Source organism: Arachis hypogaea, chromosome 19 (genome assembly GCF_003086295.3).
Source record: "Arachis hypogaea cultivar Tifrunner chromosome 19, arahy.Tifrunner.gnm2.J5K5, whole genome shotgun sequence".
NCBI classification, from domain to species: Eukaryota; Viridiplantae; Streptophyta; class Magnoliopsida; order Fabales; family Fabaceae; genus Arachis; species Arachis hypogaea.
The window spans coordinates 147,303,680-147,375,367 of record NC_092054.1 but is presented as its reverse complement, the minus strand read 5'-3'; the positions used below and the strand labels follow the sequence as shown (position 1 = coordinate 147,375,367).

The following is a 71,688-nucleotide window of genomic DNA, read 5'->3' as shown; positions in this document are numbered from 1 at the left end:
AATTTTTTCTTCACGAGTAAGACATTTGAAGCCTTTGGATTGAGGAGCATAGCCAAAGAAATATACTGTTGAGATCTAAAATCTAGTTTATGATGATTAAAAGGTCTGGTGTTGGGGTAGCATGCACAACCAAAAACCTTGAGCATGGCATAGTTGGGTTTAATGTTATGAAGCTTCTCAAAAGGTGATTTAAAATCTAAGACTTTAGTTAGTAGCCGATTTATGAGGAAAGCAGCTGTAAGAAAAGCATCTTTCCAATAGAGAAGAGGCAATTGAGCAGTAGCTAAGAGAGTTAAACCCATCTCGGTCACATGTCTGTGTTTGCGTTCAACAATTCCTTGTTGTTGATGCGTGTAAGGACAAGAGAGGCGATGAACAATACCCTGAGTTTGTAAGAATGTCCTAAATGTGCTAGAAATTAAAGGAATTCTTTGCCATTATCAGTTTGAATGGCTTTGAGAGAATGGCCAGTTTGCCTTTCTATCAATACTTTATACTGCTGAAAAATAGAGAAAACTTGAGACTTGGACTGCATCAAATATAAACAAGTATAACATGTAAAAGCATCAACAAAGCTCACATAATAACGAAACCCGGACCTAGAAACTGATGGAGCAGGACCCCAAATGTCAATAAACACAAGTTGTAAAGGAGAAGTGTATTCAGTTTGAGAAAGGAGAAAGGAGAGAGCATGCATTTTTGCCATACAATAATGATCACAAACAAAGGAATCTGAATCAGTAGCTGAATTTTGATTAATAGAAATATTACATTGTTTAAGGACACTTTTTACAATAGAGTTAGAAGGATGTCTTAGCCTTCTATGCCACAAAGCAAGATTGAGATTATAAGAAGCTAACAAAATATGAATAGAATTAATATCATATAATGGTGTTGGCACACACAAATTATCAAAGGAATATAGTCCATGTCTAATAATTCCTTGAAGAAGTGTTTGCTTGTGGACCTGAGATTTAACAAAATAATGAAAAGGGTGAAATTAAAAAAAAACATTGTTATCTAAACAAAATTTTGATATACTGATATGATTCTTTACAATTTTAGGAATGTGTAAAACATTTTTAAGAGCAAAAAGATGATTATTATGAGGGTTAAGCAAAGAAGAAGAACCAGTGTGTTTGATAGAGATACCAGATCCATTGGCTATATATAGTTGATCAGGCCCAGTATATTCAGCTGAAGATATAAGGTTGGCAGAATCATGTGTGAGGTGATGGCTTGCACCGATGTCAGGGTACCATGCAGTGTCAGCAGCAGAAGAGGTGGAAGTGAGGTAAGACTGTGGCTGGTAAAAGGAGGAGGAAGGAGGAGGTGGTGGATTGGATGAACCAGCATTGGCTGAATTTGAAGAGTATCCATTATATACTTGATCAAATCGATAGAAGCAGTGTAAAGCGGAATGGCCTGGACGATTACACACTTGATAATAAAGACGATTTGTTGATTGCCATGAATTTCTTCCACCGCGTGCAAATCTTCCACCACGAGCACCTCTTCGTCCTCCAGAGGTTCTTCCAGCAAATTTTGGATTGGAAAAATTTGATTGAGATAACTGAGCTTGTGCTAATTCAATGGAAAGTTGTTTGAACTTTTCAAGCGTTTCTTCGTGAGAAATAAGAAGAGTTTCAACCTCTCCAATGGTAAAGAGTTCAGGTTTGGTTTGAACTCTTCAGGAAGGCCATCACATATGGCTTATATATGTGTTTCATTCATAACATCATACCCAAGGACAGTGAAAGAGTCAACAAGTTTCTTGATGGTAGCAAGATACTGGTTGATGGTGAGAGAGCTCTTCTTGACATTCTTGAGCTGAGTTCTTAATTGCTTGATTTTTGATTTGGTGGTTTTAGCAAATGTTTGATGGAGTTTGTCCCAAATTTGAATAGCATATTTGCAATGTACAATTTGGTTCTTGAACGAGCCATCAACAGATGCAAAAAACCAAGAACAAAGATTAGAATCATGTTGCATTCATTCAGTGTACGTACTTGAGATGGTACTGGCAGCTTTTTCAGCATCAGAGGCATGCTTTGGAGGTTCTTTCCCTTCAATAATGTGATCTTCCAAATTCTGGCCCTTAAGTGTGAAGAGAGCTTATTGTTTCCATGTCACAAAATTGGTGTCATCCAATTTATCTATAATGGGATTGAGTGTATATTTGTTATTGTTGGTTATAGAAGCAGGAACCATGAGCGTCATGAATCCAAGATTCAAGCTCTTGATACCATGTGCAAAGTTGGTTCTTCAATGAAAATGAATTATGTAGAGGAAATAGAGGACGATTATTTTGTGCAACAAGAAATGCTTTAAAACTTAGTGTACCAGTAATATTTCTTTTCTAGTATATCCTTCTACTAAAGGTGTACTATATATATATATATATATATATATATATATATATATATATATATATATATATATATATAGACTAACTATAACAGACCCAAGTAAGAGTGAAAATAGTTAATTTACACTCTAATAATACATTAAAAATCATCACAAAAATTAAAAATTAATTATTTCAATTACTGATGCAGGATGGTCTTTTACAAATATGAATATATAAAAAATTTATGATAAATATGAGCTATAATAAAAATAATAAGTTAGTCTTTTAAAGATTAAGATGACAAAGCAAAATATATATATATATATATATATATATATATATATATATATATAATTTCTTTTTAATAAAATTTCATTCTTTCATATTTTCTTATGCATTTTTCGTAAATAAATATTTAAATTTTCTAACTTATTTGTATAACCACATACAACAATAGTTGAATGATTTTTTCAGCTATAAAAATTATTAAAATAAAATTTTAAAATAAAAAAATAAATTTTTAACAAATTATATAATTATATATATTAAAAAAATTATTTTAAAATTTACTTCAAATATAATATCAGGTGATTTTATTTTTACGAAGAGTAATGCTAAGTAATAATTTTTTTTTCAATTAACATTAACTAATTTTTTTAAAATTAATTTTTTTATTTTAAATATAGACCCTAAATTATAAATTATTAATTCTAAATTATAAACCTAAACTTTAAAATTGATTAATATTGACTAACTAACCATTAATTCTTTATACTTTTTTCTTCTATAAAACATGGTCTAGTAATTCCAAAAACACTAAAATTTATGTCGTTGAATAGCTTTTAAATAATGTAATTATTAACTTGACATGCATATTAAAAATTATATTTTATTAATTTTGTTATATTATATTATATTTTTTTTGTGTTTAATTTAATTTTATCTTATAAAATTTCTAACTTTGCCACTACTTAATGCAGTCGTGCAGGACACAAATTTTTTGTTTCAAGAGATGGGGTTACATCCCAAAAAAAAAAAAAAATTAAAGAATAAATAGTTATTTTAGTAATTAAAAACTTCAATTTTGATAAAACAGATTTTAACCTTTATTTCAATTTTCAGTTTTGATAAAATATTCTAAACATCTAAATGTGAATAAAGCATCTCCAGAGGATTTGCGGTGCAGGAAATCCCAGGATCCTGATGATGGCCATTTTTGGCAAGCATATTAGCATATATAGAAATTAGCCTGTGCTTGGTCATGAGAGTAACATAAGTCATCAGAGAACAAAACATGAAAAACAAAAATACAACATTAATATTATTGTATTTTATTTAATAATAAATTATTAAATTAGGTTTAAAAAAGAACAAATTATAAAACTCTAAATCATAATTGTTAAGACCGAATCCACAATCAAATTATGTTATTGTATTTTATTCAATAATTCATTAATTCAACCGATAGTAATTCAACCGATTAATCCGGTTATTATTATTAAATAATTATATAAAATTTTAATATTTTTGTCTTTTCAATAAATATTTTTTAATTTTATTTTTATACCAAACTACTATTTTTTAAAATTTTAATAATTAATTAATTATTATATACATATTATATTGTTATATATTATGTGCAATTATTGAAAAAATAACATTAATAAATATTATATAATCATAAAAAATTTGTGTTATAATTAATAAAAATATTTTTTATTTTTTGGTAGGTGTTTAACAAAATTTATATTTATAATCATAATTATTTACAATTAAAAAATATAATTAATTTAAAAATAAGTGTGTATAAAATTAAAATAATATAAAGCAATTTAATTGTATTTTTTTGAGTTAAACCTCAAAGTGGTCTTTGAAATTCGTAAAATGCATCAATTTCGTCCCTAACTTCTTAATTCACTATTTATGTCTCCGAGATTGTAAAAATTGTACTTAATTAGTTGATTCCTTGTCTAATTTCTGGCCAATTGACTTGCTGTCGGTACTACCATGACACTGACCTGGCAAATGATTGCCACGATGGACAACATGAAACGTTGTCGTGTTGATTTTGGCACTAAAGCCCCAATAGAATGACGCCATTTCAATATTAAGAGAGTTAACTCGTTCAAACCCTCTCCCAAAGCAAAGTGATCACTTCGTCTTCTTTATCTTCTTCGAATGTAAAATACTCTGTGCTCAAAATCCCAATGTCTTTGAGTGTTCATTATAGTTATTGTGGTGAAATAATTTAGAATTTGTTGAAACCCTACTCATTGTTGGCGACCGAAATCGTTGAGGAAAGGAGGAAGGCTTCTTCGCAAGATCCAATACAACTTGCAAATCAATTCCCATAGAATCAAATCCTAGCTGTTCCTCAGAGAGACTCACACTTTGCTCCACCACCACCTGTTCAACCTCAGGAGGCTCCAAATTAGCAGTACCAAGTACCTCCAACGCTTCCTCAATCGGAGGCACCCCACATCAATAGTATCAGCATAGTCTTCATTCCTAGTTCTCTCAACCAGCACCTGATCTACCTCAATAGCAGCTAGAACCTCATTTATACTTTAACAGGCGCCATCAATTTTGCCTGTAAATCTACTATAAGTTCAATTTTCACTTGAATATCATATTGAGGAAACACCTTCTGTTCTTTCTCAAAATTATCCATCTAGTCTCCACCAGCTATTGTCTCAGCTATCTAATGGGCCTCCGTCTACACAACAGTACTATAGCGCACCAATCGATGCGTATGAACTATCATCAAGTAGGCCTATCCAAATTATTTTTCTAAATATGGTATATTATCGGCTCCTACTGAATCGTATCACTATGGTGGATCATCACAATATGACGACACTTATGCACTTAAGCTACAACAAATGGAGATGATGAACAAATAGAGGTGATAAAGAAGAAGTAGAACATGGTGAATAGCTATTTCAATTAAGGTTAAAAAGGGGATAAGTGACCAAACTGAGTCAAATAGTTTCAATTGTTATCTCGTGTAACTGTTAGATACTCCAGTATGGCACGTTAGTGCCATGTCACTGTCGGTAGCAAGTCAATTGGCCAGAAATTAGACAAAGAATCAATTAAGTGCATTTTTTCAATTTTGGAGACATAAATAATGCAATTGAAAAGTCCGGTACAAAATCGATGCATTTCGCGAATCTCAAAGACGATTTTGGAGTTTAACTCACATTTTTGTTATATATCAATTGAATAGTATATTTATTACTAAAAAGTATCATAGCTTGATGGCAAGCTAAACACTTTGCAATTTGGAGACCATGAGTTTAAACCATATTTTTTAAAATTTTAGAAATTTTCTTATTGGCCGGTTTAGACTGGTTTTCGTTGGATTTTTACCGGTTTACACTGGTTTCTCATTGATTTTGACTGGTCATGACAATTTTCAATCTTAAATAGTTTGGCGATTTTTCGGTTGAACCGGTCAATTTGGTTCGATTTTTATAATTATAATATAATTTATTCTAATTTTTTTCATATAAAAAATTTAGAAAAAATATAATGATAAAATATAAGTATAAAAATTAATGAAAATAATAAAAAAATAAAAAAATTGTATCGTTCATTAATATTTTTGTATAAAAAAGATATAAAATATATTAATTTAATATCTCTGAATATAATATCTATACTCATATTTCACCTGCTAAATATAATTTTATTTTTGTCTATATCAATATCCCATATTTATAAACAAACACAATGGTACCTCATCATATCTTTGATTGCCGATTTAAAGAGGCGTCTCTATATAGTGTTTCACCAAACAATAAATTTTGTATAAATACTTAAAGGAGAATTATAGTGTACAGATTTTAGTTTACAGATATTCCCATCACATAACTCTTTTTGCAACACGTGTACTATTTTATCTTTATGTTAGGGAAGCAATTTGGCTAGCTTCAGTGACCTAGAAAGTTGGTGACTTGGCTTGCTTAGACACAATAAAGAAGAAGCCATTTATGTTGCATTGGACCTCTTTTTATATATAAGGTGGTCTTTGACTCTCTTAATTTTTTTTTAATCCTTAATGAGTCCTGCAAGAAAAATAAAAAAAGAATTTTAAACTTTTAATACCAATAATAAAATTAATTTGCTAAGACAAAAAAATATTAATTAGCTAAAATATGAATTTAATTTTAATTGATATAATTATTTTTTATAAAAATTATGGCATATGTACTTTTTAATTGATGGAAAAATTGATAATTAATTCTATATAATATATATATTAAAGAGGACTTTTTTCTTGTATAATTCAAAAATGAAAAAAGAGTTACATAACTTTCTTTAATTCATTTATAAACTAATATTTTATGAGAAATTTTTGGGAACTAGCAACTTTTAATAATTTTGGTCATTATTTAGTCAGCATAAATATTAAATTATTTTAACAAATAAATTTTATTAATTTATGTATGCAAATTCTAAAAAATATAGGTACAAACTGTATTGATTTATGTATGTAAAATTCTAGTAAATATAAATATAAATTATATGCTTTTATGTGTAAAACGTCTGTAAATATAGATATAAATTTTTGTTATAAAAAAATAATCATATTTGTTAGAGGCTATGTAGTATTGCTCATATTCTAATTCAACTTACAATTTCTCTATCCATAATTCAGTATCCCTTTTAATTACTTGCAAATTTATTCATTCATTTATTTATAATATGCCATATATATATATATATATATATATATATATATATATATATATATATATATATATATATATATATATATATATATGCTTAAAATTGTTAATAATAATAATAATATTTTATTTAGTCAATTATGAAGTATATTTAAAAATTGGCATTATGTTTTTAATTATTTACATATTTACTTAACTATTTTTTCTATTAATCTGTTAAATACTTTTAAATTCTAATAGTATCTAATTTATATACTTAATACATGTATTAAAATGACTAAAAAATAAAAAAAATTTATAAGAAGAGTCTAATTATGCAATGTTTATATATAAATGGTCTTTGAGTTTGATTGTAGTGAAATTGACTTAATTTTTCTTTTTATTTATAATTAAATGAAATAATTACATGAGTGAAAAAATTTGGAATAAAAAATTGGAGAGTTATGTATTTATAATGTACATCATCTTTGATTCTTAGACTAAAAAATACAATTTAACTCTCTTATAATATTTTTTTAATTGTATGTAAATTAATTAATGGTGGAAGATTGTTTCTAACTAAAAATTAAAGACTCGTTTTTAACAAAAACACTATATATTCATTGGCAAGTTGATATAAAATTAGATTTTTTTTAAGTTAAAATATTTAATGCTAATTGAATGTGTAAAAGTATTAGAACCTCACTTAATTAAATACTAATCAAATTAACTTATAGATAATGTAAAAATAACCCCACATTTTAAAAAGAATCTTTTTTTCTTGTATTCGAATATTGATGTTGTTATTATTGTTATTGTTGTTGTTGAAAGATTAAGTTGTAATAGATAATGTTGTTATTATTTTTAATGACCCAATAAAGATTGATGACCGAATTTTCAATTCAATCAACTAAAGAGTGTGTTTGGTAAACACGTTTGAAGGAAAAAAACATGTTAGAATTTCTTAAAAGCTTCAATTTTTTGTTTGGCTAGTTTTCTTCTCTACAAATTCAGAAGTGATTTTGTTCATAAAACCAAACATAAATCAAATTTGGTATAGAGTTGCCAAACATAAATCATATTAACACAAACTTACTTCTACCCAAAATTAATTCTATAAAATCACTTTTATTCAAACTCTAATTTGACAAATTACAATCCAAACACACGCTAAGTCAAACTGGATTTACCAATTCAACTAACAAGATTATGACCGAATTTTCAATTCAATCAACTAAGCTAAACTGGATTTACCAATTCGACTAACAAAATTAAACTGAGTTTAATAACTATGCTAAAAATAACTTTTACTAATTTTTAGTTTGTTTTAAAACCTTCATTCGGACCAAAATGCCCCTTTTCCTTCTTTCCCAAAATCATGCAGAAGCACCAGCAGAAGCACAAGCAGAAACAGAACCAGAAGTAACAACAACAATTAATCAAACAGAAGCAGAAGCAGCAGCAGGACGACAACAACAACAACAATGAATCATCGATGAATCAACAATGGAATCAAGTAGAAACAGAAGAAGCAGGAGCAGAAACAGAAACAGAACAACAACAACAACAACAATAACAATAAAATAATATAATCAATCAGAAGCAGAAGTAATCAGAAACAACAATAATAAAGGCAGAAGAAGAAGAAGAAGAAGAAGAAGAAGAAGAAGAAGAAGAAGAAGAAGAAGAAGAAGAAGAAGAAGAAGAAGAAGAAGAAGAAGAAGAAGAAGAATCCGGCGAGCCACCCAAAACTGCCAATAAAGCGCCGATCCGCCATCAAAGCGCCGCAACCCTTTTCTTCTTCTCTCTTTGCGCTACCCTAGCGCCACCATCACAGCGCGACCTCTTCTCCTCCCTCATCTCACCACCGAAGCCTTCCCCTGTTCTTGCCTCAAACTAGAATCCACCGCCATCGAGCACCTCCGCCAAGCCCAGAGGAGCAGCAGCGAGATCCAACCACCGAACGACGACAAGCAATGGCGGCCCTGACATTTGAAAGCGAAATTGCGACTGATTATGGTGCTGTTGAACGGCGGCGGCGGCAAAGAGCAGTGGCAGCGATGGAGACAGCGAGGACCTTTCCCCCTCTTCTTCCTGAACCCTCTCCCCCCCACCCTTCTCCCCCTTCGCGTAACCCCTTCCCCCTTTCCCCTTTACTTTACGCGTTTTCTTTTTTTATTTTTTATTAAGGGTAATTTGGTAATAAAAATAAAAAATTAAAAAAAAAAGGACATTTTAAAACAAACTGAAACCTTGGAGACCATTTTGTGGTGAAAAAAAGGTCGGAGACGAAATAAATTTTTGGCCTCTACGTTAGGAACCGAAATCGTACTTAACCCTTAACCCTTTAAAACAAACTTTCAATCTGAAACTGTTTGAATTCAGCAGTGGAAAATTTATGAGACAATTTCATTTTGTCTCATGAATATCAGAAAATATAACAGAGCAGGGAAGAAAGAAGCTGACACCATCATGTATCCTGGTTCAGTTGCTTTGTGCTATGCAACCTACATCCAGTCTCCACCACAACAGTGGTGGAATTTTCACTATAGTTAAAGAATTACATACACAAATTCCACAGGATTGACACAATCCTTTCACACTCAAGTTCTAACCTAACTTGACTTAGTTATGCTAATACCTAACTCTTCACTCTTAGTGCTCACCCAACTAAGGAAGGGGTACCTCACATGTATAAGATACAAGACATTGGACCAACCTAAAGAAATCTGAAATCACTCTAGGCTTTTCACTCAAGTGTTTCTCTCTGCCTTTTTCCACTCTTAGGCTCTTTCAATGAACTATCTCATTAACCCTTTTACCTTAAGAAATTACAAAAAAGATAAACATTGAAAAAAAATACAATATGTAAAACATGAAGGAGATTAATGCTTCAACAACCTCTTTGCTATGTGATTAACCAGATTTGCTTGCCTCTGATTTAGTTCCTCATTCTGGCGGAATGCTCCTTTGACTAGGAAGCACTGTCCAAGTTGATGAACTTCTTTAGAGAACTCTTCTCAGAACATAAACTTCAAAACACTGGTTATCTCTCCTTACTTTCTGAAGAATGAAAAATCTTCTTTTGTATCTCCTTGCATGTTACTGAGTTGCTTTCTCCTAGGTCAACCCTCGAGCTGTGTGCTTCACCAACTCAACCGTTCACTTTCTTCCATTAATCCTCAATTTAGGAACTTTGGTTCTGACCTTCTTTGTTGACCGAAAGTCACATGATAACAAAAACAAATATTTTCAATGGTAAACTCAGATCTTAGCCATTGACACACTACTTGGTCACCAAGACACAAATTTGACCGTAGATATGCAGCAGTGTTGATCAGAGTCCATCTTTCCCATGTATCCCAATTTGGACTGGCAGAGAGTTGGGGAAGAGTATAGGAAAGCACGATGCATGCAAGAGGAAATAAATTACCTTTAACTTCTGCCTTAGCTTGATTTGGTTTGATTTGGGTGATTAGACCTCTGCCTTTCTTACTTAATCCTTCTCTTTCTTTTTTCTTTGGTGAACAGTTTAAAGGCTAAGCTTTTTCTCTCTTTCTCTGTGTTCTTTCCGAAGTGACACAAGGTGAACGTTGCTTTTGGTGAAAGCAAATTGGAGGGATTTGCTTGAGAGAAGCCAAATCGGGCTTGGATCAGTTCTATTCAAGTTCAGCCCGTTTGATTTCTTTGCCTTGTTTCCTTTTTGGGCTTCCTTTAGATTGTTAGCCCACCAACAGATTTAGTTTGTTCCTTAATGGGCTGCAGCTTTGTATATTTATTTTGGCCTGCATCACTCAACCAAAATAATCAAAACTAATTAGGTAATTAGTCCAATAATCTATTGTTTGTCATCATCATTTATGTTAGTTAAATTTTTAACTCAACAATTTTATTTAAATTGTAAGAAGAATGATAAATAAATGTATTGATGCATTTACGGTTGATTTTGTGACTCTGGAGCTTGTACTTGTTCTCCATGTTATCAATCTTATTCTTATACTGCTGTTATGTAGTACATTTCGTTTATTATTTAACTTTGACCTCACAATAGGATTATATTGAAGCTAAATGAAATTTTTTTGAATTCAAGTAAGACACTTTAAACCTTAAAGACCCAAACAGAATTACACCCAAATATAGAAAACCAATTTAATACTTTAATCTTTTTGAATTATATAAGAAAAAGCTCTCTTTGATTATAATATATGAAATTAGTTACTAATTTTTTCCATCAATTAAAAAGCATATATGTCATAATTTTTTAAAAAATAATTATATCAATTAAAATTTAATCCATATTTTAGCTAATTAATATTTTGTTTTGTCTTAGCTAATTAATATTGTTATTGGTATTAAAACTCTTTCTCTATTTTTGTTGTAGGACTCGTTAAGAAAAAAAAAAGTTTCAAGGAGTCAAGAACCAATCCATATACAAAGATGGGTCCAACATGAATAATTTCTCTTTCCTTATATCTAACAAGCCGCCAACTTTCTAAACTACTAAAGTTTGCCAAGCTGCTTTCCCAACATAAAAATAAAATACACGTGTTGAAAGGAAAGCAAATATCTGTAAATTTAAATCTGTACCGTAGCGTGACCTATACTTAAATAGTTTGTCTTATCTATGTCTAAAATGAATATAATAACTTTGTGTATATTAGATATATCACATTTATATAAATTATTAGATTTTATTAAATAAAAATTAAAAAGTAATATAAAAAAAAATTGATGAACTCTAATAAATATATAATATCCTAGTATATAAATAAATATCTTTTAATATATAATACTTTAAATGATAAGATAATCTTTTGTTTTTAAATAAATAAATATAAAACACACAAATACAAAAAATATGAATATTTTTTATTCATTAAGATTAATTATTATGTAATAAAATTTTATAATATTAAAAAATTATATTAAAATAATATTTTAAATGGTAACATAAAAATATAAACTAATTAAATTTTATTTTATATTACTTAATAAATACTTAGATTATTATATTCAAAAAAAAAGATTTTTTTTAAGTTATATTTTTTTAAAAATCTTTTCTTAGACGCATCATAACGTCGTTCCTCCTAATGCCGCTGACCGTGCACGCCGCCGTAGTCTCACCCTGTGCCGCTGTCTCCTTGCTGCTCGTGTCGGCGCTGCCGCACCCTGCCACAGCCTAACCATGTGCCGCTGCCCTTCGTAGCTCGTGTAGACGCATCCGTGAATAGAATCAATCCCGTCCAATTGACTTAGCGTAATTATAAGTTATCACATCTTTTCTTTCCGCACTTCTTCCTACAACAACTAGACAATGGAATTAGAGAAAAAATATATATTTTTTATCAAACTCATACAACATATTCTTACTACTCATAACCAATTTAAAAGAAGTAATATTTTATGAAGTTGATTTAATTCATCTCTATATAACTCTCTTTTTTCATGAAAAAATTCACATTTATTACCGTTCAAATCATTTTAAAAATCATTATACTTTACAAATCTATCTCTATAAGTCCCTAATTCTTCAATGGGTACTACAGCCTCATCTTCCTATATCAGTGATCATTATACTCACTCAGATGGCAATATTGTGGAAGCGTAAATTTCTGACAAGATATTTATTAGAGGTTTTATTTGCATGTAAATGTTCATTTTACATACAAAAAGAATGATTGTTCTTGTTGCAAATTCATTATTATATTTTATTTTACATACAAAAAGGATAGATGTTTATTTTACATATAAAAGGGATAATTATTCTTGTTGCAAATTTAGTGAGAGATTGCTGGGGCAACAATGGTGCTGATAGAATTTTCAAGAAAGGCAGCAGCAGCGGATGGTTAAAAATTTGACAAGTGGTGTGGAAGTTTGATAAGGAAGGCGTTTATACTACTAACTCATTTGTGTAAGTTTTGCAGGAATAGACTGTGATGGATGACATCCTTAGCTACAAGTTCACAAATGGTATTTGGAAAAGATTAGTACTCCCTAGAGTTGAGTTGTTTAATTGGTTTGTGCTAGTAGGTCGAGTTAATAAAAAGGATCGTTTGAGTAGATTCGACATCATTGCTCAGAATGATAATGTTTGTGTGATGTGCAACAAGGAAGTTGAATCTGTCCAACACTTGTTTGTTACGTCTGAGTTTGCTTGACAGGTATGGTGCGTATGGATCGCTCATGTGGGTCGAACCTGGTACATCCCGGGATCCATAAGAAAACATTTTGAGAACTGAAGGACGATGTCTATGAGAAAAGATGAGCGTAAAACATGGTTAGTGGGGTTCTTTTCAGTTATATGAAATATCTGGCTATGTGGAAATGAATTCATTTTCCAGAATAAGACAACGATCGTGGTGGAATGCATTGCTAGATCATTTTGTAGCTCTAATAAATGGTGTGAAACTAACTTATGTTGTTGATGACTATGTCGGAGATAACACAGGAGTTGCTTGGTATCTATTATTTGTTTTGTATGCTCCACCGAATATGTTGAGCTTATTTTGACTTTCAAAAAAAAATTGTCAATTAAAAAGAAAAAAATATAAGAATTTAATTAAAAATTTGATAAAATTATATATAGTGACGGAATAATTAAATTTTAAAAAAATTACTTCAAATATAATAACGAGTTATTTTATTTTTATGTGAAACGTAATGCTAAGTGATGAAATTTTTTCTAGCTTACATTGGTCAATTATTTTAAAATTATATTTTTTTTCTTAAATATAAACCCTAAATCATAAATTATTAACTCTGAATCTTAAATTATAAATTTAAATTGATTAATGTTGATTAACTAATAATTAATTCTTTATACTTTTTCTTTTATCAAATATGGTCGAATAATTCTAAAATACTAAAATTTATGTCATTCAATATTGACTTTTACTTAATAATATAATTATTGACTTGATGTACGTGCTAAAAATTATATTTTATTAATCTTTGTTATATTATATTTTAATTTATTTTGTATTTAATTTAATTTTATCTTATAAAATTTTTAATTCCACCACTATTTAGTGCAGTAGTGCAGGACAAAAATTTTGTTTACTTATAACTTATAAGAGATGGGGATAGTGGGTTACATCCCAAAAACAACAAAAATTAAAGAATAAATAATTATTTTAGCACCTAAAAAATTTTAAATTTTGACTACAAATTTTAACCTTTATTTCGATTTTTCTGTTTGACAAAGCATATCAGCACCTAATGATGGGTATTATTGGCAAGCATATCAGCACAGAAATGGTTGATCTTCACCGCCGATTCTGCTCATCATATCTTTGATTGAGCAAATTAAAGAGGCGCCTCCATAGTAGTTCACCAAACATTAAATTTATTTGTATTTTTGTATAAATAGTTTGGGTCTAATCTTACCAAACAAAAAATCTATACTCACTGTGTTTGCATCTTTGATAGAGACACCTACTAACCAAATTTTTTATGGTGGCGGTATGCCTCCTAATAAAAGCACTAGCTCGATCACAAAAGCTGGAACGCTACTAAGTTTGGGCATTAAATAATCCCCCTTTTATTGAAAAAACAATATATATACATACATACATATATATATATAAGAAAATAACTCCGCCTACATTACACTTGTGATATATAGCCAGTCCCAAACCCGGATAAAGGAGGAGGGTTGTGTTAAGTCTTCGACAACCAGCATAAAAATATAGTCGAATCCCCATGACATGAATAAAAAATATTATTGCGCTAAAACTAGGTCGTTGTCCAGAAGTAACGCGTTGTATGGCTCGAGTACGATGTCAAATGAGTAAGAGCTACTGCATCGGTACCCGGATGTAGTGTTAAATGAGTAAGAGTTCCCGTATTTTTGTGAACGGACGAGAATAAGTAAACTAGTTCACAAAGTAAAAGGTAAAGGTTGGAGCGACAGAATGTTGAGATTTGTGACATGGAACATCGGTACTCTAACAAGAAAATTCATAGAGGTGGTGGACACCATGACAAGGAAGAAGATTAACATTAAGTGCCTACAAGAAACAAAACGGGTTGGTGCGAAGGGTAGAGAGTTGGATACTTCCGGTTTCAAACTTTGGTATACATAAAATGTGAAGAATAAGAATGGGGTTGGTATTATTGTGGATAAGCAGTTGAAGAAGAACGTAGTGAATGTCAAGAGGGTGGGAGATCGGATCATCTCTATCAAACTTATAGTGGAGGGAGGTGCTTTGCATGTGATTAGCGCCTATGCACCGCAAGTGGGTTCGGACAAACAGTACAAGATAAGGTTTTGGGAAGATTTAGAGAGTTTGGTCCAAAACATACCTTCGGGAGATAAGATTTTCTTAAGAGAAGATTTAAATGGCCATGTTGGAAGAGAAGTAACTGGATATGGAAGTATTCACGGAAGTCATGGTTTTTGGGGTGATCAATACCGAGGGTAAAACTATTTTGGACTTTTTCTCAACCTTTGACCTTCTCATCGCAAATACATGTTTTAAAAAGGGAGATGAACATCTTATAACCTATAAGAGTGGCATGACAAGCTCTCAAATTGACTTCTTCTTGTTGAGAAGAGTCAATAAAAATTTTTGCATTAATTGTAAAATTATCCCGGGAGAGAGTTTGACAATACAACGTAGGATGCTCGCCATGGATTTTTGCGTTGAGGAAAAGTTGAGGAAAAGACATCATACGAAGAATCCAAGGGCGAGGTGGTGGAGGATGAAAAGTGAGGAACAAAGAAGCTTCCTAAGACGGGTAGGAGAAGAGGAAAAATGGCCGGGATGGGAATGGAAGCGCGAAAGAGATGTGGAGGGGGATAGCAGAAGTTATTAAAAGAATAGCAAAAGAAAGTTTTGGTGAATCTAAAGGAATAGGACGAAGAGACAAGGAGTCATGGTGGTGGAATGCGAGTGTACAAGAAAATATAAAGATAAAAAGGGAGTGCTTTAAAGAGTGGTCTTTATGCCGCAATGCAGATAATTGGAAAAAATATAAGACGGCTAAGAAAGAGACAAAAATGGCTATAAGTGAAGCAAGAACAAGAGCATATGAAGGTCTCTACCAGTCTTTGGGTACGAAAGAAGAAGAAAAAGGTATATATAGAATCGCAAAAAGTCATGAAAGAAGAACGAGAGATTTGGATCAAGTTAAGTGTATAAATGATAAGAGTGGAGAGGTGCTGGCTCAAGAGGAGAAAATTAATGAAAGGTGGAAGAGCTACTTCTACGAGTTATTTAATAAAGGATATAAGACTCTTCCGAGTCTTGGTCGGTTATGCACAAGGGAAGAAGATAAAAACTTTGACTACTAGTCTACTATCGAATGATTCGAGACTTCGAGGTAAAAAAGGCTCTAAAGCAGATGAAAAATGACAGGGGCAGTAGGACCTGATAATGTCCCGATTGAGATTTGGAAGGGTCTTGGAGGAAAAGGCATCAACTGGTTAACCAAACTTTTTAATGAGATTTTAAGGTTAAAGAAGATGCTTGATGAGTGGAGAAAGAGCACTTTGGTACCTATCTACAAGAATAAGGGGGACATATAAAGTTGCGAAAACTATAGAGGGATCAATCTCATGAGCCATACCATGAAGTTATGGGAAATGGTGATAGAACTGAGGTTGAGAAAAGAGACACAAGTAACAGAGAACCAATTTGGATTTATGTCAGGCAAATCCACTACCGAAGCTATATACCTGCTAAGAAGGATGATAGAGAGGTATCGTAGTAATAAAAGTGATCTACATATGGTGTTTATTGATTTGGAAAAAGCGTACGATAGGGTGACAAGGGAGGTCTTATGGAAGGTTTTAGAAAAGAAGAGAGTAAGGATCGTATATATTCGTGCAATTAAAGACATATATGATGGGGTCACAACTAGTGTGAAGACTCAAGGTGGTGTGAAGAGGAATTTCCTATTAGTATAGGATTACACCAAGAATCATCCTTAAGTCCATACCTTTGCACATTAGTATTGGAAGTACTCCCAGAGCACATCCAATAGCCTGTGCCATGGTGCATGTTTTTTGCCGATGATATCGTCCTTATGAAAGAGTCAAGGGAAGACCAAAATAAGAAGCTCGACTTATGGAGAGAAGCTTTAGAAGTATATAGTCTGTGCATAAACCGTAGCAAGACGGAATATATGGAATGTAAGTTCGATTTAAAAAGGAAAAATCCTAATATAGAGGTGAAGATTGGAGAAAACATCATATGAAAAGTTAAAAGTTTTAAGTATCTTAGGTGCATTATACAGGATAATGGAGAGATTGAACATGATGTAAATCATAGGATCCAAGCAGGTTGGTCAAAATGGCGGAGTGCTTCTGGTTTTATATGTGACAAAAAAATGCTTTTAAAACTTAAAGGTAAATTCTATCGCACTACTATAAGACTGGCTATGCTTTATGGTACAGAGTGTTGGGCGGTCAAAGGGGAGCACGAACATAAGTTGAATGTGGCAGAGATGAAGATGTTGAGATGGATGAGTGGTCATACGCGATGGGATAAAATAAGGAACGAAGATATAAGGAAGAGAGTTGGAGTAGCACCCATTGTGGAAAAGATGGTAGAATTGCGTCTCAAGTGGTTTGAACATGTGAGAAGAAAACCGACAGAACACCCAGTTAGGAGGGTAAATGAGATGGAAGATGGACAAGGAGTGAAAGGCAGAAGAAGACTTAAGAAGACCATCCATGAGGTAGTCAAACGAGATCTACATGTAAACGGTCTCTGTAGATATGATACATGACAAAACTCAATGACATTATTTGATTCATGTAGCCGACCCCACCTAATGAGACAAGACTTTGTTGTTGTTGTTGTTTATATATATATGAAAATTTTCGCATATAAGTTTTTGGGTTTTTATTAAGTTTATATTAATTTTCAATTTCATGAATAACTTTGTCGAGATTATTACCAAAAAAGAAAAATTGTAAATTATCAGTTGATAGGGATATATAAAAAAATTAATGCAAATATTATTTATGTAATTATGGTTTAAATCTAATTTTTTTAATAACAACATAACAAGACACTCGAGAAATGTACTTTGCATTGTTTGTAAAATTTAATTAATATTAATATTATTTTATAAAAATAATAAAAATAATTCTACTTCTGTATAAAAAATTACGACTAATTTTTTTTAGAAGTGAGATGAGTAATATCCTCTTAATATTATAATTTTTCATGTTTTTTAAAATTATGAGAGGAATCAAAATTAAAAAATATGATTTTTGTATTTTAAGCTTTTTAATCTTTTTGAAATAGAAATTAAAATATTCAATTTTTATCCCTTAGAAATTAGAAAATTTAATTTTTGTACCATAAATAATACCACATTTAAAATTAACACTTCACTAGTCAGTAATCTTAAAAAAATTATTGTCAACTCAATATAAAAAATAAAAAAAAAATTACTTATATATTTGTCAAGTCTATTTTTTCTAATTCTAATAAAAAACATTCTATAAATATATTCAAATATTTTATATTATTTTATTTTATTTAAAAAAAATTATCTTTTTAACCTAAAAAATAAACGATTTTGATAAACTTTTAAAAGATAGTTACTTTCGTTTAAGTGATAATATATAATAATTAGATATACATATATAATATTTTAACAGAAATATTAAAAGATCGGTAGAATTTATTATTTTTAACTAACAGCTAATTTATAATATTTAAAAATTTAAAGTCAAAATATATTATTAAATTATTAAATTAAAAAATTAAATTAATAACTAAAAATACCAGCTAAAAACAATAATCTTACATGTCCTCCCGTTTTTCTCTATTTTTAAATTGATAATACGTAAAAGCACAAATTAATGCCAAAACAAAGAATAGATAGATAAATCTTTCTCAAAGATAAAAAGAAAAAAGATAAGAGGAATATCTTTGAGTTAAATATATAGAACCCAAAAACACGAAGTAGCTGAGTACTGAGTGAATGAGTGATGAGCTGTGTGTTTGGGTCAAACCACCATCTCCAATTCATCGCAACATAACTCACTCTCAAGTCTCAATCCCACTCTGTTCTTCTTTCTCTTAACCATATCATCATTCAACTTTCTTCCCTTCAATTCAATTCTCACACAGGTTCTCTTCTCATCTTCTTCACTTTCGTTGTTTCATTCATTTTGGATTGCACTTCCATAACGATATCAATCATGTTTATTCCGTTGACTTTAATTGCCTAATTCGCTCTCTAATAATCGGTCTGATTTGGATTTGGAGATAAATATATGAATGGGATCAAGTTAGTAGTTTTTTCCCTTCTATTTATCAGTTTATGTTATCCGGGGTTCAGAATTATTCACTTGTTTTTAGTTTGTTCAATTTTATAGTCCTATTCCTATAGAATGATGTTACATTATCGGTTGTTTAAAAGACTTGTTTTTTCTTGTGGTTTTACTTAATTTGTGAACCCCAATTGAGAACTATTAATTGATCAATGAATTGGTGGTATTGGTTATATGCCATTATAGTTTTCTTTGTTGGTAGATTTTATATTGTAGCATTGCACTGATAATTTTTGTACATGTCTTGCACGAACTTGAGCAGCTAATTGTCACCAGATTCGCTCGAAATGCGGCAGAGGCGCGAAACAGCTTCGGCTGCATCTAAAGGGTCAAGCAGTGGTGAAGCAAGTGAAAAGCCTAGTGATGGTGTTGAAATCCGCGCAAATGTTCGGCTCGGGAATCCAAGGAGGTCTTCATATGTGTGGCTGGCTTTGTTATTGATAATCACTTATAGCTGTTCATCCATTTATAATTACCAGTTTCAGAACATGCCTATGCCTCTTACCTCAGAACAGGCTGGCAAAAGAGGTTTCTCAGAGATTGAGGCATTCAAGCATGTCAAGGCCTTGACTGAGTTCGGCCCTCATCCTGTTGGTTCCGATGCTCTACATAGCGCCCTGCAGGTTGGATCCTCGACTTTGTTGGTGTTTCCTTTTTTAGTATTGCTATTGAAGTCAATGAAAGAAACATTACTGGTACTGTATTGCGAGTAAGAAAATAATTTGCGGGATCATAATGTGAATAGCAACAGAACAATCTATTTAAATTGAGTGTGGTCTTGATAGTCCATTCTCTGTTAATTGTGCAGTTCATTTAACATGCTTCATCTTGCAGTATGTTTTGACAGCATCTCAAACCATCAAGAAAACAGCTCACTGGGAGGTGGATGTCGAAGTGGATCTTTTTCATGCAAAGTCTGGTGCAAATCGCCTGGTCAGTGGCTTATTTATGGGGAAAACACTTGTTTATTCAGATCTGAGTCATGTCGTAGTAAGAATCTTGCCAAAATATGTATCTGAAGCAAGAGAGCATTCTATTCTGGTCTCTTCTCATATTGATACTGTTTTTTCAACGTATGTTTTCTTCATCTATCTACTCCCATACTTCTGTTTTATAACAATGTTTATTTATAAAATTTCCAATATAATGCTAACAGTTTTTGGGATGTACTCATGTTTGGCGCAATTTACTGACAAATATGTTATGAACCGGGGGAGGGTAATATTGTTGGATCCCCTATATGCAAGGAGAAAGATTTGATATTACACATATTCTTATATGTGTTTGTGTTTTGATGAATTGTTAACACATTAGTCACTTTAAAACAGTGGAATATGTAGTTCTTTGATCTGTAACTGTGAAACATTAAGACATCACTTCCTGCTATTATAATGATTTGAAACTAATGTACAGGAGTAGGTCAATTGGAAGATTAATGATGAAATACTAGTACTTTTATAGGAAGATCACTTTATTAGAATATTATTCAACTGCCATTCATTGTTTGACTTGGTGCTTTGTTTCTGAAATTCTACAAAAACCTGTGAAGGGTCTGCTTTGAGTATATGACATATGAGATATTTAATGATTTTTTCCAATCTTATCATTTGCCACTAAATATATAGCATTGATTTTACAGGGAAGGGGCTGGAGATTGTAGTTCATGTGTCGGTGTCATGCTGGAACTTGCTCGTGGAATTTCTCAGTGGGCTCATGGATTGAAGAGAGGTGTTATATTCTTATTCAATACTGGCGAGGAGGAGGGTCTCGATGGTGCTCACAGCTTCATAACCCAGGTTTGGAATTCTACTTTCAACGTATTCTTAAATTGTTACCTGAATTTTTAATTTATTATAAAATAATCCTTGCTGCAAAAGTAAATAAATTTGTTGATGCAGCATCCTTGGAGTAGTACTGTTCGTATGGCAATTGATCTGGAGGCCATGGGCATTGGAGGGAAGTCTAGTATTTTTCAGGTCTGGTTATTGATACTCATGGTGCTATTTCTTTTGGTTCCACTATTTGCAAGTTGCCTCTCTTCTTTGCTAATTGAAACAAATAGAATGTACAGAGTAATGGTGTCATAGTTGTCTTTTGAATTATATTGAAATTAATATTTTCACTCCAAGCCTTTTTTATAACCTACCAATGTTCATGCCTCAAGTTTGAAAACTGAATTCCCATAAGAAAAAGTAGTTAAATCAATTTTCGAATGTAGCATGGTGATTTAGCTATTTTGACATCCATATCTGATTCTTCCTGGAATTTGTTTGTGAATTCTGATAATAAATTTATGGCTCTACATTCTTATTAGTGGCTTTGCATTTAGTAGGCTGGTCCCAATCCATGGGCTATTGAGAACTTTGCTTTGGCAGCGAAGTACCCATCTGGCCAGACTATTGCACAGGTTTGTAGATTCCTTCATTTAACCTTTTTCTTTTTTGGTACCGCTTTTTGTCAATGATTTTATTTTTAATGTCTTTAAAATATCCCTTATATTAGCTAACATTAATGCTGCAGGATCTTTTCGCTTCAGGAGCCATAAAATCTGCGACAGATTTCCAAGTATACAAAGAAGTTGCTGGCCTTTCTGGGCTTGATTTTGCATATGTAGATAACACCGCCGTATATCATACCAAGGTCTCCTTCTGTTCTTGCAGTTTTTTCAAAATAATGCGACTGCTTTTTAGTACTTTATTGCCAAACATTGAAATACATAGTGTTGTTGATGTGCTGAAATAAGTCATTGAGAATATATATTAACATTAACTTGTTTTAGTTAAAGAACATAAGAATAAGAATTAACCACTTGATAAGTGAAGGTATAGTTATTACAAAGAACTGATCAGATGAAGAATGTGTGTTCAATATAATTTTGTCACTATGGATATTTTAGGCTTGACTAATGTACTGTACCCTATAATTTATTAATGAGTAGCATTTATGAATAAAAAGCGGTGGTGGCAGAATTGGGAGATGTCCGGGGTAAAAACGGCTTCAAATGTTTGCATGTCTCATGTATCTTTTCCCTGATGCAGAATGACAAATTAGAGCTTCTGAAAAAAGGTTCTCTTCAACATCTGGGGGACAATATGCTTGCTTTCCTGCTTCATATTGGTGCATCTGCCGACTTTCCAGTCGGCAATGCAACAGAGTCAGAGGATGATATAAGCAACAACAATGCCATCTATTTTGACATTTTGGTACTATATAATGCCATGTTTTATTTTATTTTTTTTTATTTTCAAAAATTTTCAGAGTTATGGCAACTGTATTTCCATTCCCTGCTTTATTATGTATGTGGTGCATTGTTTTCTGTATGAGGATGATTATAAATTTCTTTGCCGCCTTTGATCTTTTCAGGGGACATATATGGTTGTTTACCGTCAAAAGCTTGCAAATATGCTCCACAACTCAGTGATAATGCAATCACTTCTAATATGGACTACATCGTTGGTTATGGGTGGTAAACCAGCTATGGCTTCACTGGCCTTGTCATGCTTGAGCGTTCTCCTGATGATGTTTTTTTCCCTAAGTTTTGTCTTCCTTGTTGCGTTTATTCTCCCTTTGATATGTTCATCACCTGTACCATATGTTTCAAGCCCATGGTTGGTGATTGGATTATTTGGTGCACCGGCTTTTCTTGGAGCATTTACTGGTCAACATTTCGGTTATCTTCTACTCAAAATTTATCTTTTAAATGTACACTCAAAGAGAAGGCAACTGCCAGCCATTATTCAAGCTGATATTGCCAAGTTGGAGGCCGAAAGATGGCTCTATAAAGCTGGATCCTTTGTGTGGCTTATTCTTCTCACTTTGGGAAACTACTTTAAAATTGGGTCTTCATACTTGGCTCTTGTTTGGTTAGTTTCTCCGACGTTTGCATGTAACTATCACAACCTCTTCTCTCTACTTGTTAGAACAACTTTTTTTTTCTCCCTCTCTCCTAATGCTAAATTCCGGTTGAAATATTCAGATGGATTTTTTGAGGCAACGTTAACCCCTGCCAGGTTACCGAAACCACTCAAGCTGGTAACCTTGCTCATAGGATTGGCCATACCAATTTTATTTTCTGCTGGAACTTTTATTCGGCTTGCTGCCACAGTTGTTGGGGGTATGGTTCGCCTTGATAGGTAAATGTTATGTTTTTGTCCCCCTCTTTCTATTCTGTTTTTACTAATAGATACAAGAAACAACCTTTATACGAGCCATGCCTATTGCTTATGAGTTTGTCATAAAAAGATTTAGTTTTGTAGTCAGTTTCTTATCTACTTTTCATGACTATGCAGGAATCCTGGTGGCACTCCTGAGTGGCTTGGAAATTTTTTTATTGGTGCATTCATTGCTGTTGTCTTGTGTCTGACATTGGTGTATCTCCTTTCATATGTCCATCTATCAGGTTTTGTTTACTATCTAATCCGAAGTAATATTGAAAACTTATTAGTAATAATGGGATGGCTACTTTGCTTGGCTTTTGATGTTGCTGAGTTATGAAAGAAATTCAATTATCACAGCACATGTTTACTGAAACTAACTAAAATTTTATCGTCAATGATTTTACTAAGTAAACCATTAGCTTTCAAAATTAAATTAAAGATTAAAATGTATGTATACTTAAATCACAATTTTTGGAAACGACAGCAAAAGCAAATCTTCTACTACACTAAAAATAAATGCAATAAGAATAAACTTTACTTATTTTCAGAATATTTTAATTATCGTTTGTGTTTGAGGGATTGTCAAGTATAAGTTACGAAGTATAGCAACGAATTTTCTGACATAAAGGAATATGTAATGATTAAAAATCCTAATTCATCCTCCTAGTACTTAAATAGTTAAATGGGAAAGAATTTGAATGTATATCAAAATGATAAAGTCTAGAATTAGGAGGATAGTTTAAGACTTCCAATCATATATATATATATATATATATATATATATAGCTCTAAAGCATCTGATGTTTATCTTAATGTTAAATTGGTGTGCAGGTGCAAAAAGGGCAATCATCTTAGCTACTTTGGTGTTGTTTGGTTTATCACTTGCAATTGTATCCTCAGGTGTTGTTCCACCATTTTCTGAAGACACTGCTAGAGCTGTGAATGTAAGTTTCAATCGGCATGTATATTATTCCGTTCTTTTTGGTTCTGGATTGACGATCACTTCAGAGTAAATATACAAAAGTACTCACGAAAGAGTGTAGAGGGGACAAAAGTACTCCCAAAAGATTAGAAAATAGTCTGATATGCTCTCCCAAGATTGTTTTTACAATTCAAGATTGCCTTCCATTGTGTATACAAACTGGAAATGGTTTCTTTAGATGTTTAGCCATTTGAGAGATTATACAAACTAGTAGAAGGTTAAGATAATCGAAGAGCAGTTTTGACTTGTGGAAATAATCTTTGGGGTATATCGGATTATTTTATAATCATTTGAGTGCACTTTTGCTCCTTCTATACTCTTTCCTGTGTACTTTTTCCATTTATGCTAAAAATAAAATTGAACTGCATTTGATGAATTTAAGTTGATTAGCCAACATAAACAAGTATAATTCAGTCCTTGTTTCTGTACTTTTAGGTTGTACATGTTGTGGATGTGACTGGAAGAAAACCTTATGAAAGCCAGAATCCTGTGTCATATGTATCTTTATTTTCTACTACTCCTGGAAAATTGAACAAGGAGGCAGAACAGATTGATGAAGGTTTTACATGTGGGAGAGACCAAACAGTTGATTTTGTAACCTTCTTGGTCAAATATGGTTGTCGGACCGATAACGATGCTTCAAGCGGTTGGAATGAATCAGATATTCCTACAATGAATGTCGAAAGTGATACCAAAGGAAATCGAAGAACTTCACGAGTTTCAATTAATACAAAGGGTTCCGTCCGGTGGGTTCTTGCGATCAACACCAACGAAATAGAAGATTTCGAATTAGAAGGTACTTATTTTTCTCTTGTAGTTGTTCATATTTTTATACTTCTATTTGTTTTCCAATCCTTTTTATGATACCCTCTTAAGTCTGAAGTAATGTTTGTTTTTCACTCCTTAGATGCAGAGAATTCAGAAGAATTGATTTCAGTTGACAAAAAGACTAATGTGGATGGTTGGCACATTATTCAGTTTTCCGGAGGAAAGAATGCGCCAACAATATTCGATCTGAATCTTTATTGGAGATCGGCTTCGACTCGGACAACTCATGAAACTGACAGGCCTCTGCTGAAACTCAGGACTGATGTTGGCAGAATAACGCCAATAACCGAACGAGTTCTTTCGAAGCTTCCGCGATGGTGTTCTTTATTTGGAAAGTCTACCTCTCCCCATACCTTGGCTTTCTTGAAAGATCTCCCTGTTCAGTTTTAGGTGCTTGAAATGTATCCTTGATTTCTGGTTACTATAGCCCAAAGTGAGACATGTTAGAATCTTCAATTTTCCACTCATGTTATAGGGGTTCTAACTTCTAATCTATTCTTTTAAGACCATTTTTTGTTCTGCTACTTGTAAAAATGAAATTAGATTTAATTGTTGATGAAGATTTGTCTAATTAATAGCCTTTATTTTATCTTTCTTTCGGTATTGTAAATTTCTTTTTCATAACTAACATTAAATTTTCTCCCTAAAATTGCACACGTTTATATTTACAATGCAAAAACCAGTTAGTAGGTTAAATGAACAATTAACCAACTTGGGTTGGTTTCGTAGTACTTGTCTATTTAAATAAGTGTTAGATAAGTGTTAGGAGTTCGAATTCTATTTTGTGCAATCTATTGGTGACAGAGCTAATGAATTATAGTTTAAATGGTATAGTCTCTCCATACTCTCCTAAGAGGTCACGGGTTTGAGTCTTCTATCTTTGGTAATATAAAATAAAAAATCTATTGGTGACAGACTCTTAAATGGAGTTTAAATTCGTAACAAATTAGTCTTTGACTTATCAAGTTAAAAATTATCGTGGACAAAAAAAATGTTAAATTAACAATTATCTTTCTATTTTATTTTTTTTCCAATCGGCTTATAATTTGTAGGGTAACTATTTTTTGTTTTAAGAATATATTTAAAAAATATAATAATAAAATCTTATATTTTTTTATGTATTTAACGCATTAATATAAAAAAATATATATTTTTTAAATAATTTTGTGATTTTTTGTTAATAATGATCCTAAGTGCTTCTTTAGAATATACAACAAGACCTTAATTTATAATATGAATTCGTGATGCACGTGCACATGCAATGCAGTAACTTGGTAACCATTCAAATCAGGTAAGAATGGCAAGGTTGTTCTATTTCCACGCTGCATGAGTTTTATTAGTTTCACATAAATGTTTTTCATATCGTAAAATAAATAAAGAAGATAAATATAAAATAGAAAAATATAAATATGCTCTTATCTCATTATAATATAAGTAATCTATATATTTATAAATATTATAATTATTGTAGTTTAAAATTACACAAAGATAAAAGAGAGAGAAATATTTGTAACATAAGGAAGGAGAGAAAATTATTTTATTGCTTGTTGTATTTTTCTCAGAGGCAAAAGCCTCTCTTTATATGTGTACATGATAATAGTTTTTCAAATTACATTAAATAAGATTTTCCTTGAAAACCTGAGTCTTGTGGAAAATGGGCATCCACCTCAGGCTATTTTATTATAACACTCTCCTTTAAATGACCATTTAGGATTATGACTCATTAAAACATTACTAAAGAAAAACTCAGTAGGAAAACCTTAGTGAAGAAAAAAGAGTACAATATCCTTTGTGATGGCGACTGTCTCATTAAAAACCTTGTCAAGAAAAACCTAATGAGAAAAAATCTGATCAAGGAAAAAAAGAGTACAGTCTCCCCCTCTTATCGACATCATTTAATGTCTCGAAATCGGCAAATCCCAATCTCATGTACCAATCTTTTAAAGGAGGATTTTAGGAGTGACTTTGTGAATAAATATGCCAGATTGTCACTTGAGCGGATCTATTGGACATCAATTGTCCCCTAATTTTGAAGATCATGAGTGAAGAAGAATTTGGGAGAAATATGCTTTGTTCTATCACCTTTGATGTATCCGCCTTTAAGTTGAGCAATGCATGTTGTATTATCTTCAAACAGGACAGTTGGAGCTATCTTATGATCAATCAGTCCACATGATGACAGGATATATTGGATCAAACTCTTGAGCCAAAAACACTCGCGACTTGCTTCATGTATCGCTAATATTTCAGCATGATTAGAGGAGGTTGCTGCTATCGTCTGTTTCGTGGACCTCCATGATATAGCTGTACCACCATATGTGAACAGATATCCTGTTTGAGATCTCCCTTTATGTGAATCAGACAAATATCCTGCATCTGCATAGCCAACTAATTGTGACTTGGATTCATAGGGATAAAATAATCCCATATCAACCATTCCCTGAAGATATCGAAAGATTTGCTTGATTCCACTCCAATGTCTTCTTGTTGGAGAGGAACTATACCTTGCTAGTAAATTCACCGCGAATGATATATCAGGTCGTGTATTATTAGCAAGATACATTAGTACTCCAATGTCACTAAGATATGGTACTTCAGGACCAAGGATATCTTCATTTTCTTCCTTAGGACGGAATTGATCCTTTTCCACATCCAAAGATCTTACGATCATTGGGGTACTTAATGGATGTGACTTATCCATATAAAATCTCTTCAAGATCTTCTCTGTGTATGTTGTTTGATGAATAAATATCCCATTTTTTATATGTTCGATCTGCAGGCCGAGATAAAATTTAGTCCTTCTAAGATCTTTCATCTCAAACTCTTCTTTTAGAGTTTTTATAATTGTTGGAATCTCTTCAAGAGTTTCAATGATATATAAATCATCAACGTATACATCAATTATAATGAATCCAGATGCAGATTTCTTTATGAAAACACATGGATAGATATTATCATTCTTGAATCCATTTTTGGCCAGATACTCAGTAAGACGATTATACCATATTCGTCCAGATTGCTTCAAACCATATAAAGATCTTTGCAATTTGACTGAGTATAACCCTTGCGAACATTCATTGGATGGTTTAGATATCTTTAGTCCTTCATGGACTTTTATATAGATATCCCGATCTAATGAGCCGTATAAATAAGCTATTACCACATCCATTAAATGCATATGCAGTTTATGATATGCAGATAAACAGACCAAATAACGCAATGTTATCGCATTCACTTCAGGGGAATATGTTTCTTCATAATCTATATCGGGCCTTTGTGAAAAACCTTGTGCCACAAATCGAACTTTGTAGTGCACAACTTTATTTTTCTCATTTCGTTTTCTTACAAATACCAATCGGTATCCAACAGGTTTTACATCTTCAGGTGTACAGACTACATGTCCAAAGACTTCATGTTCTGCAAGTGAGTCTAATTAAGCCTTCATGACTTCTTTCCATTTTGGCCAATTATTTCTATGTCGTCATTTTTCGACTGATCTTGGCTCAAGATTCTTATTTTCATGCATGATATTTAATGTCACATTATATACAAATATTTCATTGACAATTGTCTTATTTCGGTCCCATTTCTCTCCTGTAAAGACATAATTTATCGAGATCTCGTTATTTTCACAATTTTCAGGTACCTAAACGTCTTCTGGCATTAAAATTATATCAAAATTTTGGACAACTGCAGGTGTCTTTACTATGTCTTTTTCAACAGGAATAGTATTTACCTCTTTTCTCTTTCGAAGATTTTTGTCTTTGGAACCGACAGGCCTGCCACGCTTCTGGCGTGAATTTGCTTCAGTGGCTATTTGTCCGACCGGGACCTAAATTCGAATTGGGGTATTTTTCGCTGGTATATAAGATTTGGTTATCCTCTTTGTATCGGAAAATGCATCAGGTAATTCATTTGCTATTCTTTGTAAATGTATTATCTTTTGAACTTCTAGTTCACATTGCCCTATTCAAATATCTAAATGCATCAACGATGATGCATTCCAATTAAGTTCCTTTTCAAGAAGCTTATTCTCTCCCCCTAATGTTGAAAATTTTGATTCATCAAAATGACAATTCGCAAACCGGGCTTTAAATACATCTCCAGTTTGTATCTCAAGATACTTCACTATAGAGGGAGAATCATATCCAATATATATCCCTAATTTTCTCTGGAGTCCCATTTTGGTGCGATTAGGTGGTGCAATGGGAACATATATTGCACACCTAAATATTCTTAAATGGGAAACATTTGGCTGCTGGCCAAAAGCTAATTGCATAGGGGAGAATTGATGGTAACTCGTTGGCCTCAACCGAATAAGTGTTGCGGCATGTAAAATAGCATGCCCCCAAATCGAGGTTGGAAGATTTGTTCTCATAAGTAAGGGTCTAGCAATTAATTGGAGGCGCTTAATAAGTGATTCTGCTAACCCATTTTGTGTGTGAACATGAGCTACTGGATGTTCAACACTTATTCCATTAGCCATACAATAAGCATCAAAAACTTGGGAAGTAAATTCACCAGTCTTATCAAGACGAATTGTTTTGATTGGATTTTCTGGAAATTGTGTTTTTAATCGAATAATTTGAGCCAGTAATCTCGCAAACGTCAGGTTGCGAGAAGACAATAAGCACACATGTGACCATCTCGAAGATGCGTCTATCAGGATCATAAAATATCTAAAAGATCCACATGGTGGATGAATAGGTCCACATATATCAGCTTGAATCCTTTCTAGGAATTCAGGGGACTCAAATCCAATCTTTACTGGTGATGGCCTTAAAATTAACTTCCATTGAGAACATGCAGCACAACAAAATTCACTAGATTTAAGAATCTTCTGGTTCTTTAGTGAATATCCATGGGAGTTTTCAATAATTCTCCGCATCATGGTTGTTCCCAGATGACCCAATCGGTCGTGCCAAGTTATGAATTCATTTGGGTTAGTAAACTTCTGGTTTACAGTGGCATGTGATTCAATTGCACTAATTTTGGTATAATATAACCCAGATGAAAGTGAGGGCAACTTTTCTAATATAACCTTTTTATTTGAATCATGAGTTGTGATACATAAGTACTCATGATTTCCCTCATTCATGGTCTCAATATGATATCCATTTCGACGAATATCTTTAAAGCTCAACAAGTTTCTTAGAGACTTAGTAGACAATAGTGTATTATTTATTATGAATTTTGTTCCGCCGAAAAATAAAATTATAGCTCTTCCGGAGCCTTCAATCACATTGCCTGAGCCAATAATAGTATTAACATATTCTTCTTTTGGCACAAGATAGATAAAATATATATCACTTTTGAGAATGGTGTGCGAACTTGCACTATCCGCAAGGCATACATCTTCATTATCTTACCATTTTCTTCAAAGACAAATAATAATAATAAAATGAGTAGTATGCACAGTTAAATTGAATACTTGATCGGAATTATTTTTTTAAGAAACACTGTACATAATGTCATATACTAAAATTTTATTTTAAAACTTGATACATTTAATGATTTTAAAGTATAAATATTAATATTTCATTATTTATATACATCACATTTAAAACTTTAAATACATAGGAAATAAAACTTTACAATAAGTTTCTTACATTATTTATTAACATAGATGCTTAACAATCTCACATATTAAACCATTCCATCATTAATCAAATGACTAATATTTCTTTCAGGATCCTCAAAGAAATCAGATACATCATAATGAGTAGTGGAATTTTCAGCATCATTTGAAACAAAATTTGTTTCCTTTCCTTTGTCATCCTTTTTCAAAGATGCCTGGTAAAGATCGACTAAGTGCCTTGGGGTACGACAGGTACGTGACCAATGACCCTTTCCACCACAACAGAAACACTTATCCTCTGTTTATTTATTTTACTCAATATTTCTTTCTTTATCCCACTTCTGGTGAGATCCTCTCTTTTGAACATAATTCATTTTTCTTCCATAATTTTTCTTATTATTAAAACCTTGCCATTTACCTTTTCTGGGGTAATTTGCCGTATTTACTTCAGGAAATGGGGCGGCGCCAGCGGGCGCGCTTCATGATTTTTTAAGAGCAACTCATTGTTGCGTTCAGCAACAAGAAGGCAAGAAATTAACTCAGAATATCTTTTAAATCCTTTTTTTCGATACTGCTGCTGCAGGAGCACATTCGAGGTATGAAAGGTCGAGAAAGTTTTCTCTAACATATCATTATCAAATATCTTTTCCCCACACAATTTCATTCGTGAGGTGATTCGAAACATTGCCGAATTATATTCATTTATGAATTTAAAATCTTGTAGACGCAAGTGCGTCTATTCATATCGGGCTTGAGGAAGTATCACCATTTTTTTATTATTGTACCTTTCTTTAAGGTCTTTCCAAAGATCTGCAGAATCTTTTAATGTGAGATATTCATTTTTCAATTTTTCGTCAAGATGACGACGAAGAAAAATCATGGCTTTGGCTTTATCCTTCTGGAATGCATTATTATTTTCAGCCTTAATTGTATCTCCAAGATCTATTAAATTAAGATGCAGCATCTAATATCCATGATAAATAATTGTTTTCAGATATACCAAGAGCATTGAATTCAAAATGAGAGAGTTTCGACATAATGAAAATTTATTACTTGAGTTTTCTTAAAAATTTGATTAGAGTCTCGTGCTGATAATGTGTTGTAAAATAAATAAGGAAGATAAATATAAAATAGAGAAATATAAATATGCTCTTATCTCACTATAATGTAAGTAATCTATATATTTATAAATATTATAATTATTGTAGTTTAAAACTACACAGAAATAAAAAAAAAAGAAATATTTCTAATGTAAAAAAGGAGAGAAAATTATTTTATTACTTGTTGTGTTTATTTTAGAGATAAAAACTTTTATTTATATACGTATATGATAGTAATTTTTTAAACTACATTAAATAAAATTCTCCTAAAAAACCTGAGTCTTATAAAAAATGGCTTATCACAATATTTCATAATTTCTTACAGGTGAAAAAAGTTCTGATTATTGGAACTAATATGAGATTTTCATCTTGATTTTTTTTGGGGGGGTTGGGGGGATAAGATTTTTCAACTAAGCTATAGTTATAAAATCAGATCTACACTGAATCTAATAACAGCCTGATAGGAACATGAAATAACATATATAAATAATAATAAAAAAATCCGAAGACATGGATAGAGATGCAAGGTGGGTGGACCCCACAAGTTTAGAAAATCAGTGGAGACAACCAATCTTGTAAGTTAAGCAGTCCAATTTGGCAGCTTAGTAGTTATGATTTTTTTTTTTTTTTTTTTTTTTTTTTTTTTGATGCTGTTCTTGTTCATTACTTCTCATCACTCTCCTTACAGTAACCAGAAACAGAATCTTAGGATTCTTCTGAGACCAATACAAGAACACCCTTCCACGAAATGCGGTCTATTCTTCTTCCTCTTGGAACCTCACTCTCTCCAACTCCTACTACACTAAACACCTCAAAAATCTCACCTTTCAATCTTAATCTCAAGAGACCAACCACTATCCCATCTTGGTCTTCTTCTTCATCTTCACCTCATCAATTCTCACTTCTTTCTCTCTCCCAATCAGGTACCTTCCCTTTCTTTGTGGCTTAATTTCTTCAAGACTTGGTTACAGTGATTGCTGGGTCATGCATGTTCTTTGAGTTCTTCTTCTTTTTATGTTGAAGTTATTTTCTTTTTCAGAAATTAAGTTGATGGGGTGATTAAAGCAACCATTTTTAGCTGTGTACAAGATGAAGAGGGTCAATTAATGGGGTGGCTATTTGGAATTCATTCAATTTTTGGAAACTGATGGGGTTGGTCAACTTGGCTTATTAGGAACACTAGCATAGCAGCAAAATTGGGCAAATGAGGGAAAGATGATTTGATTGGGGCAGAATTTAACTAGATTGTTGATGGGAAAGCATGATTGTGCAAATGAATCTTTTAAAGAACCAAATTTGAGTTTGCGAGAATGGTATTTAGCAAACAGTAGCACATAATTTAGTTCATAAAATTTAAAACTTCGTGAAATGCTACCTTAGTAAGCTACATTTAGCAATGTAGCATAGTATACTAGATTATCCAACAATTTTCCAGTTTCATACTTTAGGTTTTGATTTGATCTGGTACAGAAGCACACTGGTTTCTCGGCCTCTTTTGATTTATTCATGGAAGTCAGTGAGTGAATTATGAATATGTGGGGTAAAGCAATATTACCCTTCTTTTGTTTCGAATAATAACTCATTACAATGAATATGAATGTTGTCCTATTCAAAGAGAGCTTCTCTTAAGTGGTATAAAGGCTTTAATGTTTGAATGTAGGATTATGCAGGGCAAGTCAAGTGGTTGACTTGTTCTCAACTGTGTCTCCCGAAATCATAGTCCGCGAGGCGAGGTTAGAGGACTGTTGGGAAGTCGCAGAAACTCACTGCAGCTCCTTCTTCCCTGAATATTCTTTCCCATTGGATTTCGTTCTGAGGATGGACAGATTGGTTGCTATGTTAGCCGGAGTCTCCATACCGAGTGGCTGCAAAAGGACCTGTTTGGTTGCTGTTATCGGCAGCTCACTCGATCAAACTTTCTTGTTTGGAAGTGATGATTTCAAGATTGGTGGATTTGATGGCAAATTCAGCCTCAATAAAGGTTATGTGGCTGGTATATTGACCGTAGATACTGTTGCAGACTTTCTACCTAGAAAGGGACCATTGAGACAGAGAAGGTAAGTTAAAGCTTGCTTTTTTTTTTTTTTTTTGGAATTTGGATTAGTGAGGATTTGCGTGTCTTTAAGATTTTTTAGTTAAATCTGGCCTATGTTCTTGTCAACTTTTGCCTTTGGTTTCTTCCTTAAGAATTTGGCTTTCTAGATTATGTGTTCTTTTCTTTTCTGTCATTGTTCTGGTTTTTGTATTTATTATTTTTTTTTTACTTTGGTAGCTTTGTCTATATTCTTCATAAAAAGGAAAACTTGTTTAAAAATGTATGCACATATTGGTTGTTGCACCTAACAGAAATTTTATTTTATAGAAAGTTATTTTATGTTAAAACCTACAGACCAAAATCTAATGCTAAAAAAATTAACTGTATTATATCCCTGTACTACATATCATACAAGTTACCTTCCAATTGTATTATGAGTTTAATTTTGACATATTGATAGTTTAAAAGCGTTTTATACAGTCGACCAATCATATTTGATCTTTTGGGTGACCATTCACGCTGTCAATGTAAAAGATAGTTATTTTTACTAATGTGTCGTTACGTAATTAGATGTATATGAAAAAACTGTTTTACACTTACGGTGCATCAAAACTAAATTCTTTTAATATATTGTAAACTTTTGCTTGTTTGAAACTGAAGGTTAGATCTCTTCAGACTGATCACTATGAAAAGTATAATTTCCCTTAAAAAAACGCCAAAAATAGTCTTTAAGACTTTTATTCACCTGGAATCTCTTTTTTTTTTAATACATGAAATCTTTTAAACCCTCCAACCCTTGAAAATAGCTAACTTTTAATCTTTATACATGGTTTACATTTCATTTTAATGGTGAACCCTTTCTTGTAGGACTGGAATTGCATACATATCAAATGTGGCAGTGAGGGAAAAGTTTAGGCGAAAAGGAATAGCTAAACTATTGGTAGCAAAGGCAGAATCACAGGCCAGAAGTTGGGGTTGCCGCGCAATTGCATTGCACTGTGATTTGAAAAATCCGGTGGCCACTAAGTTATATCAAGGCCAAGGTTTCAAATGCATTAAGGTTCCAGAAGGAGCAACCTGGCCTCAGCCAAAGACATCACCTGATATTCAGTTCAACTTCATGATGAAGCTTCTCAAAAATTCACCTGCTTCTGTATCTAATTAGATACATAAGAGGAAGAAATATCTATGTGTGATATATTTAATGGAGGAGGAAAGGTGCTAGATGTGGATGGCTTGTAATTGGAGTGTGTATATAAGCAAACCAAAGATAAATCAAAATCACTTTGGAGCATTTTTTAGTTTGCTTCAGTGTCAAGTAAATTTATAGCTATTACAGAATTGTCCAGCCATTCTAAATTTCCCTTTTGAAACAAACGTTTAACTGAATCCAACATCCAATAGAAATTTGCACATTGAAAATCTTAATAAAGAATGTTTTGCTAATTAAGGAAACAAATTAAGTAATGAACATTCAAATCAGCTGCTTTTGTATTGAACTTCCAGAGCAGTGGGACTCTGCTTTTTTCTTCTAATTCTTTTCCTTCAAACTGTATTTTTCTTATGTCTATATTTTTCTTTCATTGTAAACATAGAAAAATAATAACCTGGAGATGGATTCAGAACTAATATTAGTACATGCAAAGTACAACAAAAATAGGAATTTAGGATGCTGCTCTCAAAATAGTACTTCTCACTGCAAATTTTATCACAGATATGTCGTATATTTCTAATCCTGGGACACTGAACGTACCCTTCACACCCATACAACTGAGCATATCTGATATGTTCATTCACACTCACATTTGCAGTTGATAAGAAATAGAAAGCAAACGCTTTTCCAGCACAAAACTCAATTCTACTATGAAGCATTTAACTTGATTCTCTCAAAAATTTGTCCAAAGCCGATATGTCTAAACCTGCAAAGTCCTTCACAGCCGCTAGCACAGCAAGTGCAAGCTTCACAGCATCACCCTTACTTGGTGCCTACAATTCATTTTTGAATTAGTTGCAGACTTGCAGCATATTAATATTGCATATAAAAGCTCAAGCATAAGCCGTGAGAACGTTTTACCTCAATGTTAAGAGGAAGTACAGGATCGTGGAGTGAAAGTCTAAGAAGAAACCACCCACCATAGCCAGAAACTCGAACCTGATTGAAAATTAGATCAGACAAGCTACATTCTACAAATTATTGCAGAAAAATTCGAATACTGGTTTTGTATGGTTTGAATGCCCAAAAATATAGCCTTTATAACTTCTTGGATAATAACTTTTCGCAAATGCTAATTAAACATTAAAAATCTAGCATTAAGAAGGGACAGACATACCCCTTCATAATTTACAGGAGCCTTTCGTAGGTTTGGATCAGAGCCAATTGATTTCTCCAACTGCTTCAGCACAGTTTCCCCATATTCCCGGAAGGATCTAAAAGCTCTTGGATGTCAGTGAATTCATAACACATTTTTTCTAGTGGAGGAAGAATGTGGTTTCAAACAGAGAATCTCTACGCACACAGACTTACCCTCCTTTAAGATCTGGGTGGTCTTGGTTTATCTTTAATCTCAGTTCCATTGAAGAAGCCGGTTCGTGGAGTCCTTCTATTAAGTCAGTCAAAACCTTGCTTCCACCACCCATTCCTGAGGCCCTCACTGAGGCAAGTTTGTTTAAGATCTTGACCTGGACATGATTACATACAGAACTTGAAACTAATCTTGACACGAACTTAACTTACGCTTTTAGGTTGACTGGTTGAGCAGTTCTTTACATAATACCATAGTCTCTTTAACCAAGTAAACTACATTCCATGTTCAGTTTTGCAAAAAGGCACCAAAAATAAAATGAGAGAGAGAGAGAGAGAGAGAGAGAGAGGAGGAGGGGGGGAGGGAGGAAGAAAGTATTCATATGAATGGAGTAATAACTAATAAGAGATGATTAATTTGGCAATGAGTTGTCTGGCCAATACAATTAAAAATTTAAAACATACCATTAGGTATGCACCATCATCAAGCCAATGGTTCTCCTTGAGAGCTCCATGTCCACTAGTTTCAATCGCCAGATGTGACTCCTCACCAACAGAGTTCTGGCAACCAGATTGCTTCCATAAGTCAAATAGCTTATATTGTTTGAAATAAAATAACAAAGAAGCTATTTGATAATGGTTACAGTCAAGCACTCAGATGAAGGGCCTTTCCTTGACTAACTACAATGATTTGTATAATTTATTTATTGAATAACAGGCAAAGCATTCATCATACCAAACGAATAGCTTCATCAATCACATTTTTGTAGCCTCTTTTGAACCGATGGTGTTTCCCGCCTGATACAAAATAGCATTAGTAAGTTATTAACCATTTCTGAATACAAGAAATTCACAATTCAAATTGAATTATTGAAATGAATAAGGTTATAATAAACCCTTAAAGTGAGGTGGGAGAGGGAGACTATTAGATCATGTCAGCTTAGATTCTGTTATACCAAGTTTATTCTCAATAAATGTGGTAAGGCCATCAGAAGTGACACTGTCCGTGACAATAGTTGTACCCGGATGCTAGAAAAAAAAGATGATATAACGAAATAATTAATAATATTAACTATTCAGTGAATAAGGATTATAAAGCAAAGGCCAGATAAAGCAAAAATTAAGAGCCTTACTTCCTCAAGAACAATTGCTGCCATTAAGGCAATTAAACGATTCCGATTGAATTCACGGCCTTGAAAATCCACAGCAGCAGATCTAGTGAAGGTGATAGATCTTTAACAAATTTAAAACAGTATGCATGTGGCAAGACCAATTAGGAATAAGATCCTTACCTGTCCACATCAGTATCAAAGATAATTCCAAGATCAGCTTTGCTTTGAAGGACTGCCTTGGTTATAGCTCTCATAGCTGTTTTGTCCTCTGGATTGGGGATATGATTTGGAAATAAGCCTGTATACAGGAACGATTATTAATAAAGTCCAAGAAGTAAAGCTAGCTGAAATCATTCCTTTAGAGAGAGAGAGAGAGAGAGAGAGAGAGAGAGAGAGAGAGAGAGAGAGAGAGAGAGAGAGAGAGAAAAAGAGAAAAGGAAAAAGAAGGGGGGGGGGGGGAGATAATTACCATCAGGCTCCAAAAATTGACTACCATTAGTTACTGCTCCGAGTGGTTCCAGAACCTTTTTCTGATTAATTATCAAAACGAAACATCAAATATTAAGTTTGGAGAAAGAGTCAAATGCACGTTGCACTTCAGCATTAGGCCTATTGAGGGCTTATAAATCATACATTTGTTGCTCTGCTAAGCTCAGCCCTTTTGATGGATTTTTCAAGAAAAAAATCATTTTACAAACAATTTTTTTTTTTTGGATAAAAGGTTTTACAAAAAGGTTATTTTAGAAAAACAATTAAAACTAAAGATTACAAAGGCTACTTACAACAAAGAAACCTCCTGCTCCATTGCCTGCATCAACAACTATATGGAAACCATCCAACGGCTTCTCTGTCAGTAGACAATGCAATATAAAAGATTAGAAAATAGGATCAGAACATTCAAAAAAACGACAGAGGAAAAACTGTAAATGCTACAATAAAAATAATAACACATAATGTCTCCCAATTAGAACTCCATTATTATCCACTTCATTTACCAAACAACTATTTATTATCATACCAATATCAAGCCATACCTATGCTTCCAGCTGCTTTGCGAACTGCCTTTACTAGGTCAGATGTATATACATTCATGTAATCAACTTGCTTAATAGATGATGAAGCCTTTCTCTCAGAATTTGCTAAATTTTCAGCTGTAAATTGATTGTATATATCAGCAGCTCGCTCTAATACGTCTTTGATATCAGTCTTTCCAAGTCCACCAGCATTTGTGAAAAATTTGAATCCATTCCGGTTGAAGGGCAGATGACTCGCTGTTCACATATAGAGATGTTTCATAAACAATTGGTGAGTTAAATATTCAAAATTTCATTTTATCCATGAGAAATTATTTTTCAATTACCAAAACCAAACTAAACTAACATAAAAGTGTCTGTCAAAACCCATGGATGTTAATTATTAACAAACAGGAAATAGTAAAAACAATTCATGACCAACAATACAATAACAAGCTAGTAAGGAAAACCACTCAGTCTAACAGCTAAAGGTTAAGGCATAAATAGTAGTTCCTTGACATAGTATATCAGGTTTCATGGCTAAGTGATTTTGTTTGAACCCTCCTTTCAACATTCTCCAAGATTCATTATAGTTTCACAAGAAGAAGCATGTGCAATACCAATCTCTACAGATAACTCAAAAGGGCTTTTGCATTGAAGAGCATGTTACAAACAAAATCTAAAGCTTTCAAACAACTATGATGTCTTACAGTTAGAATAGTGACATTCAGCTACAACCTCATCATGTACCTGTTATCATAATGGATCCATCAACAGGACACAAGAATGCTTCATCCTTTGTGAGTGTGCTATTGAACATGGCTGGTGTTGATGCTAATCTGAAAATGAGCAAACAATGGTATTAACTGACTAGGCCATTAGAATGGTCTTATCCATGGTGAAAACTACTAAATTAGGCAAACAAAAGAAAGACAACCAATTAGTATCATGTCTGACCCAATGAACAAATAAGGAGAAAAAACAAACACACACACACACACACTCACTCATTTGCAGATAGCTATCCATGATAGGTTCAAGAGACTACTAAACGTCAATATTATCAATAATTTTATGGTGTAAAAAAAACACTAGACATTTGATTATGGGGTTGTGGCTCAGGAACTCAGGTTGGTTTCATCTGAAGGTTATTAAACACTGATAAGACATAGTTAGGGTCAATTTAACAAGAGATCTCTTTGTCCAGATGCTTACTATCATTAGGGTTTAAACATGATTTCACCTGTCCTCATTATCAAATCAAGAACATAAGGGATAAAAAGTAATGCAAAAAATAAAAATATCACCCACCCATATTGGACAACTTCTAGGCCAGCACCAGCAAGACCACGAGAAATTGCATTCTGAAATTTAGCAAGTTTATAAGTAAATAGTCAGTTCTAGCCAAGTATTAGTTATTTAGATACATGCATGCTCTAACAATAGGAAGCCTGTAAAGAAAGACCCCTTTCATAATTATACATTTCAAGTTATTCATGACTTCAAATCACAATCCAAAAGCAAACTCAAATATTAAGTTTCTGTATTATGGAGAATTTCCAAAGGAAATAAAAAGAAATGAAGTGTAGAATATATTCCTACTCAAAACATTGACAAGAAGTCAAGAACAATATAAAGCAATAGATTTTCAAGGTTATATTGTTCGTTCCAACCTAATTTGAGACAGTAGACTTATGTTAAATTATATGTAGTTTCTAAGTCATAAAATTTTTTTAACATAAACAACAAAACCTTCTATATTAGATGTATTAAACAAATATTTCCACCAAATGATATAAGGAAACAAAAATCTAAAGTCTAACCTGTAGTAATTTGGCTGATATTCGGGAATCATGGCCAATAGAAACTCTCAAATTCTGAGAAGCAGCTGCTTTCTTTCTCTCAAATAACCATGCTGCAAAACCAGCGGCAATTGCTTCAGCAACCGGTTCAGTGAGGCTAATTGGCTCTCCCTCAACACCATCAACAGCCACACCACGTATGTCACTGTTTAAATTATTGTTATTTATATGTAAAAACCACAACAACAACAGGATGTAAGATCTAAGAAATGTTGGTCATCTAAACAAAGAGGAAGAAAAAATTGGGCTTCTACAGCTGGAAGCTGCCCAAGAAATACTCTAGTACTCTACTATGCAGTTGCAGTTAAAGTGAAATTAAGAAGATTGAATGATCAATGAATTATTCATGACACATTTAAACAGATCACAGGGCAGTGGTCCTGACCTGCCATTTTGAAGCCTTAGAAAATCAGTCTTGTCCAGATACGGAACAGCAATAGCAGATGCAGAAGCTGTAACCATGTTCCAAATGGAAGGAACAAACATCCATCAGAAAATTAACTTTTTTCATTTTAAAAAAATCCTAAAGGTAAGATACAAAACAAATTCTGTAATAATACAAATGAAATGCATGCTCATATACAGATGCTGATATATCAGTACATTTTGTACATATAAAAAACCTAGGAAGGAAGAGACAAAGAGATCAATATTCTACTAAATGTGTTCAAACTACATGATTTTCCAGTTATATTAACCTGTATAATGAGAGTCTAGAACAGACCATTGCAGTGAATGTTTCTCTGGATAATAAAATCATTGTTGGGTTTTGACAAATTGCGCAATTGCATGGATGGGTTGGAAGTCCATGCCAACTTCCCCGGTGGTGAGGGAAGCGAGTTGCGCATATAAGGGGCAAAATAGGCCCTCTGACTCTGTGAATGGAACTGCCTATTCTGTTGGTAGTAGCAATGTGACTGTGACACAAAAACATTTTGGACAATCTTCCCTGATGTTGCTGCATATAAACACATTGACACACCTTTATCAGATTTCATATATTCCAGGTTCATAAAATGCCTTTTGCTCTTTCATTCCCTCACCTATCTAATAATTTCCAATCAAATGTCAAGTTTTTTATTTCTTTTATTTTTTTAAAAGTATTTTCTAACTATCATCATGTCAAGTTAGTACTCAATCACTCTCTTGCTCCTACATAATCGTAAAATTATAGACGACGAGAATTCTGTGAATCCTGTTACGAACCATCCAACACTATCAATTTCAACCATTCTTCAATCAAACTCGATTTCATTTTATATCCCTTTATTTAACAATTCTTAGAGTCATTATTCTCCTCATAACATAATGGAAAAAAGGTGCAGTGATTCAAAGGTTGTACTGCAGAAGAAAACAGTCCATTCTGAGATAGAAAAATATTAAAGATAGAACACAAATTCAACAGGATGTTTTTCCGCACAATCAGAGTACGTATAATGTTATTCAATGATTTCAATCCATGATTACATTAAGAAAGTTCGAGAAAGAAAAAAATGATTGAAATGGAAGGGAAAATAGAATAGAGATTGAAAGCGGAACGGGGTAAGGAGAGGAATATGACCTGCCATGTTGAGACTGGATTGAATTGCTTCACAGAGAGAGGGAGAGAGACAGAGAGAGAGAGATGGTAAGTGGAAGAAAGAAGAACAAACTAGTTGGTAAAGAAGCTCGATGAATGTATTGCTGCTTCGTTTTTCACCTTTTTTTTTTTCTGTAACCTTCCACCAACTCTCTACTACACTTGCACGTGTATCGCACGTGACAAGAGCTTCAAGCCTTCAAAATAGTTGGTTGGTTGAATCACAACTCTGTCTAAATTACGTTTTTTCCCGATAGGAATGTGTGTTATATATTCTTCGTTTAATTAATAAGTAATGTTAGAGAAAAAAAAAACACAGTAAAACTTATTCTATTTAGTATTTATAATAATTAATAGATATTAAGTAAAATAAATTTTAGTTGTTTTCTATTAACTTTTTTTTATTATCAAATATTTTCGAATTAATAAATACAAATAATAATTATTCTATTATGTCTTTATTTTCCATGTGTGTTTCGGGACTCGAGAGGATTGCTCCGACCCCCAATCCAAGCTGGCAATTGTTGTCTCCATATTTAGTAGTTATCAAGTTAGAGAGAATAGCAAGTCCCTTTCTTCAACACAAGACAAAATTGTTGCTTATTGGCTGCTCTCGCACTAAGGATAAAACATGGACCTATTCTTTTGCATGGAATGGATAATATACTTAGAGCATATGCTATATGATTAAAGACATTACCCAAGCAATACAATGAGATAATAATGTAATATTAAACTTTAGAATATATTAGCCTTTTGTGTCATCAAGCAATTAATGGAGTTTTTCTCAGTTTATCAAGTTTCACTGCAAAATGTATGGCAGTATTTTCCATCCCTTCGTAAATTAGAGCTTGCTTGAAGGAACTAAACAATTGTGCAGGAGGGCGAATCCCCATATCCAGCATTTCCTGAAAGTACCTACAAGCTTCATCTACCTTGCTTTCATTGCACAAGGAACCGATCAAACTCGAGAACATATGCATTCCAGGAAGGATTCCCTTGGATTTCATCTGATCCCAAACTTCCATTGCCATCTCCAATCTCCCTTCATTGCAGAACATCCTCACCATGATCTCATATGTGCTCACACTCGGCTCACACCCAAACTCGCTACTCATTCGCCGGAAAATCAAATAAGCTTCTTGGTTTCTCTGAGCCTTTATCAGGTGGTGCAGTATTATGTCATATGTTCTCGAAGTTGGACCAATCCCCAATTCCTTCATCTCTCCAACCACCCGATAGGCATCCTCCATCTTTGTCGACCAGCAATAAGCCCCGACAACAGCGTTGTAAGTCGGCCCCTCCGGGGGGAAACCACTGGCCTTGGACATCTCAAAGAACTGAAGAGCTTCATGTAATCTCTTATCAGAACCCAACCCATTAATCAAAGTACAATATATGTGTGGACTAGGCCTAACACCCTTCTCCACCATCTCATGGTAGAACCCGACAGCACTATCATACTTCTTTGCCTTGCAATATGCGTTCATGACAATGCCATATGTGACTACATCAGGCTCAAAACCTTCACTCTCCATCTCCCTACGAATCTCATCCACCCTCAACAAGTTCCCTTGGGTACCCCAACCTTCCAACAAAATAGTGTATGTCTTCAAATCAGGCACAATTTTTCTCATCCGCATTTTATCAAACACCTCGTGTGCTTTCTCAACACTCTTGGACTTGCATAGAACATCGATCAAACGGTTAAAATCCGAGACCTGTGGCTTCATCCCATACTGTTCCATCTTCTCGAATGCCTCCACTGCTTCCTTGACCTTCCTTGCCCTCGCGTACCTTCGAGAAACGAGCGAAAATGTTTCTCTGGTCAGCAATTTTTTGCGGTTCATTTCAGCAAGCAAAGTCCAAATCATCTTGAACTGTCTGATCTTACCAAGTGACTCGATCAACTCGTGGAAGCTCTCAGTGGTGTGCTTGAACCCTTGTTGCTTCTCGACCCAACGAAAGAACGAGAGGGCAAGTACACCGGCATTGCTGAGCTTCTTCAGGACATCAACCGCAAGGTCTGGCGACATTTGCACGGGAATGTTGGCGAGGGAGGCGTCGACGGTGGAAGTTGGATTGGCGGATAGGATTCTGCAGATGGTTTCGGCATTGAAGGGTTGGGGTTGGGGTTGTGATGTGCTGGAAGAACAGGTTCGCCTTTGAAGAAGGTTGAAGGAGAAGAAGAATGTTTTGGAAGATCGTGTAAATGCCATTGTTCTGCTGCTCCAAATTGCAGGCATTCTCACTGTGTCAGGGTCTCATGAAATTTAGATGAGAACTGAAAACAAAGAGAACAAAAAGAGGCAATAGAATACCAAATAACATTAGACTAATTAATTATTTAATTATCTCAATATTATAACAATTAATTAGTCTATTATACTACCGTGAATACATAATCGTCACTCTTTGGAATACTGCTCACCATCATCATTTTTTTTTTGCATTTGTTTCTTCACCCCCTACCGGAAGATTTGAAATCTTAAATTCAATTTTTGTTTGATCGTTAATCATTAATTTCGGATCGTTTTTCTATCTTCTCCAACCCAGTTGTGAAGCCATTCTTTTATCTTCATGAGAAGGTTACAAGTTAGAAAATTAGATAGGAAAAGAAAATAATTGAAATCATATTTCCCCACTTAAAACATATTGGAGTAAGCATGAAAGTGCAAACCTGCTCTTGTTTGTCATGTAGTTGTTCAATTAGGGCATGTTTCTGCAGGGCAAACTGTAAGTAGATAACTCGTGCTGCTTTCTTGCGAAGATGCCACTTGAACTGTGCAAAACAAATACTTGTTAGGTAAACATTAGCTTTAACTGCATTAAGATGTCACTAATTATGTTCAAAAGATTATCAACAATATAGACATTCTTAAAAGAACCTTAATGAGCAAGTATAGGCATAGAGACAGAAAACCATACATGTTAAAATCAACACTGTTCCATAGATAGTAAGTCGCTAACCATAATCCACTAATATTAATACAAAAATTATATCAAAGTCATTGTACAAAATATTTGAATAGGCAAAAGAATCAATACCTTATATTTTCCTATTTTAGTCCTCTCAAGTCATGCTAACATATTTAAATTCTTAGTTAATAAAGCAACCATTCCCACAAATTCTACTTGTACAATCACTATATATAACACATTAACGCCAAACTCCATGTATTCTCCTGAGGAATTTTGCCCAACAATGTCATGCTGGAAAACTCAAGCTTAGGAAATTAATTATATAGATCACAAAATTGACAAATGACATCTTCTGAACACCAAATTCAATTCCCAGTGTAGTGTGAGTTGTGTGTGTGCAAGTAAAGCACCACACTTCACTCCTCTTTTCCCTCTTTCCCTCACATCTCTTGGAAGCTCAAAGCGAAGCACTATTCACTATTCAGCAATCACTTACTAGCTTTCATAGACACACCCATTTGTTTCAAACACTTTTCTGCTCCCCATTGAATCAAGCACTAACAACCAATGCTCATATACCATGAATAGCCAAACTACATATTATAACACAAACACTGTTTCTTATTATTACTAACTTACATCGTGATTATCAATTTCATCCATCCAAATCATATTAAGTGAGCAAAGTGGCTACACTAACATAAATATATTTTTCAATATATCAAAAGATGCAAAAGGACACTCATTATGAAACATCAACTGAAATGTTCTATTCAGTAATGTAAGAGGCTAAATGATGTGATTTAGTAGCCAAAATTCAAAAACATGGAATTAGTAGAACAATAGACATTTAGCAATAGCAGGAATCAACAGTTCATTGAAAATTTAGTGTATCATTAAATCAATGCATATACATTCTATATGAAATTTGTTTCAATTAAACTTTATAATGTATCATCGTGTAATTGGTTTAATTTTATAAAAGATACATCATTACAATCTATGGACCTAAATCTCCACTTTGTTTTTTAATATGTTTATTTATACATATTGATTTTAAACTAAACCTAAGTTTGTGGCATATTAAAAGAAAAAAGGAAACATTGCAGAGAGAATACGAGATAATACTTAAAACTCAATTTGGAACCTAAGCTTGCATGCAAATTTCAATTTAGTTCTGAAATTTCAATAGTCTCTATTTAGCAAGGTTCTGAGAACCGGACCGGTCATCAACCACTCTAGTCACTGGTTCATTGGTCCAACCGGTGGTTCAACCGGAAAAACTATTTTAGAATAAAATAATAAATAAATTATAAACAAACATTCTAAAATATAATTATAGTCTAATATAAATCTTAAAATATCTTCCAAATTTAAAACACTACATAAAATACCATCAACCAAATCTATATGATCTTATCAAAATACAAACTCAAAACTTTGAATGGTTTTGAATAATTATTATTCCTACTACGGTCAAACACAATATTTTCATAAAAATCCTTAAGATCGAAAAACCATAACAACACTACTTTTTTGGTTGGTTTTAGAAAACAAAACTTTAATCCTCTCAATACAGTAATTCCACATCAGATTCAAAGCAAGTAAAACCAAAAAATTCTAAACGTATATTCCAAGAAATGATGAAAAACCAAACGTGAGACCGGTTTTCACATAAACCAAAAGTTAGTTGACAGAGTTACATAATATAAAGCTGTCAAAATTATTATAACTAACTACATACATCAACTAATAAGTAAGAACTTTAACCTTTTAGCCCCCCAAAACAATCAATTAAATATAATTTACAGTTCAATGAAGCCCTGTTTGCATTACAATTATTTACAAATGTTGAGTAATAATAACATGAAAAGGTAGCTACTAGCTAGTGAAGTCGAACAGAGAAGGCATGGTAGTAGTATCACTGTAAATGTTTTAGTACATCCAGTGGCCACAAAATCTTACTGGAATATGATGAGTAATTATATAATTTAACAGCATGAGAAGAGGATTGCCACAAAAACTTAAATTTCAACTTCAAATAGTAGAACTCCCCAAAAGAGTTGTTACTGACAAATTTGGTACAATTTTATGTACCGATTCATCGCCAAACCCCAATTTTTCCTCTCTCCCAATTCAATCCCTTTCCAACTCTCACATACCCACAAACCAAAGGTTCCAAAAGTTTCATCTTTTTCATCCAATCCTTCAATGCCCTAAGCTCTAAGCGCTAACCTCATTTTTCCCTTTTCTTTTGTTGCAGAAATTCAGTGGGTTTCGTCTGTTCTCAATGGCTTTGGAACCGAAGGAGTTACCAACTAACAACCCTGGTCTTACTGCTACCCCTGACCCAGCTACTAAGGGTTACTTCATGCAGCAAACTGTGAGTATTTTTTTCTAAGTTTCTAAATTTCAGTTTTTTAAATCGTTTATTGTTTTAATCAGGTGTTTGGATTTTGTTTTATGTGGTGTTCCAATGGCAGATGTTTAGAATCAAAGACCCCATATATAAAATGGATTTGAATGGCTAGAACTAGAAGAAGTGAAGTGCCACTAACCTTCGACGGATACACGGACGGCGACCGGCGAGACGACGGCGACCGGAGACACGGCGGCGAGCTGCTCCAAGCCTCGAACAGAGAAGCCAGGCAGGACGGGAACAGGGGGAAGGAGGACGCCGAGCTACAAGACAGGGCCTGGGCTCGGGACAGCGGGAAGGAGGAAGCCGCGGAGGCGCCGACAGCACAGACGGCGGCGGCAGAACCGTTGCAGGGATAGGGTTTAGGTTTGGTGATTTTGAACTTTGCTTCAGGGTTCAGAGGGATAGTGATCACGAACACAGGGGTGTTGTGTGGGTGGGTTGGGGGGGGGTGAGTGAGTGAGGCTGAACGTTGGGTTTTTTTTTCCTAAAAAATGAAAACGGCGCCGTTTATCAAGAACCGGCCGGTTCCTAGAACAATTTTTATTATCAGCGAACCGAATAATTTTTATTACCAGTTTTCGGTTGAATTAGTTTGACCGACTGGTCTGATCCAATTTTTAGAAGCATACTATTTAGTCTCTAAACTTTATAAACATGAATGGCATTAGTCCTAGAACAATTTTTCTGGCAACTTCCAACTCATAAACATTTTTGTTTTTTGACCAAAATGTGGTTTTACCTAGTGCATCCAACTATTCGCGTTTTAGGACATGAGTCATGTTCACAAAGTTTAGAAATTAAAACTTTAAGACCAGATTAAGACTCTTTCATAGGGCTGGCAATATATACCCTACCCGCGGGTACTCAATCCAAACCAACCCGTTCGATTAGGGTTGTCTACCCTATCCGCTGCGGATAGAGTAAGATAGGGTGCAAATTTGCCTGCGGTTAGGGTAGGGTACGGGTTTAGGGTATATCCTACCCTACCCTATATGCACCCTTAATATATTATATAATATATATGTAAAAGTTATACATGTAGTGAAGAAAGTAAGTCTTGTACTCACAATCTTCTTTTTATAAAAACTTGAAATAATCACTAAACTAGTTGATGATCATATTATTTGTAATTTTATGTTGGATTTCTTTAAGATTTTATTATTTTTAATTTTAATTTGAACTTAGTTTTTTATTTTCTATTTTATTAATATGTATGAAATTTGGAATGGTTGAATTTTACATTTATTTAAAAAAAATTATTTATGCGGGTAGGGTCGGATAGAGTAGAATTTAGAATTTTAGGGTGCGGATAGAATTTACAGACAGCATGGAGTCTAGGGATGAGAAGGGTTATAGTAGAGTTGGATTCTCTAAATGCAATTATGTACATTAAGAGAAACCCTAGTGATAGCCACGGCCACAGCCATATAATCCGAAAGATAGCAGAGTGGATGAAGCGACTTTGGGAGATTATATTTAGACATGTTTATAGGGAGGCAAATCGGTGTGCCCACATTACCAGGTTATAGTTTTATAGACTTGCCTCCTTCAGATCTTCAGAGCTTGCTTATTGATGACTTTAACGGGAGTCTCTATCTCTCATACTATTTTTGTGTAGTCTTTTTGCTTTTGGGCTAGTACCCCATATTATTACAAAAAAAAAAAAAAAAAAAAAAGAGTTCTCAACCTGCGAATAAGATAGGGTAAAATTTAAAAAAAGTTTTTAACCTATGAATAGGGTTAAGGTAGAGTTTAAATCCTACCCTATGATACCCATTGCCAGCCCTATTTGTCCAAGTTCAAGACCAAATTGAATATCAGAGAATACTCACTAAATCGATTAGAAAGAAAACAAACATTAAAAGGGAGATGATGATATACCAGTTCACACATGATAGAACCAAGAACGGTGGTCCAAAAACTGCCGGCAAAAGTCTCAGCAATGAAAGCACCAAGAAGAGGAGTGCAGTCAGCTGTTCGGCGGCAAAGAAAAAGGAGACGTGGCAGAGGACGACGCACGGAGACGCAAAGACATCAACGGCAGATTGAGAGTGAGAGTTGTGCGTGTTACGCAGTTCTTGTGGGTACTAGGTTTTTTTATTGGAGTAAAGTAGAGATAAGTCTCAAAGTAGTCCCTGAAGTTGCACTCGAGCCTCAAAGTAATCCCCGAAGTTAATAATTCCTCAAATTCGTCCCTGAAATTGCACTTCGGGACTCATAATAGTCCTTGAAATAATTTTCGTCCATCCTTGCTAACGAAAAACTGAGCTGGACTGAAACAACGTCGTTTTGTATTTATTAAAAAAAATAATACCCAATACGACGTCGTTTTATATTTATTAAAAAAACTAATCCTTATCTTCACCAATTCTCTTCTTCACTGATGTTCTTCTTCTTCTTCAATTTCATACAAGCAACAACAACAACATCTTCAGAAACCAACAAAAATCACAGAATTGAAAAAACTAACAATTACAAAAAATCACAAAAAAGAACCAACAACAATTAGAAAGGATCAATTAACCTAAATAACCAGCATCAATCAACCGATCAAAAACAACAATCACAAAAAAACATCAACAATTACAGAATCAAAAATAACAAAAAATCAACCATGGCAACTACATTAAAACACAATCATGAGCAGCAATAATCATCCAAAATATTAAACAATAATGATTCAATAACTAAAAAAATTTAAAAAAACTCACCTTTGCCGCAGAGCAGAGAAGAAGGATGCAGAGGGAGACAGAGAGCAAACGGTGACAAATAGGGAGGGCCGACGAGTGCGGCGGGCTCGAGAGCGCAGACGTCGGCGACGGAGGGTTGGGGGCGGTTGACAGAGCACTTGAAAATAGTGAGAAAGTGTGAAATCTGGACGGCGAGGTCGGAGAGCACCTCGATCTCGTGGTGGTGCGAAGAAGCAGATTGGGAACGTGAAAAACAGTTAGGGAGGGACGATTGGCGCGGCACCGAAATGGAGGCCGGCGACAGAGAGGGTTGGGGAAAGCTTGCTTGTGAGGGAGAGAAGGGGAAGGGAAAGGGCAGATTGGGGAAGGGGAAGGGGAAGGGTTGGGAAAGGGAAAGAGAAGGCTCGGGGAAGGGGTGGTGACGTGGGGTTTAGCGTGTTTTTGTTTTACTTTCTTTTCTTTTTTTTTTTTTTAAATAAACACAAAATTACATCGTTTTCAATTTTTTTTTTACTTCTCAAAACGACGTCTTTTTAAGATTCCGACGAACGGAAAATTTTTCAAGGACTACTATGAGTTACGGAGTGCAATTTCAGGGACGAATTTAAGGAATTATTAACTTCGGGGATTACTTTAAGGCTCGAGTGCAATTTCAATGACTACTTTAAAGTTTATCTCAGTAAACTACCCTTTCTAAACTACTATTTCTACATAAAGCTATTAATATATATATATATATATATATATATATATATATATATATTATCAAAAATAAGGAGTTTCGAACCTGCAACTTTTTAGATGAGTATGAAAAAGCTATATTATTTGAATTATAACTCCTTAGCAAGCTGTTAAATCTATTAGTGAATAAATAAAAATAATTTTATATTTATAAAAAACAAAATTTATATAATAAAATTATTTAAACTCTTAAAAAATTGTTTTAAATTCTTAAGCTATTTTATTAATCTAACTTATTCCACTCTTAATTTTCAATCTCAATTTCCAACCATTTACTATTATTACTTTAGTCCTTAACCTGTCATCACCGATAATATCTCATTCTCTTTATTATTACTGTTTGTTAATTGAAGACATAATTATCATAACTAATAATTAACTCGGTCATAATTACTAATTAATTTTTTATTTTTTATAATTATCAAATAGGTTGAGCTAGGATCTAATTACTATAGAAAAATGAACAACTTAATTATGTTTAAACAAATTCTTAGTATGTTTAACAATTCTTTAATGATAAAAGTAAAAATATTAAAAGAATTAAAAATTATTTTTTTAGAATTTACAGTTCAAATTTTTTTAAAAAATATATTTTTATTTAAAAAATATATTTTAACATAATAAATAAACAAAAAATATTTTTATATTATCGAATCTAAATATATTTAATAGATAAAAAATTATTTTTATATAAAATATCTAAACATTAAATTAAATTTACTTTTTCAAAATATTATTTTAAAAAAATTACTTAAAAAATATTTCCTTCAAAAATCATTTAAACAAGTCCTTGACAGATCATTAATCATGATATCATCGACTAACACTTTTGGGTAATAGGGTAATTGATCACGGATTCACGGTAATAGGAAATTTTTGGGTTTTTTTTTTTTTTTTTCTTTTACTATGAATTTTTGAGTTTCTTGTAGTGACGGAAATGAGACAAAAGAGCTTTCTGGGTTTTGAGAATTGGATCTGATACATGGATAATGGAGGCCCATTATATTAACTATGTTCATGATCTAGGACTACATATCCGTAATCCGCTACCATTAGTAGACTTGAAAATGCTTCACCAAACTCAAAAGAGATATCACTCTCCCTTTTGGGCTTAGCCCGGCCCAATGGCTAACTCCAATAAACATAATTAGAATCACACATTAGTCTATCCTAAAAAAAAAAAAAGTAAAACAGAAGAACTAGAGATTTTAATAGAACAAGTCTCTCGTCCTTCAAATCAAACAGTATTAGCAAAATTTTTATTAGCTAGTTATAATAATAATATAATTGAATATAAGATAATTTTAAAGTATTCTCTTTCCCGATACCAATTTACTATAATTCAATTCAATATGTTGAAATTGATCTTACTTGGAAACTGGCATTGAAGTTATTCTGGTTGAAATGACAACCTACACCAAATTCACCATATCACATCCATGTCTGAGAAAAAATAGTTCCTTTGACTTTAATTCTGAGGGTACCGACTTTGACTCAACAATCAATTTGAACACTGAAGAGGCAGTTCATTATTTCAACATGTCCCATGTTAATACTAATTAAATATGGAATTGATATTTTTGACAATCCCCATGTGTGAAACTGAAACCTGATAGTTATATCATTCATCAGTTGACTTGTGAAAGATGTCCTTTATCTTAACACAAAAAAGACCTAATTGGGATCTGTGCTTGATCCCAAAAATATTATATTTAATTGACATGGCTGGTTCAGCCAACCAATTCCAGCCCTTATAATAATTAATAAAACCAGCATTAAACATTCACATGCAACCACTAAGCCTATCTAGCTAGTAGCTTAATTCATACAAGTAGTATTATTATAATAAACAAGTGTATGTTTATGTGTATGCACATAATCTTTGTCCAACATAAAAACACAACTTGTGCCGATGTTGGGGGCATGAAGTAGTTGAATTGAGCTGTGTTTCTTGACCTTTGCATATCTTTGTTTGCCTTATTTCATTAAAAATACATCTTATATATTATAATAACAACGTTATACATACCATTTATTTATATTTATAAATATAAATATAAATATAGAACGTAACCACGGTTGAGTAAGTCATAATCTAAGGGTCTCAACTCTCATGTGAGCATATATAGAAACAATATTAATTATATATATGACTGAGATCCCAAGGTATCATTTACTCTTTTTTCCTGTAACTGCGGCATACTTGGGGAATGGAATGTGGATTATTACATTACATAGAACTATTCCCTTTCGGCCATTTCTTAGGCGCATGAGTAGCACTTACTTGCATGCATGCCATTATTATTCATCTTTATGCTTCTTTTTTATTCACATTTTCTTTTAAATAAAGAGAAAAGAAAATATTAATTGGTCAATGTTATTGGTAGCTACGAATATTAATCTTCACGACATTGTTGAGATAAATTAAAAAGAAAGAAGATGATAATGTTAATTAGTAGTTACCTTAATTAATAATCCGTAAAGTGAATTAAAGCTTTCATTAACTGTAAGTCCAGGGTCGTTAAATTAAAAAGTCAAACGGTTGCTAATACCACCTAAAAGCACACGTCAAGCTAAGCCAGCTTTAAAATATATATGCATGAGTGCATCTTTAATTAATTAATAAGAGGTTATTTAAGCTAGTTTTATAAACATATACGTGAGTAGGATAACTTTAATTTGCATATATTTTTAGCATTAATCAATGTTTAATTAAACTAGAGAAAGTCTAGGGGCTAGTAATTTTTGTGTTTTGTAGCCAGTACTTAATCATCAAAAGAAAAGTGAGTGATCTCCCACCATTGGATGTAATATCACATCATTAAAAACACTATTGATGACTAATTGATGGTTACAAAATACAAAAGTTGTTGACCCCTAGCATTCTTAATTAAACTAACCCTGCTTGAGATTATGAGTTTACCGTTAGATAGGTCAACCATAAAGTTGACTTCTTCCATTATATTTGTTAAATTAGTTTCTTTTATGGCACCAAATTAAATAAGATAATTATAGATTCAAACTCCTTTAGTAATGGTGTTACATGATTATGAGGTATAGAAAATCTCATATAATATGTAAAATGGTATCAATTTTGGGCAGTAAATTAACAATAAATGGAAAAAGAGTTGTTATCAGCTAGTGAAATGGTTGCAGTAGAATGAGGAAGAAAAAGAAGAAAAGAATGATCAAGAAAAAACTGAAAGAGAGAGAGAGAAGAGTATTGTGATGATGAATTTTCTAATTGCAATTGAATAATACATCATAAGAATTTTACGCTATGCTATATAGTTTATATAGTTGTAAAAAAAGTGTGAAAAGAAAAAAAGGAATAACAAATTATATATTAGCTAGTCCTAACAAACTAGTCAGCTGAACAATCTAACAAACAAACAAAAATATATTAACAAATCTTTTACATTTGAAACTATTATTTCCTGTATCTATATTAACTAGCATCCCCTCACAAGCTGGTATTACTTGGCTTGTGTAGATCAAGTAATCCCAGCTTGAATAGCAAGTAGGAGAAGAATCCCGGTGCAAGAGGCTTTGTAAACAGATCAGCCAGCTGCTCACTAGAGGCAATATGTTGAAGATTTGAAACTCTTTCTTTATATTTTTTAAGAACTACATGGCAGTCAATTTCAACATGCTTTGTCTATTCATGAAAAACCGGATTTGAGGCAATATATATAGCAGATTATTGTCACAGAATATATCAACAAGCAGGGGAGGAGAAATCTTGAATTCTTTTAAAAGTTTTAGCAACCATATAAGTTCACAAGTTCCATTTGCTAAAGATCAATATTCAATTTCAGAAGAGGATCTAGAGACTGTTGTTTGCCTCTTGCTTTTTCAAGATATAAGAGTTTGGTCAAGAAAGAAGCAACAACCAGTAATAGATTTTCTAGTATCCTTACAAGCCCCCCAATCAGAATGAGTATATCCAGAGAGAATAAAAGAATTAGAGACAAAAAAAAGATCTGATGCTGGTGGTGATTGTTTCAAGTATCGAATCACTCTATAAACTGCCTTGAGATGAACATCAATGGGACAATCCATGAATTGAGTAAGACAACCTACAGGGTAGCTCAAGTCGGGTCTGGTATTGGTGAGATAAAGAAGGCGACCAACCAGCTTTCTATAAAGAGCAACATCAGGTAGAGGAGAGCCACAATTTTTTGACAAAGATGTAGTATAATCCATAGGTGTAGTGGTAGGTTTGGCTCCAAGTAAGCCACAATCATTGATCAAATCTAAAGCGTATTTTCTTTGATAAGGAACAATCCCTGTTTTGCTTCTTGCTACTTCCATGCCAATAAAGAATTTTAAAATACCAAGATCCTTTATCTTGAATTTGCTGTCCAAGAAGCGTTTGACAGCTTCAATTTATGAGAGATCATCACCAACTAACACAAAATCATCGACATAGACTAAAATAGCAGTGAAACTAACATTAGTGGACTTGGTGAATAAAGAGTGATCATTTTCAGACTGAATATATTCCAATTCAATTAAAGCATTGGATAGTTTCATGTTCCATTGACGGTTCGCCTATTTCAAACTATAAAGAGATCTTTCTAATTTACAAACTAACTTGGGATTATCACACTTCAGCCCTTTTGGTAACTTCATATAAACATCTTCATGGAGATCCCCATGAAAGAAAGCGGTATTGACATTAAGTTGATAAAGATATCAATTCTTTGATGCTGCAATTGCTAAGAGAACTCTCACTGTGCTCATTTTAACAACCGGGTTGAAGGTGTCAATATAAACAACGCTTGGAATTTGAGTGAACCCCTGAGCAACTAGCCGAGCCTTATGTCTATCAATTGTCCCATCTGGGTTGAATTTAATGCAAAAAATCCATTTACAACCTACTGTATTCTTGCCAGGAAGAAGAGAAGTGATGATCCAAGTCTTGTTTTGCTCAAGAGCAATAAGTTTTGCATCAATATCTTTTCTCCAGCAATCATGCATAACAGCCTCAAACTAGTGCTTCGAGTCAGGGTTATTTATAAGTGCAAAAGTGAAGGCTAGGTGTTTTGGAGAGAAAGATGCATATGATAAATGGTGTGATAAAGGGTATTTACAATTTGAAGAAGAACGAACAATATTGATAGGATTCTCATGTGACGCCATACTAAAACAATGAACTTCTTTAAGGTATGAGGATAGTTTTCTATCTCTCTGAGACCTTCTCAAGGCAGGTTGAGTTGGTTCAGGTTGAATGTGATCAACATGAGGCATAAGGACAGCAGCATTATCACTATTTTCATGAATGTATGATGCAGATGATGTAGAATTCTTACTAATGTCATTATTCAAAGATGAAAGAGAGCTATTGTTATTAGAGACATCAATAGTGATTCTAGGATGTGATGATGTATGAATAATATCCTCATAATGTGATGCAGTAGGCAATTACAAATCAGGAAAAGGATCAAAATTTGTTGGATTATAATAGTGTTGTGGGTGAGAATTTGAGTTTGCATGAGTCCTGGTTGTTGTTTGAACATATCTAAAAGAAAAAAATATGTTCAAAAAATTCTATATTTCGTGAGATAAAAATTTCTTTTGTGTTTAAATCAAATAAAATAGAACCTTTGGTTTCTGACTTGGATCCTAAGAAAATACACTTTCGAGCTCTAGGATCTAGTTTTGTCCTACTAGCTGTAAGTGTTGAAGCAAACACAAGACAACAAAAAATTTTAAGCTCATTTAGATCAGGTTTTGAATGAAATAAAATCTCATATGGAGTTATATTGTTTAAAAATGTACTAGGTAACCTATTAATTAAATGAACTGAATGTTGCACAGCATAATGCCAAAAATATTTGGGAACATTTAAATGAAACAATAATGCTCTTGCAACTGTCAGTAGGTGTTGATACTTTCTCTCCACAACACCATTTTGTTGTGAAGTTTCAACACAAGAAGTTTGATGTTCTATGCCTTTTGAACTATAAAATGAATCCATTTTGAATTCTATACCATTATCAGTTTGAATTTGCTTAATTCTTTTGCTGAATTGTGTTTGCACAAGTTGGACAAAGTCTTGAACCAATTTTCAGTTTTAGATTTCAATTTCATGCAATAAATCCATGTGAACCGAGTTTTGTCCTCAACTATATTTAGAAAATAATTATGACCTGAAGTTGATTGAATAAAAAGAGGTCCCCAAATATCAATATGCAATAAATCAAAAGCATTTTCAGAATTTATATTGCTTGTTGTGAAAGGTAATTTTCTCTGTCTAGCATATTAACAAGAATCACAAACATGTGAAGAAGTAATGCAATAAAAAAAAATATTTTTCATGGTAATCATTCTGCTGTAAGGTAAATGATCTAGTCTAGCATGCCAAAGAGCTCCTAGGTCTTGCTGTACACTAAGAGCTACATATTGTATCCTAAAATCTAATGAAGGCAGTTTCATAGGTTCAGCATTCATCACATATAAGTCTCCTTGTATCTCAACTTGTCCAATCATCTTCAATGAAGAAAGTGCTTGTATCTCTCAGTAAGAATTAGTGAATCTAAATTCACAATGTAATGATTTAGTAAATTTGGAAACAGAAATTAAATTATATTTAGAGTGAGGTATGAATAAAACATTGGTAAGGATCAAAGAGATTGACAATTGCACAGTTTCACAAATATTTGTAGAAGTCTTAGATTCATAAGGTAGATGTAGATTAACCAAAACAGGCTTTATATGATAAAAAGTTTTAAAAAAATTTTGAAGATAACAGGCATGATCAGTAGCACCACTGTCTAGTATCCAAGAAATTTTAGTAAAATATGCATTCAAAATATGTCTACATTTTGGTTGAGTTAAGGTGGCTGAGAAAGTGATATGATTCACACTACTTGGAGCTATCATGAGTGGTTGCTGGAGAACTGCAATTAAAATTTGCTTCTGGTCTAGAGTCAAGAAAAAAGCAGTTTCATTACCACCTTCTTCTTGACCAGAATCAGTAATGTCACCACCAACACCTGAATTTTTAATTTCACCTTCAGTACTGATGTGATTTGCACTTTTCTGCTTTCAGTGTGTAGGAAAATCATTTTTCTTGTAGCAATTCTTAACCAAATGTCCAATTCTGTTGCAGTAAGTGCATAATTTGAAAGTGTATTTTTTACCAAAAGTCTTCTGAACAGTGTTTTTCTTGCCACCACTTCGACTTCTTCCTCTATCTCTTGAGGAATAACTACCTCTTTGTGATGTTGTACTTCCATAAAATTTGTGATTATCCTTGTATCCAAGAAATTTGAACTTAATTTCCTCTCTTGTTGAGTTAGCATTGCCAAAACAGCGTTGATATCAGACAAAGGTTTTAGTAACATAATCTGAGATTTTACAGTAGAGTATTGCTCATTCAGACCTCTAAGAAATTTCACAACGTATTCCTCAGAAGCATAATTCCTAATAATTTTTAATGCACAGTTGCAGCCATTAACACAAGCTATACAGCTAGGGATTGTACGCAGGTTCTTTAATTTTTTTCCAAACAGACTTCAATTTGGTAAAGTAGAAAGTAACAGTTAAATCACCTTGCCTGATAGTGTAGAATTCCTCTTTCAATTCTCCAACTCTGAAGACATTTTCATGTGAGTAACGATTCTTCAAGTCCTTCCACAAATCTGAAACATTGCTATTCCACATCACACTCTTAGCAATTTTTGGGAAGAGCAAGAGGTTGAGCCATGAAAGCAAGATGTTATTACAGCGATCCCAAGCTTCAAACAAAGGTTGATTCTCAGTTGGTTTCGGAATCGAACCATCCAAGAACTTCACCTTGTTCTTCAATCTGAGTGCTCTCTACATATCGTGTGACCATTGGTAGTAATTTTGAGAAGCAAGCTGAAGCGGAATCAAAGCCGTACCTGGGCTTTCACTCAGATGCAGGTACTACGGGCTGACGGGGTTAGAGATTGGAGAAGAAGAGTTCGATCTGTTGAGCTGAGCTTGAAATTGCGAGAACTGACATATAAACGCTGTGAATCAGTTGAAATCTGCAATGAAATCTACTTAAGTGTTGGCATTTGAGCTGTTTTCTTCGTTTGTCGCCATTGATGTAACCTAACTCTGATACCATGTAAAATAGTATCAATCTTGAGCAGCAAATTAACAATAAATGGAGAAAGAGTTGCTGTCAACCAGTGAAATGGCTATAGCAGAATGAGAAAGAAAAGGAAAAAAAGAATGATTGAGACGAAATCGAGACAGAGAAGTGTTGTGATGATAAATTTTTTTATTACAATTGAATAATACATCATAAAAACTTCACACTATACTATATAATTTATATAGCTGGACAAAAAGTGTGAAAAGAAAAAAAAAAGAATAACAAACTATATATTAACTAATCCTAACAAACTAGTCAGCAGAACAATCTAATAAACAAACAAAAATATACTAACAAATTTTTTACATTTCAAAATATTATTTTCAGTATCTATATTAATTAACATAATATACTGTAGAACATGTTCTTCACTTTTCTTTTTTCCCCCCCTCCCGTTGTCAATGAGCAATTAATTTCATCATAAGAGACAAATGCCTTTCTTTGTAATTACGTGATTCCCTTTTAGTTTATGTATGTCATAATTATTAGAATTTTTCTATATATTTTTCATATAGAATAAATATTAAAATATAAAATATAATAATTATTAAAAATAAATTAAATAATATATATTTATATATAAATATAAAATAACTAATTTAATAATTAAATTTTTGTGTGAACATAATATTTTTAAAAAAATAATGTATTTATAAAACATTTTATTATTATATTTTATAAAATACAAGAATATTAATCATACTTTACTTAGAAAATATCAACATTTGTTTGAAAGAATATAGAAAATATTTAGTTCAATTATACCAAATTTTAGAGAAGAAAAATATAATTTGCCCAAAATTTCATGGAGATTAGATTCTCTTACTAATAAGGTATATATATATATATATACTCTTGTAAGTTATAACAAATTAAAAGCACACGGTTTTATTGTCCAATTGTGGTGCAAAGGAGAAAAACGGCCAACGGAGTTTACAACAAGAAATTAAAGGTGTTGTTAGTTGTTAGCCACTTCAAACTCCAAACCCTAATAGTTTGATATATTAATACTTAAGAACTAAATTGGCTCATTAGTGGTGCCTCCTGCATAGTGATTATCATCAACTCCAATTTAATGTAACAGTATTATTATATTCAATTGTTAGGTATATATAATTCATCCAATCTATACATTGGTGTTTGTCTTCACTCTTTTATGATCCAATGTCCCATGAAAACTTTGTTTGCAGTGAGATCACCATAATTTGTGGGCCATACCCCCCACAGTGAAAATAGAAGATGAAGAAACTGAAAAAAGAAACAAGTACTTTTGTTTGATTTGGGACAACACTACCTTATTAGTTTATTGTCTCCCAAAGTAAGGACAAGGATGAGATTAATTGACCTTTTTCTTGTTCCTTCATAGTTAAATAATAACCAAATATTAAAAAGTAACATAAATAGTACCTAGTAAAAGTAAATGTTATTTACATAGTAATTGCCAATATTACCTTACCTAGCTAGACCAAAGAACAATGTATAGCCTTCAATAATATGATGCTATTTCTTGCAATCTTTTGTGGTTGTAAAGTTATCAACAACCACAATCACATGTCTTCAATTTATTTGAATGCAGTTGTGTTGCATGTTTTTACTAGCTACAACTTTCAGTTAATAATATTGGGCATTTATGTTCTTGTCAGAGTGGGGGACCTTTAACATTCAATTTACTGTGTGAGAAGTGAGAATACCATCTTTAATAAACATGGTAAATCAGTCATGAAATAAATTAAAGGAATACACGCTTTTTTTTCCTAATATTGAGAGTTTAATTTTGTTATATTTATAATGTAAAATATTTTATATAATTATCAAAATATTTTATATAATTATTTAAGTATATTTATTTTTTTAAATAATTATTTATATAGTTAATATAAAAAATAATTATTTTTAATAACATAACATATAAATAAATGTATGTATAAATCACTTAATATCCAAAAAATAATAATGAGATTGAAGCTTGAACATTGAATCAAAGAAATAAAGATCTTAAGATAACAAGCATTCTTGATTCTTTCATAGAAATTCAAGAGGTACATTGTGCCATAACTTGCTCATTTCTTTGAACAAATCTAGCTGAAAATTAAAACAAGTTAGGTGCAAGTTAACGAAAATATTATCCCTCATGATAATTCTTTTTTTTTTCAGCACAAAACAAAATTTTTTTTTTGTTAAAACTAAATAAATAATATTTTTGTTAACTTGCACCTTAATAGAATCATACGAAAAAAATTTCAAAAACTATACAACAGAAAGGAAATCAAATGAAAACTGCTAAGGCTTGTCGGCCAACCGAAAATGGGAAGAAAATATTCAAGAACTCATCACTGGTCATCACTCACTAAGTTTGATTTTGTTATAAGGCCATACACAATATGTTAATGTTTTCAGTTCCAACAAGATCATTATTCTTGTGCTGATTTTTGAACCAGGGAGACCCTCCATCATCAGAAGAGTTTTCAATTGATGTCTTGAGTGATGAATTAGTTCCTTCATAAACACTATTTGAACTGTTTGATGAATGGTTCTGCTGATCAGTGTGAATGAGCTTCCCAAACAACAAAATGTGTGGTGCTTTTGTTTCATTGGAACAAGACTCCTCCTTATTGAAACTCTGGCCAGGATTTCCCACACTCAACAAGCAAGATATCTCAAGATTGTTATTGTTCTTGGTGGCGGCGGAGTTGTTCTTGTTGTAGATTCCAAAACTAGGCCTATGAGGGTGTTGTGCTGCATGATCAAGCCTTGGAAATCCATCAAGAATGTGGAAATCTTGCGGAGCGAGCCCGAATTGATGGGCATGCCTGGCTCCCTGTATGCCTTGATGATCTTGAATGGTGGAGAATGATGATGCAGGTGGAAATTGGTTGATGAGTTGAAAATCTGGTTGGTCTTGTAGGAACCTTTGTTTCTTCCTTGGTGGTGAGAATGGAGAGAGATGAAAGTTTGGCACATTTGAGACTAGTTCAACTAACCAAGGATTCACACACTTCACATTTTGGAGTAGATCTGGTTCATCCCATACCACCTGAAATTCCCATCATAATAATAATTCAAATTGCTAGAAAAATCAAGAATTGTCAGCACAGTAATTTAACTGGTGATACTGTACTACTACTGTTAACTCTAACCATAAAAAAAATCCATTTATAGCAACACATGTTGTTGCACAAAATTTTACACAAAGCTCAATATCAGAACCATGCAGTGACAAGTAACTATTTAATAGGGAAATAGTTATGTGACAAAAATGAAAATGAGCTTAATCTGATAAAACAGGAAATTAAAGTAGAGATCTAAGAGTGAATGGGATCTGAAGATAGATACCTGAAGAAGACGCCAAGGAGAATGAGGCCAATGAAGAGGATCTGAAAGCTGGACAGAAGAAATAGTCCCCATGAACCAACTGATTCTGGAAGAGTCCTCAGTCTCAAAGGGCATCTTGAATCTCATACCAGAACACCATTGAATCTGCATTGAAGCTCTCACTGAAGAAGCCTTCACACAAAACTCCGGTGAGCTCCCTCTTGGATAATACACCACCTCAAATGCCCTTCCATTCACAGCACAATTCACAGCCTCACCAACACAATTACATTCACCACCACCATAACCAACATTATTAGTCGTACTAATATTAGTATTTGTGGCGGTTCCAGCACCAATACCACCCTTCTTGGCCCTCCTAATCCCAACACAAAGGTCACCATTTTGGGCTCGGAGGAAAACAATGGAGTCACCGGCAACAAGCTTCTTGTGGTTAACGAAATTGCTCCAACCAGTAGTCAAAAGGTGCCTCCTTGGCGTGCCTCTATAAATGTGTCTGAACTTCCAACACTGCCCATGCACGTCTTTTGCGATTATGGTCTGAACCGGAGGCTCTGCGGAGTAATCAAGCCTTGGGAAAATGGTTTCGGCGCAGTAACGAGGCACAGAGAAACCGCCGCCATTGTTGGCATCGGATTGTGTTAGAGTCTTTGCAAAAGAAGCAGGCTTTTCACCATTATTATTGTTGTCCAAGAAACTATTATGATTACTACTACAATGATGATCGTGTTCTTCTGGGTCTGAGAGGTGGTGTTGTTGAGGGAGAGGGGTGAGGGTGATCTTGACGTAGACCTCGTCGGTTTCAGGTTCTGCCATGTATTTGATGGCGGTGAGTGTGCAAGGGAAGAAGGGCGGAATGGGGGTTTTGATGGTAGGGGCAAAATGGGGTTTTCGACCATGGGCATGAGCTTGTTCGTGTTCAGCGTGGCCTTGTGGGAAGTACAAGACTTTGGTGTTGAGAGGTGGCATTTGAACCATGGGGCCTGCGCAGGCGTGCCATAGTTGAGAATCTAAGCATGTTTGTATTGCTGATGTTGTTGTTCTTGTTCTGCTTCTGTCCATGGAAGAAGAAGAAGAAGAATAAGAATTTGAGGAGAGAAGAGAATAGAAGAGAGTGAATAGTGTATTGTTGTTGTTGTTGTTGTGTGAGAGAGAGAGAGTATGTGAAGTGGAAGATAAATAAAAAGGGAAGAGAGAGAGAGAGAGAGTAAACTCTCACTCACGCGTTAAAGTGTCTCACTTGCCGACCAAAGACCAAATATGTGTGACACTTTCATTCACATCAATGAGCAAATGGTGTTTCTACTTATTTTTTGTTTTAGATAATTGCTTCAATCTGCTTTTTTTTTTGGAAGATTAGGGATAAAATATTATTTCAGTATATAATTGTATAATAAATTTATGAAATTTGTTAAGCAAACAATGATTTTTTTGAACAATATAAATAATGGACTATAAAATTAGTCCAAGTAAAAACACACTACATTTTTAAATAGGAAAGTATGAGAAACCAATGGAATATTTGTACAATGTGTACAATAAAGGTTTATGGAGTATTAGAGATATAACCATTAGTATTACCTTTTCTCATCAGCTGAAGTTTTTGGGATGAGTGGTATCATGACATGGTATTAGAGCTCTAAATCTGAAAGGTCAAGAATTTGATCTTTGGTGAACCCCAAAATCAGTTTAAGCTTTGGGAAGATGTTTATTATCCCTAGTACACCATTATCTCCCTAGCGGAATCCTTTCCAAATTATCCACCTAAATCTTAATACTAAGATAACCATCTGCACACCTAGTGAATTGAACATCCGATATATCTATTGTTCACATTGTTTAGTATTTTCATTGTCTACGTAGCTATACTTTTCCTAAATTTAGTATGCATATTTCTAATATACAAAATCATCATATCTTTAATTAATTTTATTTATAGTTAAAATTTGAATAAAAATAAATTTTAGAGTATACATTAAATATATTCAAGAATTATATCATTTAAAAAGTAAGAAAATAATTATTTTTATAGTATGAAAGATGAATTTTTATTTTTTATCAATTATTTTTAATATCTAAAATAAAAATTGTCTAATAAAGGTATACACAAAAATTTATAATATATATATAAAATTCTTTTAAATTAACAATATTGTTTTACCATAAAAAATTTAAGAGCTAATAATTCTAACAAAAAGAAATAAAAATTGAGATAATCTCACAAATTAAAATTACTTAACATGATCCTCATAATGGGATGTTAGCATCAAAAGTATATACATTTTTCTTTTAATATTATAGATATAGTGACAGATCTTAACTATTAAAGACGTAAAATCTTACACTAATTTTAAAGTTTAAGGATTCAATAATACACGGTGACATCTAAAATTTAAAATGTATTATCTAATTACTTTATGGACTTATAAAAATATCAAACTTAAAAATTTAATCCATTCTTATACCATATCTTAGATATTACAAATTTAATACCATTTAGAACAACAAAAGAAGACGTACCTCTAGAACTCATGATCATAAGGGCTAAGTGTTGGAGGATGATAATTGCTTGTCAATTTGGTACTTGAAAAATGAGAATATACATCCTGTTTAATATTTTCAGAAATAGCATGCGATGAATTTGTTAGTCATCAAAAAAATTAGAAGAAAATATGAATCCTTCTTTCATAAAATGTATATATTATATAATGAATCAGGTCTTAATTATTAAATACTTAGAACATAAAAAGTTCTACATTGTTATCTTATTTTATCCTTTATATTATTCATGAGGTCATAAGGCCCAACAATATATAATGACATCCAAAACTCAAAATGTATTATCCAATTATTTTATGGACTTACAAGAAAATATCAAATTTAGACATTTAACATGGTTTTTCAAAGAAAAAAATTAATAATTAATAAAAACTTATCATAAAAAATTCTAACAAAAAGTAAGTTAATATAAAGATAAAGAGATAAAGAAACTAATATAGATAATTTTTTTCTTTCTACTTTAAACTGTTTTATGTATGTTTTTAAAATCAAACAAATTTCTATTTCTATTATTATCTCTATAATAATAAGGTTTAATTACTCTGTTGTTTCTATAATTTTGTGAAATTTTCAATTAGGTCCTTATATTTTTTTTCTTTTTAATTGAGTCCCTGCACCAAATCTTTTTTTTCAATTAAGTCTCTCTTAGTAGTAATTGACTTAATTTTATAGGGACCTAACTAAAAAAAAAAGAATTGGTACAGGGACTTAAATAAAAGGAAAAAAAAGTATAGGGACCCAATTAAAAAAAAATTTGGTGCAAAGACTCAATTAAAAGAAAAAAAAATATAGGAACCTAATTGAAAATTTTGCGAAACTATAGGAATCAGTAGAGTAATTAAACTTAATAATAATCAATTATAACTTTAGATGTACACACTTTTTTTTTTTTTTGTGATTTTCAAACTCACCCATTTCACAACTTTGAGGGGGGGGGGGGGAAAGCAAGCAGAGAGATATAGATTATATATATAGTATAGAGTATAGACACATATAACTAAATGGGGTGGTTGGAGAAATGTAAAGAATTATATGTACACATTGTTTTTCTCATATTTTTGCGAGGACATTTTAATTTTTTGGCTCCATTTTACACTTGTTTATGGAAATGTAATATTTTGCTTATTACGTCCCAACAAATGTTAACAAAGTAACAAACTAATTAACACATAAAAACATCTTCGAAAACAAGTAAACAATAATTCATAAAACATAATTAATAATTTGATAGATGAGTAATGGTAGTTAGTCACATTTTGCGTATCATTTTTTAAAGTATAACTAAATTCTGCGATTCACAGCAAGGTCCTACCACGAAAGGATGCCACATGCAAAACCTATAATTGGGAACTTAAAAATATGGATACTGGCTCTACCATTTAATAATACAAACACTAATTAAATCAATTAATGAAACTTTCAGTGCGTGTGTTCAGATCAATGAAATAAATAAAAGTGGAAATTTCAATGTGTAATAATATTAATGAATATTTATGGAGTCAAAAGAGAAACAGCTCCTCCGCCCGGGACACAACTAGGGAGTAAATAGTACATGAACTAAATTAAGATTATTTTCGGAGAACAGAAGCGTCGAAGAATTTGTGTACTAAACTTTCTTTTTTGGGTGCATTGTATTATAATTTATAAACCTTTAATATACCACTAAAGGTTAGATACCAGCAATTAGTAGCTAGAAGCTAGTGATTACAGCTAATATTATTAATTATTACTAACTGCACATTAATTAATTAATATATCTAAAGATATTAAAAAATAAGTTTTAATTTTGCAGTACCCTCGGAATATAAAATAATTTTTTTTTTATAAAAAAAAGTGAATTATTTGTATTTTATATCATTAAAACTAAAAAAACGAAAAGTTTTGGAAGTAAGTAGATTTTAGTAATTTTAATCAATAATTAATTAATATAATTATTAAATTATTTTTAATAAATAAATTTTATTAATTTATGTATATAAATATAAATTGTATTGACTTATTTATATATATATATATATTAATAAATATTAGTATAAATTATGTATTAATGTGTATAAATTTTTATAAATATATATACAAATTATTATTAATTAAATATTGACCTAAAATAATAATATTTGGTCATGTTGTTTAGAAAAATATCTTTTATATAAAACATTTTTATTGTAATCTTAAATCTTAACAAATCCTAGAAATAATGAAGGTTTATGGTGATGCATAGCATAGTGCTGAAATCAAGGCAAAAGAAAAGAGATGGGATATTAACCATAGTCAACACTAAAATTTAATGGTGGCCGGTCTGCCCGAGGCTCTAACTCTTTGGCCTTAAGCATGGGATAATGTTTCCCAGAGCCATAAGATGAGGAAAACCACTTAATTATCTTAAGAGTAGTCAACACCATTGCTTGGTTCTTGCGCGTATGGATAACCCTCCCTACATTATTTTAGTGCAACCCTAGATTTTACTCCTATCATGAATTCATGATACTTTTTTAGCATCTAAGCGTTTTATAATAAAATTTAATTTGTTTAAAGACTTATATTTAAAAGTTCATTAAAAATGATAGAAAAATAATTTTCAAAAATTTTACAGTAATAAAAATTGATTAAAAGTTAAATATTTAATTTATAATCTGTTGAAAACAATTTATTAACACTTTATTTAGATGTAGGAAAGAAAATAAAAGAAAAGAAAAGAAGAGGAAAGAAAATAAGATGAAAGAAAATGAAAGACAAAATAAAGTTATTTGTGTGTTGTTTGGATAAATAAAAAATAGATGAAAAGAAAATATAGAAAAAATTTTCTTTTGTTTAATGGAAAGAAAAATGAGAAGAAAGAAAATTATAATAGTATAAAATTATATTAATATTCTTATCATAAAATAAAATATAAATATTTTTATTTATTCATATTTTATTATATTTTATAAATATTATAAAATATTATAATTTTATATATTTGATTTAAATTATTTATCTAATACATATAATATATTTAAATCTGAATTTTATTATAATAATATATTAAAAATAAATTTATATTAATAATTATTAATAATAATATAACTAAGGGTAGTATTAAAAATACAAAAAATATAGCATTTTTTATGTTTTTTACTTGTGATGAAAAAAAAAATAGTAGGACATACATAACAATTTTTTTTCTTCCTATTTTTTTTATAACCAAACAAAGAAAAATATCATTTTTCATCCAATTTTTTTCACTCATTTTCTCTCCAACCAAACATAGTATAAGTGCTTACTTATAAAATTATAAGTAACCATGAAAGATTGATTCGCTAACAAAAGTAACCATGGAAGATCATAACTCTTCAGATGCCCATAATTGATTAGTTCCGTTTGTCAAAAATAGCCAAGTCTGATGTAGCCTTAACAAAGTGGCATACGTGGACTATTTTCTTCGTTCTTCTTAGTTGGAACCTAATTTTTGCAGGGTGAAATCATAGTCGAGTACAATCATCCATCGTTCCAAGTTTAAAGGTGCTAAAATGGCGTCGTATCCCCCCTTTTTTCGTTGAAGTGAAGCCCTAATCAGCCTAATGACTAATCCCCCCTTCCCCCATTGCCCTTAATGGCTAATGGCATCTGAGATAAGAGTCTGAGTTCCAGACTTCGAATGTGACCGCCGAAATCCCCCAGCCAACCTCGTCTCTCCGTCGGCTCCTTGTCGTTTCGAGCTAACAATCGGCAGTCCCTCACGGCCTCACCCTCACCTTCACGGCCTCACCTCGTCACTCCGCCATCTCTCCCCTCACGTTGTCACTCAGTCTCGACTTCACCTTGTCGTCACTCTCAGTCTCGGCCTCACCTCGTCGTCACTCTCAGTCTTGACCTCACCTCGTCAGCGGCAGCTCGCATTCATCAAGAAGTATCTCTGTCTCTGCTCCCTCGGGTCAGCTGGGTGGTAGTGGTGGTCGTCAGAAAGCTCAGAAAGCGTTCATCAAGAAGCATCTCTGCTTCAGTGCCTCTGCTCCCTCAGGTCAGTTGCTGTTGTATTTAATTTTTAGAGTTGTTGAACCTGAGCATATTTTAGATGGTAATTTGGTACTGTTATGGAATGTGGTGGATACTGGATATTACTGTTGCATTTGATTTTCTAGAGTAATTGTTGAATGACTTGAATCTGGGTGAATTTTAGTTAGAATTGTTCTTGAATTTGGTAGTTGCTGCTGTTGTATTTAGTTTTTTAGGATTACGTTATTTGTTGTTGGTTGCTGTGTTGGTACTTGGTATAGAATACTCAATGAGCATGAATGTAGTGTTGCCAATCAAGATGTGACTATTACTCCAATAGACCATAGAGAGAGGAATGTTAACATGGCCATGAAGGTTGAGAAGAAGATTAAAGGTGAAATCAAAGCTAGGAGAGTATGGCTTGTATCCGTGGTTATTTTTGTCAATCAGAGCTAATCAATTGTGGGCATATGAGAAGTTATCATCTTCTATGGTTACTTTTGTCAGCAAATCAATCTTTCATGATTACTTTTGGTGGTTTAATAAAAAAAAAAATTCAACTTCCTTTCTCCTTTTGTTTAATCATTGTAAGTTATTGAAATAGTTTGAAAAAAGACTCACAGAGTCACAAATCTAAAAAAATTTAACAGTGAGATAAATATACATAACACGTTTATTTTTATAAAATATAATTAGTCTTTGAATTATCTAACAAACAAAATAAAATAATAAAATAATAATTTAAAATTTCATTCGTCTGAATTTTATATTTTCTAAGGATTAAATAATTTCTCATTGTTAAAATAATCAAATATCTCTTTTTTATATATGATACTAAATAATTATTTAAAAAATTATTTTTTCTATACGATTAAAAAAGATGGCTCTTTATAATGTTCATAACAAAAAAATTTTATCAATTAATATAATTGTTACGAATAAAAATAAATCTAACTTCCAAAACAAAATATAAATAAATAATTAATATTAGAGAGCAAAGAAAAAAAATAATATTTTAAAAATTTAAATTTAGATTACTCATTTATTTTTTATTTGCTTTTATTATTATTATATGTTTAATTATTTTTATTAAATAATTAATATAATATTTTTGTAATATGGTACTTGGTGAGGTCTTCTTTCATTACTTATATGGCTTAAGAGTGTAGATCAAGAGAAAAAACTTAAGTGGAGTTAAATTTATTATTTGAGTGGGGGTAAACATTTTTTTTTTCTATACACTACATAAAAGTGTAAGAAAATTCAATGGGTGCACTTGCCTGCCCCTTTCAATGTAAAATACCCTCCCACCTTTGAATGTAAATCCGTCTCCACACACACATTATTCTATTATAAACTCTATGTAATACATTACAAAACATTTCCATGAAATCATATATATTTTTCTGTTGTTTGAGTTCATGAGTTGTAATGTTGGATAAGGCTACTTGGGTGGCAAAATAACTTTTATCGCGCGCCCAATTTTATTTTTATCGCAATTGCATTTCTATAAGGAAACAAATTGAACCCTAGACCTTTATAAATTAACAAAAGAATTTGAAGTTGTAAATACAATTAAATAATTTATTGGTTATAATCGAAGAAAAACTGATCTGAGCTAAGATGTTGAGAATTTTGATAAACTGAAAAAGGAGAAAGATGAAGAGTAAGGTTGAGAGAGAAACTGAGTTCTTTTCATTTTTGAAAAATTATCGAGTAGTGAAATACTGAACTTTCTAGTGAGGTTGTTACACTTTATATTTTTTTTTATAATTAATTATATCCATATATTAAATAACTAACAAACTAATTTCTATTCTAATTGTTATATGCTGAAATGATTAACTAATTGCAATTAAGCCTAGCTATACTGCTAATGAAAATAATCTAGGTGATATCCTTTTACAAGTTAAAATTGTATAAATTTAACAATCATAATTTAAAAATATTAACAGAAAATAAATCCAGTGGCAGAACTTTAATAAGAAAATTAATTGGTTAGTCTTTGGAACAAATCACCATAAAATGAATGAGACCATACAAGTGTTTTTCATGAATAATATGGCAGTCCAATTCAATGTAATAATCCACTTTAATGTATTTGATTCTTTCATGGAAGATGGGATTATTGGTAATGTGAATGACTAATTGCTTGTCACAGAATAGAATAGAGTGAAGTATAATATGAAGCGGCATGCCAATGAAACCCATTAAGTAAGACAACCATCTTGTTTCACAGGTAGCAACAGCAAGAGACCTATATATATTCGACTTCTGTAAAAGACTTGGCAATAGTGGTTTACTTCTTGCTATATTAGCTCACTAGAGAGTTCTCAAGTATGAAGCAATAACCTAGAACAAATCGGCGAGTAGGGGTGTACATGGCCCGACTCGGCTCGAAGACCCGACCCGACCCCGAACACTTTAGGGGCTAATTTAGTGTGATTTCATCGGGTTTAGGGCCAGGTAAGGGTCTCAAAAATAGACCCGGTCATTATTTCGGGTCGGGTCCGAGCCATAGCTCGGGTTACCCGAACTCGGCCCGGTGGCCCGGTCATCATACACAATTAATATTTTGTGTTATTAGTGATGGATGATGGCTATTCTTATGTGGAATTTAAATATTATAAACTTTAATATTTTGTGTTATTAGTCATTATAAGATTATAAGTTAATGTTTTATGTTTAAAATGCATAAGACTTTAGACTAATGCATAATATTATGTTATTTGTATTGATTTAAATATTTGGTGTTATTAGACAATATTAGTATTGATTATGGTTATGCTTTAATTTTAGAGAAGGGTTGGTTCTTGTTATATTTTTT

The 71,688-nt window shown here is 32.5% G+C and overlaps 5 protein-coding genes and 1 long non-coding RNA gene across 23 annotated transcripts; 3 read left to right on the top strand and 3 right to left on the bottom strand.

The window, feature by feature from the left end:
• The first annotated feature begins 18,901 nt into the window (after positions 1-18,901).
• Positions 18,902-25,880, top strand: LOC112776060 (uncharacterized). Of its 3 annotated transcripts, none has more exons than XM_025820024.3 (14): positions 18,902-19,115; positions 19,581-19,941; positions 20,153-20,391; positions 20,958-21,114; positions 21,217-21,294; positions 21,651-21,725; positions 21,839-21,958; positions 22,357-22,521; positions 22,682-23,204; positions 23,295-23,451; positions 23,608-23,717; positions 24,307-24,419; positions 24,893-25,253; positions 25,365-25,880. In XM_025820024.3, exons 2-14 carry the CDS (start codon positions 19,606-19,608, stop codon positions 25,673-25,675), a joined length of 2,745 nt encoding a protein of 914 aa, XP_025675809.1. In that variant the 5' UTR covers positions 18,902-19,115; positions 19,581-19,605; the 3' UTR covers positions 25,676-25,880. The 3 variants fall into 3 exon arrangements, with proteins under 3 accessions (XP_025675809.1, XP_025675810.1, XP_025675811.1); XM_025820025.3 differs by having other exon boundaries at positions 18,917-19,115; positions 20,153-20,251; XM_025820026.3 differs by having other exon boundaries at positions 18,958-19,115; positions 22,682-23,181.
• Positions 25,881-32,521: 6,641 nt separating this feature from the next.
• Positions 32,522-35,302, top strand: LOC112775171 (GCN5-related N-acetyltransferase 4, chloroplastic). Of its 3 annotated transcripts, none has more exons than XM_029295435.2 (4): positions 33,003-33,276; positions 33,434-33,503; positions 33,624-34,020; positions 34,866-35,302. In XM_029295435.2, exons 2-4 carry the CDS (start codon positions 33,491-33,493, stop codon positions 35,161-35,163), a joined length of 708 nt encoding a protein of 235 aa, XP_029151268.1. In that variant the 5' UTR covers positions 33,003-33,276; positions 33,434-33,490; the 3' UTR covers positions 35,164-35,302. The 3 variants fall into 3 exon arrangements, with proteins under 3 accessions (XP_025674445.1, XP_029151268.1, XP_072082740.1); XM_072226639.1 differs by having other exon boundaries at positions 33,060-33,276; positions 33,434-33,479; XM_025818660.3 differs by lacking the exons at positions 33,003-33,276; positions 33,434-33,503 and adding an exon at positions 32,522-32,886.
• Positions 35,303-35,596: 294 nt separating this feature from the next.
• Positions 35,597-42,421, bottom strand: LOC112775170 (uncharacterized). Of its 2 annotated transcripts, XM_025818658.3 has the most exons (18): positions 42,068-42,421; positions 41,231-41,464; positions 40,892-40,958; positions 40,468-40,651; positions 39,956-40,008; positions 39,395-39,483; positions 38,666-38,902; positions 38,414-38,478; positions 38,101-38,161; positions 37,812-37,929; positions 37,653-37,734; positions 37,476-37,548; positions 37,256-37,317; positions 36,985-37,080; positions 36,523-36,677; positions 36,329-36,425; positions 36,073-36,150; positions 35,597-35,984 (listed from the first exon to the last, which is right to left on the bottom strand). In XM_025818658.3, the coding sequence occupies exons 1-18, from the start codon at positions 42,072-42,074 to the stop codon at positions 35,871-35,873; spliced, it is 1,872 nt and encodes a 623-aa protein (XP_025674443.1). In that variant the 5' UTR covers positions 42,075-42,421; the 3' UTR covers positions 35,597-35,870. The 2 variants fall into 2 exon arrangements, with proteins under 2 accessions (XP_025674443.1, XP_025674444.1); XM_025818659.3 differs by lacking the exon at positions 41,231-41,464 and having other exon boundaries at positions 42,068-42,325.
• A 390-nt stretch (positions 42,422-42,811) lies between these two features.
• Positions 42,812-50,536, bottom strand: LOC112775571 (uncharacterized). 13 transcript variants are annotated; one of them, XM_025819274.3, is made up of 4 exons: positions 50,141-50,536; positions 44,766-44,867; positions 44,517-44,661; positions 42,812-44,336 (listed from the first exon to the last, which is right to left on the bottom strand). In XM_025819274.3, the coding sequence occupies exons 3-4, from the start codon at positions 44,536-44,538 to the stop codon at positions 42,850-42,852; spliced, it is 1,509 nt and encodes a 502-aa protein (XP_025675059.1). In that variant the 5' UTR covers positions 44,539-44,661; positions 44,766-44,867; positions 50,141-50,536; the 3' UTR covers positions 42,812-42,849. The 13 variants fall into 13 exon arrangements, with proteins under 13 accessions (XP_025675059.1, XP_025675063.1, XP_072082737.1 ...); XM_025819278.3 differs by lacking the exon at positions 44,517-44,661 and adding an exon at positions 49,311-49,826 and having other exon boundaries at positions 42,812-44,369; positions 50,141-50,523; XM_072226636.1 differs by having other exon boundaries at positions 42,812-44,369; positions 50,141-50,283.
• On the top strand, positions 47,021-48,561 carry LOC112775573 (uncharacterized). Its single transcript, XR_003189586.3, has 3 exons — positions 47,021-47,182; positions 47,271-47,390; positions 47,491-48,561. It is a non-coding gene; the product is annotated as an uncharacterized lncRNA (long non-coding RNA).
• A 10,453-nt stretch (positions 50,537-60,989) lies between the features above and the next one.
• On the bottom strand, positions 60,990-63,569 carry LOC112777526 (auxin response factor 16). The gene is made up of 2 exons (XM_025821913.3): positions 62,328-63,569; positions 60,990-62,028 (listed from the first exon to the last, which is right to left on the bottom strand). Exons 1-2 carry the CDS (start codon positions 63,387-63,389, stop codon positions 61,357-61,359), a joined length of 1,734 nt encoding a protein of 577 aa, XP_025677698.1. The 5' UTR covers positions 63,390-63,569; the 3' UTR covers positions 60,990-61,356.
• Positions 63,570-71,688: the final 8,119 nt, after the last annotated feature.

Excerpts from the sequence above, each read along its gene's own strand:
- LOC112775571 (XM_025819274.3), bottom strand. The coding sequence starts at position 44,538 with ATGCAAAAAAAAAATGATGATG. Across the intron at positions 44,337-44,516 it reads GCAAAAAAAAAATGATGATG|TGAGAATGCCTGCAATTTGG; the intron begins GTGAGCAGTATT and ends ACCCTGACACAG.
- LOC112775171 (XM_025818660.3), top strand. The coding sequence starts at position 32,712 with ATGCGGTCTATTCTTCTTCCTCTTGGAACCTCACTCTCTCCAACTCCT. Across the intron at positions 32,887-33,623 it reads TCTTTCTCTCTCCCAATCAG|GATTATGCAGGGCAAGTCAA; the intron begins GTACCTTCCCTT and ends GTTTGAATGTAG. Across the intron at positions 34,021-34,865 it reads GGACCATTGAGACAGAGAAG|GACTGGAATTGCATACATAT; the intron begins GTAAGTTAAAGC and ends CCTTTCTTGTAG.
- LOC112775170 (XM_025818658.3), bottom strand. Across the intron at positions 37,081-37,255 it reads TTGATGAAGCTATTCGTTTG|AACTCTGTTGGTGAGGAGTC; the intron begins GTATGATGAATG and ends TCTGGTTGCCAG. Across the intron at positions 36,151-36,328 it reads CTCCTGTAAATTATGAAGGG|GTTCGAGTTTCTGGCTATGG; the intron begins GTATGTCTGTCC and ends ATTTTCAATCAG.
- LOC112777526 (XM_025821913.3), bottom strand. The coding sequence starts at position 63,389 with ATGGACAGAAGCAGAACAAGAACAACAACATCAGCAATACAAACATGC. Across the intron at positions 62,029-62,327 it reads CTCCTTGGCGTCTTCTTCAG|GTGGTATGGGATGAACCAGA; the intron begins GTATCTATCTTC and ends TGGGAATTTCAG.
- LOC112776060 (XM_025820024.3), top strand. The coding sequence starts at position 19,606 with ATGCGGCAGAGGCGCGAAACAGCTTCGGCTGCATCTAAAGGGTCAAGC. Across the intron at positions 21,726-21,838 it reads CTGGCCAGACTATTGCACAG|GATCTTTTCGCTTCAGGAGC; the intron begins GTTTGTAGATTC and ends TTAATGCTGCAG. Across the intron at positions 22,522-22,681 it reads CCATCTATTTTGACATTTTG|GGGACATATATGGTTGTTTA; the intron begins GTACTATATAAT and ends TGATCTTTTCAG.